General features: G+C 48.9%; 1 protein-coding gene and 1 long non-coding RNA gene across 2 annotated transcripts in view; both read right to left on the bottom strand.

Annotated features, from left to right (window-relative positions):
* Window positions 1-38,965: 38,965 nt before the first annotated feature.
* On the bottom strand, window positions 38,966-39,634 carry LOC147973770 (uncharacterized). The gene is made up of 3 exons (XR_015603685.1): window positions 39,354-39,634; window positions 39,189-39,246; window positions 38,966-39,103 (listed from the first exon to the last, which is right to left on the bottom strand). It is a non-coding gene; the product is annotated as an uncharacterized LOC147973770 (long non-coding RNA).
* A 27,325-nt stretch (window positions 39,635-66,959) lies between these two features.
* Window positions 66,960-72,089, bottom strand: part of LOC125511387 (uncharacterized) — a 5,394-nt gene continuing 264 nt past the window's right edge. The window contains exons 2-12 of the mRNA XM_048676739.2: window positions 71,676-72,002; window positions 71,377-71,520; window positions 71,157-71,240; window positions 71,017-71,054; window positions 70,873-70,914; window positions 70,633-70,680; window positions 69,917-70,012; window positions 68,975-69,028; window positions 68,356-68,439; window positions 67,435-67,568; window positions 66,960-67,218 (exon numbers count right to left, since the gene is read on the bottom strand). Coding sequence (XP_048532696.1) covers window positions 67,135-67,218; window positions 67,435-67,568; window positions 68,356-68,439; window positions 68,975-69,028; window positions 69,917-70,012; window positions 70,633-70,680; window positions 70,873-70,914; window positions 71,017-71,054; window positions 71,157-71,240; window positions 71,377-71,520; window positions 71,676-72,002 — 1,135 coding nt within the window. The 3' untranslated portion in view covers window positions 66,960-67,134. The remainder of the gene's footprint in view (window positions 67,219-67,434; window positions 67,569-68,355; window positions 68,440-68,974; window positions 69,029-69,916; window positions 70,013-70,632; window positions 70,681-70,872; window positions 70,915-71,016; window positions 71,055-71,156; window positions 71,241-71,376; window positions 71,521-71,675; window positions 72,003-72,089) is intronic.

Genomic DNA, 72,089 nt, shown 5'->3' with positions numbered 1-72,089 from the left:
AATCACCGCAAACGGAGGCCCACACCCACCACAAGACACCTGGGCACTCGCCCCCCATGGGAGTCCGAATTGGACAAGGGGGAGGGGGCGCGACCCCCTTTCTTTTTCCCTCTCCCTTCCCTCTCCTTCCCTTTCCCCCCTCCGATAGAAAGGAAGGGGGGCGACTAGGATTGGGAGTCCTAGTCGGTTTCCCCCCACTTGGGTGTGCCCCTAGGGCCAGCCTCCTCCCCTCCTTATTTATATACGGGGCAGGGGCACCCCAAAGCACAACAGTTGTTTCTTAGCCATGTGTTGTGCCCCCCTCCACAATTTACTCCTTCGGACATATTGTCGTAGTGCTTAGGTGAAGCCCTGCGCGGATCACATCAGCATCACCATCACCATGCCGTCATGCTGACGAAACTCTCCCTCGACACTTTGCTAGATCAAGAGTCCGAGGGACGTCATCGAGCTGAACGTGTGCCGAACTCGGAGGTGTCGTACGTTCGGTACTTGATCGGTTGGATCACGAAGACGTTCAACTATATCAACCGCGTTAACCTAACGCTTCTGCTTTTGGTGGGTAATTTTTATCAATTTAGAGGGTAATTTTAATGACGCACGACCAGAAGCAATAGCCGCTTTATTAGTAGGTAAAGACTGTCTGCTATTCTGGTCTACAACTAGTTAACAACGGTGAATATGTCTGCTAAGGTCTCTTGGTTGTACTTGGCATGAGATCGAGGGAAACCATCATCACAGGATTTTTTTCCTTTTTACTAAAAGAAAAACTATGGCATGCATGCATGCATGAATGGCCCTTTTAAGTCGTTTCTCTTTTCTAAATCATCTCCCACTTCAGTTTGGAATTTTGCTCCTTGGTCCTTCTTCTGCAAAACTTGAAAGTTAAGCATATCATCCGGTTTGACTCGGTATGATTTTGGCAAAGCTAAGACCTAAGAGCAGCTCCACCAAAGTCGCCCCCTCCCAATAATAACGGCCAAATATTATGGCCACTTCTGCTTCGATACATCCCTAAATATAAAGAGGAATAGCGCATACCCATTCATATAAAAGGCAGGATGTTGTTATATTTTTATAGTCTTCACCCACCCGTCCTCGATGGTACGCGCGTGTGTACATACATAGGTACACCCAAACAACCCGTACGTGCGCCACCTCGCCTCATGTCGCGTCGCAAGCGATCAGTGGGTCCCGTGGCGTCGCCCGGCGTGGCATGTGGACGGTCGGTTGGATGCTGTGAGACACATCTCACCGACTCCCAATGCGGTGGTTCCCAAGGCCGCCATTGATGGCGGCGCTACTCCGGCCCTCGCTGTCGGTGTACTAGAGTAGGGGTACCCTAGTATCCCGAACTTGTGCACGGGTAGTCGCAGCGTCCCGCGACAAGGCTTGCCGGGTGACCGCCAAGGTCCTCCGTGGTTCCTTTGGAGCCATTCAAGAACAAAGTGTCCAAGCCAAGAAGACAAGACCCCGGCATGAGGAGCTTGCCGGGAAGGCTAACAAAAGCATCCCGAGACCCCGGCAAGAGGAGCTTGCCGGGAAGGCCACCCAAGGCATTTCAAGGAACTTGCCGCGGCGCACCACGCGCCCCGGCAAGGCCCGGTGAGCGACAAGCTCCCGGACGCGACAAGACAACGACAGCGGCAAGGCGCTTGCCGCGGCAAGCCACCTCTCTGGGCCCGCGCTCCAGCACATCCACCAACGTGTCGCTCTGGGGCCCTTCCAGGCGTACGTGGCGGGAGGTTGTGCAGCCAGCGACGTGCGGTGGCAAGTGATGCTGACAAGATCGCCATCGTGGCGAACGGTGGCGTCCCTGGCGGTCCCTTTTCGCACTGTTTAGGCGACACAGACGGGCATTTAAGGCCCTTGTCCCCTGCCATCAGGGTTAGGTATGATACACTGTAGCAGGTAGCTGTGCCTACCACAGCACCTTTCCATTTTTGCCCTTTACCTCCGTTGCCACCTGTCGGTAACCCCTTGAGCATATAAAAGGAGGCCCGTGTGCAACGTAGAGGGGGGTTCGAACACTCACGCTCGGTCTCGCTAGCTGCTGGTGTGTACTGTAGCACTCCGCGCTCCCGAGCAAGAAATCAATACAAACCACAAAGCAGGAGTAGGGTTTTACGCATCTGTGCGGCCCGAACCTGGGTAAATCGCTCGCGTGCATCGCCTCGATTTGCTCTTTGCACGATCTCCGCCCCCGCCGAACCGAAAGGGACCTGGTCCACCGGTCCCATAGGTGCCCGTGGATCAGTACCCCGGCATCTTTGGCGCGCCAGGTAGGGGAGAGGGCCCAAGGAGGTGCTGGAGAATCCGGCAAGAAGCGTGCCGGCCGGGGAGGACGCCACGGCAAGGCCAAGCAGCGGCAAGGAGATAGACCTCCCCGTGGCCGCGACAACGATGAAGACGACGACGAAGACATGGATGATGTTGAGACCAGTGAGCAGGAGTTTCAGAAAGCCACAGAGGTCTTGTGCGTTGACGGCGGTGCTTCTCTGCATACTTCACACCGCCAACTCAAGCAGTGGGTGCGGGAAGTCAATGCAGCGGAACCACCTGTCGAATCACGCAAACTTCTGAAATGGTCCAGCACGCCTATCATCTTTGACATTGAGGACCACCCTGATCGCACAACTGCGGTCGGGTGTTTGCCGATGTTGGTTTCACCAACTATCCGCAACCTCAAGGTCACCAAGATGCTAGTTGACGGCGGGGCCGGCTTGAACTTGATCTCCTCCGCTGTACTCCAGAAACTCCAGATCCCCGACAGCGAGCTCGAAGAGACCGGCACGTTCCAAGGAATCAACCCGGGAAGGAGCAAGCAGAAGGGGAAAGTCACGCTGCCCGTAACATTTGGCAGCGAGCTGAACTTCAGGACTGAGAGGGTCACTTTTGACGTTGCCGATATTCCATTACCTTACAATGGAATACTTGGCCGTCCAGCACTCGCCAAGTTCATGGCAGCCTCTCACTACGCGTACAACATGCTGAAGATGCCAGGCCCGATAAGCGTCATCTCTGTCCCCGGCGACAAGAAGGATGCTCTTATCTGTGCCGACAAGATCTACCGGGAAGCAGCAGCCGCAGCAGATCACAAGCCACTTGCCGCTGTAGCTCTCGGGGGGAAGAAGACCAAGTCCGGCAAGAGTTCTGATGCCCACTCCGGCAAGCGCACCTCTTCAGAGTGCTGCGCTACCGTCGAGGACGCACCATCGAGCTCCACCGGCAAGTGTAAGAAGATGATGGCAGCTCCGCCAGAGACGAAGAAGGTGTCCGCCAAGGAGGACGGCACTGGTGGTACCTTCACCATCAGTGCCACTCTCGACCCTAAATAGGAAAGCGCGCTCGTTGCTTTCCTACGGGCGAATGTCGACGTGTTTGCATGGCAACCGTCTGACATCCCCGGTGTTCCCAGGAAAGTGATTGAGCACCACCTTGCCATTTGTCCTCATGCGCGGCCCGTCAAGCAGAAGGTCAGGAAGCAGGCAGTGGAGCGCCAAGAGTTCATTGCAGAAGAGATCAAGAAGCTCGAAGCAGCAGGCCTTGTCAGAGGAGTACTCCATCCCACGTGGTTGGCCAATCCCGTAGTCGTGCACAAGGCAAACGGGAAATGGAGACTTTGTATCGATTTTACCGATGTCAACAAAGCTTGTCCCAAAGACCCATTTCCTTTGCCGCGCATTGACCAGATTGTTGACTCCACAGCCGGATGTGATTTGCTTTCATTTCTTGACGCATACTCAGGATACCATCAGATCTTCATGGTAGAAGAGGATGAGGAGAAGACCGCATTTATTACTCCATGTGGCACGTACTGCTTCGTACGGATGCCTTTCGGATTAAAAAAATGCTGGTTTGACATTTGCAAGAGTAGTCCATGTCGCTCTTGAGCCACAAATACACAGAAATGTGGAAGCTTACATGGATGACATAGTGGTCAAGAGCAAGGACAGAGCAACTTTGATTCAAGATTTAGACGAGACCTTCACAAATCTGCGCAAGATCAGCCTCAAGCTCAACCCAGAGAAGTGTGTGTTTGGAGTTCCCTCCGGCAAGCTTCTCAGGTTCTTTGTGTCTCAGCGGGGAATTGAAGCCAATCCCGACAAGATCAAGGCCATTGAGCAGATTGAAGCACCAAAGCGCGTCAAGGATGTACAAAGACTTGCCGGTTGCGTGGCTGCTCTCAGCAGGTTTATCTCTAGGTCTGCTGAGCGCGCCCTGCCATTTTTCAAATTATTGAAAAAGGCAGGTCCAATGAGATGGACTCCGGAAGCGGAGGCTGCGCTGCAAGACTTGAAGAGATACCTGTCCTCCCCTCCGATACTTGTCGCACCTAAGCCACAAGAGAAGTTGCTGCTGTATATAGCGGCAACCAATCAAGTGGTTAGTGCTGCGTTAGTAGCAGAGAGGGAGGCAGATGACGAGCCAGCAACCACGGCAAGCGCATCCAGCGACAAGCAAGGGGCTTCCCCGGCAAGCTCTGGTCCCGACAAAGATGGATCCGCGCAGATGCGAGAAGAGATACAGAAGAAAATGGTGTAGCGCCCAGTTTACTTTGTCAGTTCCCTTCTGCAGGGGGCTAGGTCAAGGTACTCTGGCGTGCAGAAGTTGCTTTTCGGCCTCCTAATGGCCTCGAGAAAGCTGCGCCATTACTTCCAAGAACATGAGATCACAGTTGTCACTCGCTTTCCGCTGAAGAGGATACTGCAGAATCCAGAAGCGACAGGCAGGATTGTTGAGTGGGCACTGGAACTGTCAAGCTTTGGCCTCAGATTTGAAAGCACTTCAACTATACAGAGCAGAGCATTGGCAGAATTCATAGAAGAATGGACGCCAACACCAGATGAATAAATTCCAGAAACGAGCATCCCCAACAAGGAAGTAAGCAAAGAGTGGCTGATGTACTTTGATGGTGCCTTTTCGCTGCAAGGCGCCGGCGCTGGCGTGCTGCTTGTCGCACCCACCGGAGAGCACCTCAAGTACGTAGTCTAGATGCACTTTCCCAAGGAGCAAGCAACAAAAAATACTGCAGAATATGAAGGCTTGCTTGCCGGTCTCAGGATCGCGGCAGACCTTGGAATCAAGAAGCTCATTGTCATGGGTGACTCACAGCTTGTCGTCCGCCAAGTAAACAAGAATTATCAGAGTCCGTTGATGGAAGCTTACGTCGACGAAGTGAGAAAGCTAGAAGAGCACTTTGAAGGCCTACAAATGGAACATGTTCCAAGAGCTCAGAACGCCATTGCCGATGGCCTGTCAAAATGCGCCGCACTTAAGTTACCTGTGGAACCAGGGATCTTTGTGCTCAAGCTGACTCAGCCGTCCGTAACGCCATCAACTAGACAGAGCAAGAAGAGGAAGTTGGTTTCTGGTGACTATTTGCCGGCAGAGCTTCCCGAAGCCGCCGCCAAGAAAGTCCCTAAAATCAACGCCAAGAGCGCTGAGGGGCAGTCTGCTCCGGCAAGCCCTAGGGTTTGTTCTGTTGAAGCAGAAGCTCCCGACAAGTTTTGCTCCGGCAAGCTTGCCGGGGAACGTCAAGCTCCGGCAGACCCGCAGGTTCTTGCCGTAGAAGCGGACGTTCTCGCAGCCGCAGATTTGCCTTTAGTCCTTGTTGTCGAGCCACAAGCTCCAGCATGGGCACAGCAGATTGTCCGTTTCCTTCAGACAGGAGAACTTCCCGAAGAGCAAGAAGAAGCGGAAAGAGTAGCCCGGCAGTCAAGTATGTACCAGTTTGTCGACAAGACACTGTACAGAAGAAGACTCAACGGTGTGAAATTAAAGTGTATTCACCGGGAAGATGGACAAAAGCTGTTGGCAGAGATACATGGAGGCATATGTGGACACCACATTGGCGCAAGAGCACTTGTCGGCAAAGCATTCCGGCAAGGTTTCTTCTGGCCAACAGCCCTCCAGGATGCAACTGCACAAGTAACCAAGTGTGAAGTGTGCCAGTTCCATTCCAAGCAGATACACCAACCAGCTCAAGCTCTCCAGACGATCCCTTTATCCTGGCCATTTTCGGTCTGGGGGCTCGACATCCTCGGCCCCTTTCCCCGAGCTGTCGGGGGCTTTGAGTACTTGTACGTTGCAATCGACAAGTTCACAAAGTGGCCGGAAGTGGAACCAGTGAGGAAGGTGACAGCACAGTCAGCAGGCAAGTTCTTCAGGTCGATTGTTTGCCGCTTCGGGATCCCTAATAGGATAATCACCGACAACGGTACACAATTCACGAGCCGCACCTTCATGCAGTACGTCCAAGATCTTGGCGCCAAGGTCTGCTTCGCTTCTGTTGCTCTCCCGAGAAGCAACGGTCAAGCGGAGAGGGCAAATGCTGAAGTGCTGCGCGGGCTCAAGACCAGAACTTTCGACAGGCTGCACAAGTGCGGAAGAAACTGGATCGAGGAGCTGCCGGTGGTTCTTTGGTCGATCAGGACGACGCCAAATCGAGCCACTGGCCAGACACCTTTCGCTCTAGTCTATGGAGCAGAGGCAGTTATCCCCACGGAACTCGTATACGGGTCACCTCGAGTGCTCGCTTATGATGAGCTTGAGCAAGAGCAGCTGCGACAAGATGACGCGCTGCTCCTTGAGGAAGACCGTCTTCAGGCTGCTGTGCAAGCTGCTCGCTACCAGCAAGCTTTGCGCCGCTACCATAGCCGCAAAGTTAATGCCAGAAGTCTCGAGGAAGGCGACCTTGTTCTTCGGCGTGTTCAGTCCGCCAAGAATTCCAACAAGTTGACGCCGAAGTGGGAAGGCCCTTACCGGGTGAAACGAGTCACTAGGCCTGGCGCTGTCCGCCTTGAGACCAAAGATGGAATTCCGGTGAGGAACTCCTGGAACATTGAGCATCTTCGTAAGTTTTACCCGTAAGGCGCGGTTGCCGGAACCTGTTCCGGCAACCACCTTTTGTACAAGTCTTGCCGCTGTTGCATGTAATCCTTTGTACAAAGCCGGGCGCAGACCCCGTGCATAAATAAAGCTCATGTGCGCCGCACATTTTGTCGATTTTATGCTTTCTATTTTTTGGCATATATGATCTGACACTTTGTGCAGCACCTACTCCACGGTAAGCAATAACGAGTCGTAAAGCTCCATATCTGTATTTGTCTCTTCTTTCTTTTGAAAGGAAGGTTCCCCTCGCCCACAAGTTTGCCGGGGGGGAAAGGAGAAGACGATGGTATGGACCAGGCGTCGTTCAAGAAAGTTTCGCCTTGCCGGGAAGCAAACAACAGAAAAGCTAAGTTACCAAAGTTTAAGCAATCAAATTTTTTAAATTTTAAGTTATCTCCCTTGAACGACCGCACTTTGTATGGAAAACCTGTGCGCGGAGGAACCAACTCGTAGCTAGTTGCGCCCTTATTTTGTTTCGAGTCCGCTCAACAACTTAAGTGAGCTGCGACTAGTTGCGACAAGGTTTCTTGCCAGTAGCGGCACCGCCAGCAGGCTGCTGACGTTCCGCACTCAGCGCTCGCGGCTCAGGTGCCTGCACCGGCAAGTTCCCTAAAAGCGTAGGGCAAAAACATACAAAGGGAGGAATCAAGTAAAGGGAATAACGTTGCGATCATTGCCCAGAATAGAGTTATATTGCAAAAATAGCTTGTCGCGGCTCTAACAGATTGTTTTCATGACATGATAAACAGCGACAAGGAAAGAAGAAATGGGCGGCCTAATCTACGCGATCGCCTTCAACCCTCTTGATCCCGCTCACCTTGTCCACAATGGGTGCGACAAGGGCCTTGAGCTCCTCCAGATCAGCCTCTGGCGGCAAGGTCCTGAGGATGTTGGTGAGGCGGAGGCCCGGATTGTGGAAGGCCACCTTCATCAACACTTTCTGGAGGGCTCCTGCGCAGATCTTGCGCGACTCGTCAGCCAGTTGCTTGGGGATCCTCTCCCGGAGTCGCTGGAGGGCCGTCGCCACGCCCTTGAAGAACAGGACGAGCTTGGCGCTGGGTTGCAGGTTGTCATCAGAGGGATACCCGAGATCCTCCATCCCCAGTTGCGCCAGCTCCTTGTCGATGTCCGTGGCGGCGTTCACAAGACTCTCCGTCCAGTGCATCACGGTCTCCCTGAAGGCGTTCTGGGCGGCGGCAGCACTCTCCAGCAGCGCCTTGTCGGCCTTGATTTCCTCCTTCAAGGCCGCCTCCCGCTTCTTGGCGCTGTCCAGAGTCTTGGTCAAAGTGGTTAGCTTCAACTCAAGATCCACGTTGGAGACCTTGGCGGCGCTGAGCTCCTTGCCCTTCTCGGAGAGATCGTCCTCCAGCCGCGCCACCTTCGTCTTCAACTCCTCCTTGGCGGCCTCAGCGACGGCGGCGGCGTCCTCCGCTTGCTTGAGGGCTCCGCCAAGTTTCTCCTCGCGCGAGGCAAGCTCCTCCTCATGGGCGTCAAGATTGACCTTCCGCTGCGCCAGCTCGCCCTCCTCCGCGGCTAGCTTCACAGCGGCAAGTCGCTGCCGCTCTTCGGCTTCGGCCTTCTCGAGGAGGAAGGCCTTCTGCACTTCACCGAGCTGCTCCCGCTCCTCCGCTAGGGACCGGAGGGCTTCCCGGTGGAAACCCCCGAGCTCTTCCGCGCGCTTTTCGATGTCAGCTCCCGCTTTCGCGACAAGTGCCTCGCGGGATTCCAGCTTGGCTTGCCGCGCGCGGTAGAGCGACATCAACTTCCGCAGCAGCCGCTCTTCTTCGGGCTCGTTGCTGCTGCTGCTTGGCGCGTCGACCAGCGTCAGCCCTGCGGAGGCAAGCACTTCTCCGTCGAAGATCTCCCCCTCGACTGGCGCTCTAGAGCTTGATGCCCAGGGAAGATTGATGAAGACGTCGTCGCCGGCCTTCAAATAGACGCCCGGCTGGGGCTCCTCGGAGCTTGGCGCTACGGCTTCGGCGGACGGGTCGGCGGTCGGCGTAGCGCCTGGCGCTCCTGCGGCCTCTGGGCCGTCAGTACGATCGCCAGACCCCTCGCCAGTTGCCGCGGCGGTGGCCTTGGCGGCCTCTGCGCCGGCGGCATCTCCAGCACCGGCTGCTTCGTCGGCGGCGACCTCGGTCTCCATCTGCTCCACAGCGGATGGATCTGACGGCCGGAAAAGGGGGAAGAGTCAAGCAAAAACCCAGAAGATCAAAAGAAGAAGAACCCGAGGGAAGTTTTGAAGCAAGAGGAGTACCTGCACCAGGCTCTGCAGTCGTGGTCTCCGCTGTCGGGGGGCCGCTGGTGCTATCCCTCGCCGGAGAACCCTCCCTTGCCGGAGACTTCTCCCTTACCGGGAAGCCATCCCTTGCCGGAGAGTTCTCCCTTGTCGGGGGATTCTCCCTTGGCTCCTGGTGGGGCTGCTCGGCTCCTACACAAGTCAATAAGCAGATATCAGCAAAGACAAGTACCCAAGCGTGCCTCGCAGCAGAAAGTAAATCATACACTTACGCTGGGGGCTGCCTTGGAGAAAAGTCGCCGGGTCCGGCAAGGTTGTCTCGGGCGCGCCACCTGCTGTCGCAGTGGGCTCGTCCTCGATGACGATCACCGGGACCTTAGCTCTCTTTGCCGCTCTCTGGGCTAGAGTCCTGAAGAGGAACAGGTTCAGGGAAAAGCAAGTGAGAAACAAGACAAACAACAAGAATTGAAGAACTACAAGTACAACAAGAGAAGCTTACTCTTCTTCTTCTTCCTCGTCGGAGCTGAACGCGGAGAAGTCGAAGTCCGGCGCGCGCCCGGCGTGAGGAGGCGGAGGGGTAGCTTCCCTTGGCCGCTTGGCGGGAGCGGTGGCGGTGGTCTGAGACGACCCCGCTCCGGTTGTCGGCGCGGCGTGAGCAGCGGTAGGAACTGAAGCGGTGGTCCGGCTAGATTCCGCTCCAGTTGCCGTCGCAGCATGAGGCGCTCCCACGGCAACGGTGTTTGCCGCGGTGGAGCGTGTCACGCGGCGTGGCGACTGTTGACCCGCTTGCCGCTCCGCCACATCACCGGCCTTGCGGAGACGCCTTCTTGGTGGGGATGGAGGCTCTGCTTGCGGCGAGCTGCCTGAAGATGAGGAGGAGGAGGAGTTGATTTCCAACGAGCCGCTTGTGTCCTTGGCGGGCTCGCTCGGCTCGGCGTCACGCCCGGCAAGCTCCTTCTTGCCGGCAGGCTCCCCTCGCTCGGCACGGCTCGCCGCTTCCGCTGCATCTGCCTCCTCCACGGTGAATCCGAATTCGCCCGCGGCTGCGGCTGCCGCTGCCTCCTCCAGCCTAGTGGCGATAAGCGCCATCTCCGCATCCGTGGTGTCACGGGTGAGGCCGTCCTTCTCGTCGGGGCGGATTGGCACTTCCACCAAGTCGTCGAAGAACTGCTGCACGACGTCGTCTGCAGGCTCCTGCCAAGTTGGCACAATTCCATGCGAGTCGCACTCCGGCATCATTACACGGATGCGGTCGAGCGAGGAATTGTTGCACAACGGAACGACGCCCCCCGGAAACCTGAACACCTCGGGATGTTGGGGGTCATACTTGAACAGCTCCTGCAGCATCGCGTTGAGCTCCAGGACTATGAAGTTGTAGTTGAGGCCCGGCCGCAGCCTCATGATGTCTGCCGCGTTCTTGAACTCCCAAGTGGGCCTCCCCCGTTCCTGCAGGGGGGCGATGCGGCGGCGAAGGAAGTCTGCGCCTACAGCGCCAACAGTAAGCCCGGCAAGCCTGAGGCGCAGGATCCTGGTGACGGCAATCTTCAGCTTGTCGTCCTCCGGGGCCACGTCACTCCAATCACTGCCGCGTGCTACTGGGGTTTGGCGCCGGGTGGTGAATGGCTGCGGGCTCTCCTCGTCAATCCAGCACCAATCAGCTCTCCACTCCTCCCACTTGCCACGGAATTCTCCCTCCAGATAGGTTTCCTTCTTGCCGGCCCTTGAGATCCAGGCGATTCCGCCGGATAGAGCCTCTCCTCTCTCTACTCGGGGTATGAAGAAGTGGCGGAAGAGGGCTACGTTGGGAAGGACTCCGACAAAGTTTTCGCAGAGATGTGCGAAAACTGCCATTGTTAGGACGGCATTGGGGGTGAAGTCAAGGAGGTGGAATCCATAGGTATTCATGATGTCGCAGAAGAAATCAGAGAAAGGCGGGCAGAGCCCGCAGTAGAAGAACAGTGCAAAGAAAGGGTATCCGTTTGGAGCCTTCTTCCAAGCGGCGGCGGGGAGTACCTTTGTGCGCGGATGCGCGCGCGTCTCCGCCGACCAGAAAAGGTAGTAGTTCTCCCTCAGCTCCTTTGCGCCAAGCTTGGGGGGGAAGACGGACCGCTCCTTCCACAGCGCCGCGAGCCGCTGCGCCTCGGTCGACTTCACGGCCTTCCCCTTGTCGGCTTTTGGAGCCATGGCGGAAGCAGTGGAGGAGGTCGACGGCGTTGGTGGTGCTGGTGGCGATGGGGGGCGGAGCGCTGCTCTCTCTCTCTCTCTCAGCTTTGGGAAGGCAAGGGAGCGGCGGAGATTTCTGAGATTGGAAACGGCAACGGGCGAGTGGGCGAACTGCCCCTGTTTCCCCTGCTTATAAAGAGGGAGGGGGCGGACGTTCCGCATTTCCGAATAAAGAAACCCCCACGATCTCTCCCACGACGCCGCATTCGACGCGTGCTGTTCGGGGAGGGCGCGGTGGACGCGCGCTCGGCACCGTGTATGGCCCAGGCCCGGGGGCTCCTGTCGGTGTACTAGAGTAGGGGTACCCTAGTATCCCGAACTTGTGCACGGGCAGTCGCAGCGTCCCGCGGCAAGGCTTGCCGGGTGACCGCCAAGGTCCTCCGTGGTTCCTTTGGAGCCATTCAAGAACAAAGTGTCCAAGCCAAGAAGACAAGACCCCGGCAAGAGGAGCTTGCCGGGAAGGCCACCCAAGGCATTTCAAGGAACTTGCCGCGGCGCACCACGCGCCCCGGCAAGGCCCGGTGAGCGACAAGCTCCCGGACGCAACAAGACAACGACAGCGGCAAGGCGCTTGCCGCGGCAAGCCACCTCTCTGGGCCCGCGCTCCAGCACATCCACCAACGTGTCGCTCTGGGGCCCTTCCAGGCGTACGTGGCGGGAGGCTGTGCAGCCAGCGGCGTGCGGTGGCAAGCGGCGCTGACAAGATCGCCATCGTGGCGAACGGTGGCGTCCCTGGCGGTCCCTTTTCACACTGTTTAGGCGACACAGACGGGCATTTAAGGCCCTTGTCCCATGTCGTCAGGGTTAGGTATGATACACTGTAGCAGGTAGCTGTGCCTACCACAGCACCTTTCCATTTTTGCCCTTTACCTCCGTTGCCACCTGTCGGTAACCCCTTGAGCATATAAAAGGAGGCCCGTGTGCAACGTAGAGGGGGGTTCGAACACTCACGCTCGGTCTCGCTAGCTGCTGGTGTGTACTGTAGCACTCCGCGCTCCCGAGCAAGAAATCAATACAAACCACAAAGCAGGAGTAGGGTTTTACGCATCTATGCGGCCCGAACCTGGGTAAATCGCTCGCGTGCATCGCCTCGATTTGCTCTTTGCACGATCTCCGCCCCCGCCGAACCGAAAGGGACCCGGTCCGCCGGTCCCATAGGTGCCCATGGATCAGTACCCCGGCACTCGCCCTCTCGTGCTATAAATCCCCATGTCCCCGTTCACCGCCACACTGATCATCTCCCCTCCACCCGTCACATCCAGATCTGCTGCCGCTGAAGAGCTAAACCACGACGAAGATGTGGCTGAACAACACCGGTGCCGGAAGCAGCCAGTGACGCAGGACAGCTCCGGTGGGGTCGTGGCCGAGCAGCCTCACAGTGCCTCGGGTGGAGGAGCTCGTCCGCTACGTCGTCCTAGTGATGTCAGCTGCCCGCCTACCGACGGGGTGGCAGATCAATGGCGGTGGAGGTTACGCTGTCGAGTGCCTCGCCGTCCACCGTGATGAATGGTGCGAGCGTATCGGTGGCTGGTGGAACACCCACGACCGCCGCGAGTTTTGGGAGGGGCGCGTCTTCGACGATGTGCTCGCCGCCTACCGATGATAGGACATTGGGCGTGGCGACATCTGCATCGGGGCGCCTGTTCTTGATAACCCACGAGTATAAGGGATCGCAACAGTTTTCGAGGGTAGACTATTCAACCCAAATTTATTGATTCGACATAAGGGAAGCCAAAGAATACTTGCAAGTATTAGCAGTTGAGTTGTCAATTCAAACACATCCAAAGAACTAAATATCTGCAGCAGAGTGATCAGTAGCACAATAGTATGATAGTTTGATAGCAGTAGTAATGATAGCAACAGTAATAGTAAGAGTAGCAGTTTTGTAGTGATTGTAACAGCAGCAACAACGGTAGTAACTTAGTAAAGATCAATATGTGAAAAGCTCACAAGCATTGGATCGGTGATGGATAATTATGCTGGATAACATTCATCATGTAACAATTATAACCTAGGGCGACACAGAACTAGCTCCAATTCATCAATGCAAATGTAGGCATGTATTTCGTATATAGTAATACGTGCTTGCGATAAGAACTTGCATGATATCTTTTGTCCTATTCTCTCGTGGCTGCGGGGTCCATAAAGAAACTAAGGGATATTAATGCCTCCTTTTAATAGAGAACGGACAAAGCATTAACACATACTGAATACATGAACTCCTCAAACTACGGTAATCATCGGAAAGAATTTCAATTGTTGTCACCTTGGGGTATGCGGATCATAACACGTAATAGGTTATTTTATAGTGAATACATCAGCAATTTAGAGTTTGTTTTACATCATAATGAGTTATTACATCACTGGGTGAAAGAACCGTCCATCCACTTGAAACTAGTCCATGGTTCTTTCACCCAATGATATAATAAATACCATCATCATCATCATCATCATATCATTAACAACTTATCATCATAATACATCATTGTCATATAACACCTACTTGTGATCATCATTTTCATCAATAAGACATCATATAGCAAGTTGGTCACTAGTCATAATCACAACTCCTCCTCCTCATCTACTCTAACACATTGTACCACATAATAACACATTGTATTTAGGACCTACTTCTTTCTCACAGGACCTACTACCTTCTCTTAGGTAAAATATCATAAAACAAGATAGGCCCTGAGTCTCCATTATGGAGAATGGAGATTATCCTGTCTTCAATTCTTTCCTTTCACACAATGTTGCTTCCAAGTACCTCCTTACGACTGTCCATACATTTTTTTCATTCTTTGATTTTCATGTCTTCACTGGTTTTAGAAATCTGATATGGACATGTGAGATTCGTAGGATGACCTGGCCGTATGTTCAAAACATCAAGGTGACCATTCTGATACATCAGATGAGGCACACAATACTTCAGGATTTTCTGTTGAAAAACATAATAATAACTTCGTAGTTAGCAATGTAGTTCAGTATTAGAAGAACTTATGCAAAAATATGCATGGATGTCGTAATAGTAAAAAATCTCACCATGACATCTCCATGGATGTTACCGTGGTTCAACACGTGCACTAGTGGCACATATTTACCATAATGTGGAGGAGTTTTATAATAGATATTGCAATTCTCAAGATCAGTACAAAATGCGATCAGATGATTTTTCTCCCGATAGGTTAATTCTGAGCCATCAGTGTAGTAGGTTATGTCTACCATATTTCGCACATTGTTTGAAGAATGAAAATAAGTTGTCAATGGAAATAAGCTATCAACTATTTTGAAATAAACAATATAAATTAGTTAATAACTATGTTTGAGAAACTCACATAGCGGTAGAATTGGAAGCGTGTCAACAAGGACCCAAATGTCCATATTGTCTTGGTCGATGTCAGGATCACCAAGATCCATGATCACAAGCATACCCTCATAAAAAGCACACATCTTGCAAAGTGCTTGCCAATTTGTGCAACCAAAATGGGTTACGCTTTGAGAATTGTACAGATTTACTTCAAAATCCATACCATAATGGGTCCTTAGGTGAATTTTCTTTGTTTCGAAACTTTCATGGTCTTCAAAACCCATCCTCTCCAAGACATAGCCTCTTGGATGGCATGGGATAAGCTAGTCGAATTGTAAAAGATGAAAATTACACGTTGAAATAGTTGAAGTCATGCTTAATTACGAAAAAACACTTGTCATTGTTGCGCAACATCGAACGTCTCTTGGAGCTTAATGCTGAAGCGTCGATCTTCGTCCAGGTGAGGCCTCTCGCACTGACCTCGGTCACCGTTGCACCAGTCGAACTCCTCCAGGAGACTTTCGTCGTCTGAGTACGACATTTCCTATGTTCATAATTCAAAGATTAAACTTGTACAATTAAATATATGTACAACAGTCAGGATTCTTCATCCTCTCATACATGGTGGAGACTCTCCCTCACTAATTCCTCTCTGACATTTGCGACCATCGGTGATGGTAGTTACTCCTCCTTCCCCTAGTGCATAACAATGGTCTAGCACAAGGAGAAGAAGGAGAAATGACCCCTTCGACAACAGTCAGGATTCTTCGTCCTCTCATATATGGTGGAGCCTCAACAGACTTAAAGTCAACCTGAAATATCGTTTAATTATCTTTCTAGAAAATCCATGGCACTCGATATTTCCTACATATTCTAGTACAAGTCATGCCAAAATTTACGGAGAAATCCGGCATGACCTTTGCTAAAAAAGGACATATCGAGCGCCTGAGAAATTTGCCGGAACAGAAAGTAATCAACACTCTGGCAAAACATAGGCCACTCGGAGGTGCAACCTGCAAACATGACCGGCCATTTGGGGCAAGCACATATCCTATTTGAGCAACACAAGATATACATGTTTTTATCTACATCATATGAGCATTCAAACTTGATGGTCATTGCATTTCAATGGTTGAAAATATGAGCAAAAACATTTCGAAATATCTTATAAGACTCATATTGACATGGAGAGTTGGCTGGTCTCGCCTCGAGGTCGGGGGGGGGGGGGTCGGTGATAGGGACGACAACAGGGATGATGGAGGGGCTCCTAGATTTCTACAAAAACAAAAACCCTATAAGCTATCAACTAATCAAATTCATACGCCTTGCATAATGGGGTCCAATTTGAGCATTCAAAATAGGAGTACTTCTCCAATTTGGGCATTCAATAAGCAAAACCAAATCATAAAATAAATAAGTATTTAAATTAGCATGCATTCAATAAGTAAAAGTAAATCATCTCTTGCGTCTGCACATCATCGAATATTATCACTAATACATCCCGAATAGTATCATACATATAACATCACTAATACAACTAAAACCCTAGCGCACGACGGGTATTGGCGCGGGCGGTGGACATCCAAAGAGAAGGAACCATCACAGGATCATAACTCCAGTGAGATCCCTGGAGAACCTGCGCTCCAACGCAACCATGTAGCGACGGACGTGTGCGTCCTCCTCGCTGACACGGTTATGTACCACCTCCGCAGGGTCCTCAAGCTTCTGCACCGTCACTGGCCCACGCGACCGCCACCAAAGAAGGTTCGGGTCAACGACGGGCTGGCTCCTCACCAAGCTACGCCCCCTGATAGATAGCGCCTCCCAGTACCAGCCTGGCGGAGCCTAGTCCCGGACATGGCCCATCTGATCAAGCAGGTGTCCTCCGTTGAGTCGACGACGAGCATACGGGATAGGCATCGTCGATGCGGGAATAATTGCTTTAACTAAAAAAAATAACAACACATGTGACATGTTCAACTAGTTCTATTAATTCAACTAGTTCTTACTAAAAATAAACTTACTATAAATAAAAATAAACTAGTTCTTACTAAAAATAAACTAGTTCAACTAGTTATATTAATTTTCGTACTAAAAATACACTAGTTCTATTAATTCAACTAGTTCTTACTAAAAATAAACTAGTTCAACTAGTTCTATTAATTTTCTTAATAATTCTATTAAACACTACTGCCCTAGTTCTTACTAACTAATTAGATGAACCTACCTAGGAACTACTGCCCTAATTAGCATCAAATTTGATGAACCCTAACTAATTTGATGCAATCTAAAATTTGATGAACCCTCGGAACTTTAGCTGGGAAGGGTAGGGGAGGGGGAGGAGGAGGCATGCTCACCTCGGGTGTCGGCAGTGAGGGAGGGGCAGGCGGCGTCGAGGTCAGGGTCGGGGCTCGGGCGCGCGGCGGAGGGCGGCGTCGAGGGTGTGCTGAGGGCAACGGGAGAGCGCGCGGCGGCCGACGGCGACGCAGGGCGACGACGGCGGCGTGAGCGGATGGATGAGTTTGATTTGGGGGAAGTGGCCGTGGGGAAGAAGGAGCGCGCGGTTAAGTCAAACGTAGCAGTAGCGCTTTCCAGGAATTACTAGGGAACGACCTATAATTAAAGTTTCCTCTGTACGCGATGTTATCAAAATTGTTCGTACCAACAAAATTTACATCCATAGATTCATTATTATTTTCAATCAAAGTGGACAAAGGCATATCATTAGGACCAGAAGAAACACTCTTATTAGCAAACAATTTCATAAGTTCATCCATCTTTCCACTCAAAACATTAACCTCTTCAATCGCATGAACTTTCTTACTAGTGGATCTTTTGGTGTGCCATTGAGAATAATTAACCATAATATTATCTAGGAGTTTATTAGCTTCTCCTAGAGTGATTTCCATAAAAGTGCCTCCCGTGGCCAAATCTTAAAGATTTCTAGAAGCAAAATTCAATCCGGCATAATTTTTTTGTATAATCATCCATAAATTCAAACCATGTGTAGGGCAATTAGGTATCATTAATTTCATCCTCTCCCAAGCTTGTGCAACATGCTCATGATCAAGTTGCTTAAAATTCATAATATCATTTCTAAGAGAGATGATCTTAGCAGGGGGGGATACTTAGAAATAAAAGCATGTTTGCACTTATTCCATGAATCAATACTTTTTTTAGGCAAAGAAGAGAACCAAGTTTTAGCACGATCTCTAAGGGAAAACGGAAATAGCTTCAATTTAACAATATCATTATACACATCTTTCTTCTTTTGCATATCACGCAAATCAACAAAGTTGTTTAGATGGGTAGCGGCATCTTCACGATGGCCAGAAAATTGATCTTTCATGACAAGATTCAACAAAGCAGCATTAATTTCACAAGATTCAACATCGGTAATAGGAGCTATCGGAGTGCTAATAAAATCATTGTTGTTGGTATTGGAAAAGTCACGTAATTTAGTATTATCTTGAGCCATTGTGACAAACAATCAATCCAACACACAATCACACGAGAAGCAAGCGAAAGAAGGCGAACGGAAAAGGGAGAATAAAACGGCAAAGGTGAAGTGGGGGAGAGGAAAATGAGAGGCGAATGGCGAATAATGTAATGCGAGGGACAAGAGTTTGTGATGGGTACTTGGGATGTCTTGACTTGAGCGTAAATCTCCCCGGCAACGGCGCCAGAAATCCTTCTTGCTACCTCTTGAGCGTGTGTTGGTTTTCCCTTGAAGAGGAAATGGTGATGCAGCAAAGTAGGGTAAGTATTTCCCTTAGTTTTTGAGAACCAAGGTATCAATCCAGTAGGAGATAACACGCAAGTCACCTAGTACCTGCACAAACAATCAAGAACGTTGCAACCAATGTGATAAAGGGGTTGTCAATCCCTTCACGGTCACTCGCAAAAGTGAGATCTGATCAAGATGATAATATAATTTTTTTGGTATTTTTGTTGTATAGATTGGAAAGTAAAGATTGCAAAATAAATAGAAAACTAGAATTGTAAATCGGAAACTAATATGATGGAAAATAGACCCGGGGGCCATAGGTTTCACTAGTGGCTTCTCTCATGATAGCATATATTACGGTGGGTGAACAAATTACTGCCGAGAAATTGATAGAAGGGCGCATAGTTATGAGAATATCTAGGCAATGATTATGAATATAGGCATCACGTCCGTGTTAAGTAGACCGAAATGATTCTGCATCTACTACTATTACTCCACACATCGACCTCTATCTAGCATGCATCTAGAGTATTAAGTTCATAAGAGCAGAGTAATGCTTTAAGCAAGATGACATGATGTAGAGGGATAAACTCAAGCGATATGATATAAACCCCATCTTTTTATCCTCGATGGCAACAATACAATACGTGCCTTGCTGCCCCTGCTGTTACTAGGAAAGGACATCGCAAGATTGAACCCAAAGCTAAGCACTTCTCCCATTGCAAGAAAGATCAATCTAGTAGGCCAAACTAAACCGATAATTCGGAGAGACCTACAAAGATATCAAATCATGCATATAAGAATTCAGAGAAGAACCAAATTTTGTTCATAGATAAACTTGATCATAAATCCACAATTCATCGGATCTCGGCAAACACACCGCAAAAAGTATTACATCGAATAGATCTCCAAGAACATCGAGGAGAACTTTGTATTGAGAACCAAAGAGAGAGAAGAAGCCATCTAGCTAATAACTATGGACCCGAAGGTCTGTGCTAAACTACTCACACATCATCGGAGAGGCTATGGTGTTGATGTAGAAGCCCTCCGTGATCGAATCCCCCTCCGGCAGATTGCCGAAAAAGGCCCCAAGATGGGATCTCACGGGTACAGAAGGTTGTGGCGGTGGAAAAGTGGTTTCGTGGCTTCTCCTGATGTTTCTAGGGTATAAGAGTATATATAGGCAAACGAAGTACGTCGGTGGAGCTCTGTGGGGCCCACGAGGGTGGGGGCGCGCCTACCCCCTAGGCTCGGCCTCCTACCTCGTGTACACCTCACGGAGTTCTAGACTTCCACTCCAAGTCTCGTGGATTGCGTTTGTTCCAAGAAAGATCCTCACGAAGGTTTTGTTCCATTTGGATTCCGTTTGATTTTCCTTTTCTACTAAACACTGAAATAGGCAAAAAAAACAAAAACTGGCACTGGGCCTTAGGTTAATAGGTTAGTCCCAAAAATAATATAAAAGAGCATATTAAAGCCCATTAAACACCCAAAACAGATAATATAATAGCATGGAACAATAAAAAATTATAGATATGTTGGAGACGTATCAAGCATCCCCAAGCTTAATTCCTGCTCGTCCTTGAGTAGGTAAATGATAAAAACAGATTTTTTGATGTGGAATGCTACCTAATATAATTGTCAATGTAATTTTCTTTATTGTGGCATGAATGTTCAGATCCGAAAGATTCAAAAAAAGTTTAATATTGACATAAAAACAATAATACTTCAAGCATACCAATAAAACAATCATGTCTTCTCAAAATAACATGGCCAAAGAAAGTTATCCCTACAAAATCATATAGTCTGGCTTTGCTCTATCTTCATCACACAAAATATTAAATCATGCACAACCCCGATGACAAGCCAAGCAATTGTTTCATACTTTTGATGTTCTCAAACTTTTTCAATTTTCACGCAATACATGAGCGTGAGCCATGGACATAGCACTATAGGTGGAATAGAATGGTGGTTGTGGAGAAGACAAAAAGGATAAGATAGTCTCACATCAACTAGGCGTATCAACTGGCTATGGAGATGCCCATCAATAGATATCAATATGAGTGAGTAGGGATTGCCATGCAACAGATGCACTAGAGCTATAAGTGTATGAAAGCTCAACAAAAGAGACTAAGTGGGTGTACATCCAACTTGCTTGCTCATGAAGACCTAGGGCAATTTTGAGGAAGCCCATCATTGGAATATACAAGCCAAGTTCTATAATGAAAAATTCCCACTAGTATATGAAAGTGACAACATAGGAGACTATCTATCATGAAGATCATGGTGCTACTTTGAAGCAGAAGTGTGGTAAAAGGATAGTAGCATTGTCCCTTCTCTCTTTTTCTCTCATTTTTTATTTGGGCCTTTCTCCCTTTTTATGGACTTTTTTCATCCAGAGTCTCATCCCGATTTGTGGGGGAATCATAGTCTCCATCATCCTTTCCTCACTGGGACAATGCTCTAATAATGATGATCATCACACTTTTATTTACTTGCAACTCAAGAATTACAACTCCATACTCAGAACAAAATATGACTCTATGTGAATGCCTCCGGCGGTGTACCGGGATGTGCAATGAATCAAGAGTGACATGCATGAAAGAATTATGAATGGTGGCTTTGCCACAAATATGATGTCCACTACATGATCATGCAAAGCAATATGACAGTGATGGAGCGTGTCATAATAAACGGAACAGTGGAAAGTTGCATGGCAATATATCTCGGAATGGCTATGGAAATGCCATAATAGGTAGGTATGGTGGCTGTTTTGAGGAAGGTATATGGTGGGTGTATGATACCGGCGAAAGGTGCGCGGAATTAGAGAAGCTAGCAATGGTGGAAGGGTGAGAGTGCGTATAATCCATGGACTCAACATTAGTCATAAAGAACTCACATACTTATTGAAAAAATCTATTAGTTATCGAAACTAAGTACTACGCGCATGCTCCTTGGGGGATAGATTAGTAGCAAAAGATCATCGCTCGTCCCCGACCGCCACTCATAAGGAAGACAATCAATAAATAAATCATGCTCCGACTTCATCACATAACAGTTCACCATACGTGCATGCTACGGGAATCACAAACTTTAACACAAGTATCTCTCAAATTCACAACTAGTCAACTAGCATGAATCTAATATCACCATCTTCATATCTCAAAACAATCATAAGGAATCAAACTTCTCATAGTATTCAATGCACTTTATATGAAAGTTTTTATTATACCCATCTTGGATGCCCATCATATTAGGACTAATTATATAACCAAAGCAAATTATCATGCTGTTCTAGAGGACTCTCAAAATAATATAAGTGAAGCATGAGAGATCAATAATTTCTATAAAATAAAACCACCACCGTGCTCTAAAAAGATATAAGTGAAGCACTAGAGCAAAATTATCTAGCTCAAAAGATATAAGTGGAGCACATAGAGTATTCTAACAAATTCCGATTCATGTGTGTCTCTACCAAAAGGTGTGTACAGCAAGGATGATTGTGGTAAAGTAAAAAGCAAAGACTCAAATCATAGAAGACGCTCCAAGCAAAGCACATATCATGTGGTGAATAAAAATATAGCCTCAAGTAAAGTTACCGATAGACGAAGACAAAAGAGGGGATGCCTTCCGGGGCATCCCCAAGCTTAGGCTTTTGGTTGTCCTTGAATTTTACCTTGGGGTGTCTTGGGCATCCCCAAGCTTAGGCTCTTGCCACACCTTATTCCAAAATCCATCAAATCTTTACCCAAAAACTTGAAAACTTCACAACAGAAAACTCAACAGAAAATCTCATGAGCTCCGTCAGTATAAGAAAATAAACCACTACTTTAAGGTACTGTAATGAACTCATTCTTTATTTATATTGGTGTTAAACCTACTGTATTCCAACTTCTCTGTGGTTCATACGCCCCGATACTAGCCATAGATTCATCAAAATAAGCAAACAACACACGAAAAACAGAATCTGTCAAAATTAGAACAGTCTGTAGCAATCTGGATAATTCGAATACTTCGGTCACTCCGAAACTTCTGAAAAATTGGGGCGACCAGGACAATTTTTATATTGATCTACTGCAGTTGGAATTAATATTTGATCGCACTCTGGTAAAATATGATAATTATTTTCGTGACCGGATACTTTTTGTTTTTATTAGCAAGATCAAACAACAATCACCCAAGAAGATCCTAAAGGCTTTACTTCGCACAAACACTAATTAAAACATAAAAAACACAATCATAACAGATGCTAGATAAATTATTTATTACTAAACAGGAACAAAAAGTAAAAAGCAAAAATAAAATTGGGTTGCCTCCCAACGAGCGCTATCGTTTAACGCCCCTAGCTAGGCACAATAGCAAGAATAGATCCTGGTATTGTCATCTTTGGTATGCAATCCATAAGTGGCTCCCATAATTGATTCATAAGGCAATTTAATTTTCTTTCTAGGAAAGTGTTCCATGCCTTTCCTTAATGGAAAGTGGAATCTAATATTTCCTTCATTCATGTCAATAATTGCACCAATCGTTCTAAGGAAAGGTCTACCAAGAATAATTGGACATGTAGGATTGCAATCTATATCAAGAACAATGAAATATACGGGCACATAATTCCTATTTGCAACAAGAAGAACATCATTAATCCTTCCCATAGGTTTCTCAATGGTGGAATCCGCAAGATGCAAATTTAAAGAACAATCATCAAATTCACAGAAACCTAACACATCGCACAAAGTTTTTGGAATCGTGGAAACACTAGCACCCAAATCACGCAAAGCATAGCATTCATAATCTTTAAAATTAATTTTAATATTAGGTTCCCACTCATCATAAAGTTTTCTAGGGATAGAAACTTCTAAATCAGGCTTTTCTTCATAAGATTGCATTAAAGCATCAACGATATGTTTAGTAAAAGCTTTATTTTGATCATAAGCATGAGGAGAATTTAACACAGATTGCAACAAGGAAATACAATCTATCAAAGAGCAATTATCATAATTAAATTCCTTGAAATCCAAAGTAGTGGGTTCATTGCTATGTAAAGTTTTGACCTCTTCAATCCCACTTTTATTAATTTTAGCATCAAGATCTAAGAACCCTGGGACGCCTTTTAACTAAAGTTGACTCATCTCCAGTCCCATCTTTATCAAGATTCAAATTGGAAAACAAAGATTTAATAGGGGGCACATAAATCACTTTTAGATCTTCATCATTATTATCATGAAAACTAGAAGAGCACACTTTCACAAAGCAACCTTTTTTAGCACGCATCCTAGCGGTTCTTTCTTTGCACCCATCAATGGAAATTATCATGGCTTTGAGAGACTCATTGATATCATGCTTAGGTGGAATAGATCTAAGTTTCAAAGAATCAACATCAAGAGAAATTCTATCCACGTTTCTAGCCAACTCATCAATCTTAAGCAATTTTTCTTCAAGCAAAGTATTGAAATTCTTTTGCGAATTCATAAATTCTTTAACACTAGTGTCAAAATCAGAGGGCATCTTATTAAATTTTCCATAAGAGTTGTTGTAGGAATTACCATAATTATTAGAGGAATTACTAGGGAACAACCTAGAATTAAAGTTTCCTCTATACGTGTTGTTACCAAAATTGTTCCTACCAACAAAATTCACATCCATAGATTCATTATTATTTTCAATCAAAGTGGACAAAGGCATATCATTAGTATCAGAAGAAACACTCTTATTAGCAAACAATTTCATAAGTTCATCCATCTTTCCACTCAAAACATTAATCTCTACAATCGCATGAACTTTTTTACTAGTGGATCTTTCGGTGCGCCATTGAGAATAATTACCAATAATATTATCTAGGAGTTTAGTAGCTTCTCCTAAAGTGATTTCCATATAATTACCTCCCGCGGCTGAATCTAAAATATTTCTAGAAGCAAAATTCAATCCGGCATATTTTTTTGTATAATCATCCATAAATTCAAACCATGTGTAGGGCAATTACGTATCATTAATTTCATCCTCTCCCAAGCTTGTGCAACATGCTCATGATCAAGTTGCGTAAAGTTCGTAATATCATTTCTAAGAGAGATGATCTTAGCGGGAGGAAAAATACTTAGAGATAAAAGCATCTTTGCACTTATTCCATGAATCAATACTATTTTTAGGCAAAGAAGAGAACCAAGTTTTAGTACGATCTCTAAGGGAAAAGGAAATAGCTTCAATTTAACAATATCAATATCCACATCTTTCTTCTTTTGCATATCACACAATTCAACAAAGTTGTTTACATGGGTAGCGGCATCTTCACAAGGAAGGCCAGAAACTTGATCTTTCATGACAAGATTCAACAAAGCAGCATTAATTTCACAAGATTCAGCATCGGTAATAGGAGCAATCGGAGTGCTAATTGTTGGAAATATGCCCTAGAGGCAATAATAAAATGATTATTATTATATTTCCTTGTTCATGATAACTGTCTATTATTCATGCTATAATTGTGTTATCCGGAAATCATAATACATATGTGAATACATAGACCATAACATGTCCCTAGTGAGCCTCTAGTTAACTAGCTCATTGATCAACAGATAGTCATGGTTTCCTGACTATGGACATTGGATGTCATTGATAACGGGATCACATCATTAGGAGAATGATTTGATGGACAATACCCAATCCTAAGCATAGCACAAGATCATGTAGTTCGTTTGCTAGAGCTTTTCCAATGTCAAGTATTGTTTCCTTAGACCATGAGATCGTGTAACTCCCGAATGCCGTAGGAGTGCTTTGGGTGTACCAAACGTCACAACGTAACTGGGTGACTATAAAGGTATACTACAGGTATCCCCGAAAGTATTTGTTGGGTTGACACGGATCGAGACTGGGATTTGTCACTCCGTATGACGGAGAGGTATCACTAGGCCCACTCGGTAATGCATCATCATAATGAGCTCCATGTTACCAAGTGTTTGGTCACGGGATCATGCATTACGGTATGAGTAAAGTGACTTGCCGGTAATGAGATTGAACGAGGTATTGGGATACCGACGATCGCATCTCGGGCAAGTAACGTACCGATTGACAAAGGGAATTGTATACAGGATTACTTGAATCCTTGACATCGTGGTTCATCTGATGAGATCATCAAGGAGCATGTGGGAGCCAACATGGGTATCCATATCCCACTATTGGTTATTGACCGGAGAGTCGTCTCGGTCATGTCTACATGTCTCCCGAACCCGTAGGGTCTACACACTTAAGGTTCGGTGACGCTAGGGTTGTAGGGATATGTATATGCAGTAACCCGAATGTTGTTCGGAGTCCCAGATGAGATCCCGGACGTCACAAGGAGTTCCGGAATGGTCCGGAGGTGAAGAATTGTATATAGGAAGCCCAGTTTCGGCCACCGGGAAAGTTTCGGGGGTCACCGGTATTGTACTGGGACCATCGGAAGGGTCCCGGGGGTCCACCGGGTGTTGCCACCTATCTCGGAGGGCCCCATGGGCTGAAGTGGGAGGGGAACCAGCCCCTGGTGGGCTGGTGTGCCCCCCATGGGCCTCCCCCTGCACCTAGGGTTGGAAACCCTAGGGGTGGGGGGCGCCCCACCTGACTTGGGGGGCAAGTCCCCCCTTGGCCGCCACCCCCTTGGAGATGGGATCTCCTAGGGCCGGCGCCCCCCCTAGGGGCCCTATATATAGTGGGGGGGGGGGAGAGGGAGGGCAGCCGCACCCAAGTCCCTGGCGCCTCCCTCTCCCCTCGTAACACCTCTCCCTCTTGTTGGAGCTTGGCGAAGCCCTGCCGAGATCACTGCTGCTTCCACCACCACGCCGTCGTGCTGCTGGATCTCCATCAACCTCTCCTTCCCCTTGCTGGATCAACAAGGAGGAGACATCTTCCCTAACCGTACATGTGTTGAACGCGGAGGTGCCGTCCGTTCGGCGCTCGGTCATCGGTGATTTGGATCACGACGAGTACGACTCCATCAACCCAGTTCTCTTGAACGCTTCCGCTCGCGATCTACTAGGGTATGTAGATGCTCTCCCCTCTCCCTCGTTGCTAGATGACTCCATAGATTGATCTTGGTGATGCGTAGAAAATTTTAAAATTCTGCTACGTTCCCTAATAGTGGCATCATGAGCTAGGACTATGCGTAGTTTCTATGCACGAGTAGAACACAAGATGTTGTGGGCGTCGATTTTGTGAATTTACTTGCCGTTACTAGTCTTATCTTGATTCGGCGGCATCGTGGGATGAAGCGGCCCGGACCGACCTTACACGTACGCTTACGTGAGACAGGTTCCACCGACTGACATGCACTAGTTGCATAAGGTGGCTAGCGGGTGTTTGTCTCTCCCACTTTAGTCGGATTGGATTCGATGAAAAGGGTCCTTATGAAGGGTAAATAGAAATGGGCATATCACGTTGTGGTTTTGGCGTAGGTAAGAAACGTTCTTGCTAAGAAACCTATAGTAGCCACGCAAAAATTTGCAACAATAATTAGAGGACGTCTAACTTGTTTTTGCAGCATGTGTCGTGTGATGTGATATGGCCAAAAGGATGTGATGAATGATATATGTGATGTATGAGATTGATCATGTTCTTGTAATAGGAATCACGACTTGCATGTCGATGAGTATGACAACCGGAGGAGCCATAGGAGTTGTCTTACTTTATTTATGACCTGCGTGTCAACATAAATGTCATGTAATTACTTTACTTTATTGCTAAACCGTTAGCCATAGTAGTAGAAGTAATAGATGACGAGACAACTTCATGAAGACACGATGATGGAGATCATGATGATGGAGATCATGGTGTCATGCCGGTGACGATGATGATCATGGCGCCCCGAAGATGGAGATCAAAAGGAGAAAAATGATATTGGCCATATCATGTCACTATTTGATTGCATGTGATGTTTATCATGTTTTACATCTTATTTTCTTAGAACGACGGTAGCTTAAATAAGGTGATCCCTCACAATAATTTCAAGAAAGTGTTCCCCCTAACTGTGCACCATTGCGAAGGTTCGTTGTTTCGAAGCACCACGTGATGATCGGGTGTGATAGATTCTAACGTTCGAATACAACGGGTGTAAGCCAGATTTACACACCAATACACTTAGGCTGACTTGACGAGCCTAGCATGTACAGACATGGCCTCGGAACACGGAAGACCGAAAGGTTGAACATGAGTCGTATAGAAGATACGATATGTTCAACGATGATGACTAGTCCGTCTCACGTGATGATCGGACATGACCTAGTTGACTCGGATCATGTATCACTTAGATGACTAGAGGGATGTTTGTCTGAGTGAGAGTTCATTAAATAATTTGATTAGATGAACTTAATTATCATGAACTTAGTCTAAAAACCTTTGCAAAATGTCTTGTAGATCAAATGGCCAACGCTCATGTCAACCTCAACTTCAACGTGTTCCTAGAGAAAACCAAGCTGAAAGATGATGGCAACAACTATACGGACTGGGTCCGAAACCTGAGGATCATCCTCATAGCTTCCAAGAAAGCATATGTCCTAGAAGCACCGCTAGGTGAAGCACCCATCCCAGAGAACCAAGATGTTTTGAAAGCTTGGCAATCACGTGCTGATGATTACTCCCTCGTTCAGTGCGGCATGCTTTACAACATGGAATCGGGGCTCCAAAAGCGTTTTGAGCAACACGGAGCATATGAGATGTTCGAAGAGCTGAAAATGGTTTTCCAAGCTCATGCCCGGGTCGAGAGATATGAAATCTCCGACAAGTTCTACAGATGTAAGATGGAGGAAAATAGTTCTGTCAGTGAGCACATACTCAAAATGTCTGGGTTGCACAACCGCTTTGTCCCAGCTGGACATTAACCTCCCGGACGAGGCGGTCATTGACATAATCCTTCAGTCGCTCCCACCTAGCTACAAGAGCTTTGTGATGAACTACAATATGCAGGGGATGGTGATAACTATTCCTGAAGTATTTTCAATGCTGAAATCAGCGGAGGTGGAAATCAAAAAGGAACATCAAGTGTTGATGGTCAATAAAACCACTAGTTTCAAGAAAGGAAAGGGTAAGAAGAACTTCAAGAAGGACGACAAGGGAGTTGCCGCGGCCGGTAAATCAGTTGCCGGGAAGACACTAGTGCAGAACAGGGCAATAGCACCGGTTTGTAAGGCCCTTTAGTGCTAGTTTCGGAACCGGCACTAACATTTCGGCACTAAAGCCCCCCCCCCCTTTAGTACTGGTTCAGCACAAACCGGTGCTAAAGGGCAACCACGTGGCACGAGCCAGCTCCGGGGTCCGGGAGCCCTTTAGTACCGGTTGGTAACACCAACCGGTACTAAAATGTTTGGGGGATTTTTGGTTTTATGATTTCTTTTTCATTTAATTTTGTGTTTTCCATTTTAATTCTTTTTCGTTTGCTGGTATTTTACGGTACTACACATTGTACACGTTATGCATATATATATATATAAATAGAATTTCTAGTAGAACCAATCATATATATATATATCATCAATGTCTCACAAACCACCATATTAATTTACACATACACACATGTATAACTATATACAATTTCTCCTACATATGCATGTTGCCTTCGGAGCCAGTGGCATTAGCCTAATTTGTGCCTTCGGAGCACGATGACAATTGGAAGTGGTTCATGACATGTTCGATGGGGGCGGTAGCGGGAAATAGTATTCTCCCTTCGGATTTATGACCTGGTCGAGCAAAAATCCCGCTATTTCCTCTTGAAGTGCTTCTACGCGCTCCATTTCTAGGAGCTTGTCCCGCACCTCTTTGAACTGTTAAGATTAAGAAGGAGATCAATATGCATGTGTATTAGTTGTGTGACTAGATATCGATAATGGTGTAAAAATTGTGAATAGTGTTCTGACAAGCGTACCCATTCCTTTCTTTGAGATCTGCTCCTTTCGGACGCCATCATGCGAATGTTCTCGCAAACGCAGTATGCACACAGATTAGTCCCCTACACTTGCTTCAGGGCCTTTATTACGAGAATGGAATTTAATTTGATCAGATAATAATTAATCAAGCATGATAATTAAAGAGATGGCAGCTAGCTAGCTAGCTAGTACTACTTAATTACTTACCTTGGATCGTAACCATTTCAGCTGTGGTTTCCATTCGCCTTCCGTGACGCTGATGAACCTTGCCCAAGCCCTGCCCGCCGACAAAGAAAATGAATAAAGGGGTTATTAAATAGTTCATATCATGAAATGACGAACTAAATAGGCCGAGATATATAGTTAATAATGATTGAAATTACCTGTTGACTATCCCATACAAGATGTTGTAGTCACTATTTGCTTTGAGTAGCGAGTCCAGTATTTCAACTGTTCCGGCGTCAACTTTAATGATACACAAGATCCAGTGAAATCTGCATGCACACACGTTTGCATGTCTTAATTAAGCGGGCATATGTAAGCAAAAACATGTAGCTAGCTAGTAGGCAAAAACAGAGAATTTGTAGTACAAGAAAGTGTGACTCACTCGAAGTTGTAAGGAAGTAGTATATCTTCATTGTATTTGAGGTGCTTCAAGAACTCTAGCATGCTGTCCTCTACCTGCTTTTCATAATACTTGCTCATTTTCCATGTGTATTGATTAACGGTGTTTGGGTCAATGAACCCAATGCCATAGCGTCCACCTTTTCTCATTTCATACATCTTCATCCTGCATAATACCATAGAAAAGAATATAGTGAGGATAATTACAGGTAATGATTGATCAAAAGGATCACTACAGCTAGCTTGAGACTTAAATTACAGAAAGAAATCACTTACAGACAATAGCAACTGACGATAGATTTGTCGAGTGCGTCTTGATTGTATAACTGAAACAGTTCAGAATACTCAACGGCCACAGCTTTCTCATGGTAGTATTGATCCTTCTTGACATCCACCATGAGGGACTCTCGATCGGGTCTCTTGGTAATGTCCATGTACCATTGATGCAATTCATACATTCTCGTTGGGAGCTTCTTGACATCTTCTGGCTTGACCAAAAGTTGGCCCCGGACATATTTCTGTTTTATTTCCTCCTCTGTAATCACAGGCATGTCCTCGATCTCAAGGAGTTGTCCAACAGTGATCTTGAGTTCTTCAGCCTGCATTATATGCTCCTGGGTTATTACCACATCGCCCACCTCGGGAACGTAAACTATTTGGCCACAATAATATTGGGCGCGCGTACTGTCACGTGTTGTCGGCACAACAAGCGGGGGGGTCGATTGCGCCGCCTGTTCTCCCAGCTGGGCAACGGTTTTCTCGCATTTTTCGACAGCTGCTTGTTGTTTGCTCGAGCTCGAGCTCGCCTCCTTCTGTAGACGTTGTCGATGTAACTTCCTGATGTGGCGCTCATAGTCTGTGTCAACAGGCTTAGGAGCTGGTGGTTGAGCCATACGAATGAAGTGGTCAACTACTTCCACAGGCACTTTCTCCCTTGGCGGCGGTGGCGGTTTCGGTCCAAAATGGGCGTCGACTTCTGCCCGCACTATGGCATTGGTTTGCTCCTCGGTCCTGTCGTAAGCCCTCACAGGAAGAGGAGTAGTGAGGTTTGGACCATATTTATACCGCTTGCCTCCGCCTGTACTTCCTGTACTATGACCTCGACTGGTACCGCTACGCACCATAGCTGCGGGGTGTCTCTTCTGCGATTGCTGAGGCGGCAGAGACGGCTGACGGGGCTGAGTTGGACGAGGAGGAGTGGCCTGAAGCTGTGCTGGACTTGGAGGAGGAGTGGCCTGAGGTTGTGCCGGACTTGGAGGAGGAGTGGACGTCTGACGCTGTGTCGGACTTGGAGGAGGAGTGGCTTGACACTTTGCCAGACTTGGAGGAGGAGGAGTGGCCTCACACGTTGGTGGACTTGGAGGAGTGGGAGTCTGCTGACTCGGTGGCGGACTTCGACGAGGAGTCGGGTGACGCGGTGTCGGTGGCCTTCGAAAAATGATGCAATCCTTTCTCCATAGGATGATACGATGTTTGGCATCTCCGAGTGTGTGCTCATCATCACCTCCAGGAATGTCAAGCTCTAGCCATGAATATTGGTCCACCACCTCATCAACCAAGACACGAGCATAGCCCGCTGGAATCGGGTTGCAATGGAAGGTTGCCTCGGGGGAATTTGAAAAAGCAACGGCGCCCGCCACCTTCATGGATATGTTCTTCATTTTGAAGTGTAGCTCGCAGTTAGTGTTCTCCGTGATGTCATCCACGGGGTATCTATCCAGCACTACTGCGTCGCCCGGGGCGGAACCCACGCTGCTTCTCGGCATGGATGGGGCGGTGGTATCCAATGCTGGATCATCCGCTAGCTGCTGCAGCTGCTGAGACCCCCTTTGCTAGCTAAGTGAGTCGATCTGCTCCTGCTGCCGCTGGAATTTAGCTGCCAATTCCGCTTGACTTGCTTCTAGGACTTGAAGGCGTTCATAGTCGAGCTTCCTTTGCTCCTCCTCCATCTTCCTCTTCTTCTCCTCCGCAATCTTCTTTCTCGCACGGGTTCTGTAGTCGGCGTTCCAGTCCGAAAACCCCTCATACCACGGAATAGCGCCCTTGCCTCGTGTTCTTCCTGGGTGTTCAGGATTTCCCAGGGCACGCGTAAGCTCGTCGTTCTCTCTGTTGGGCTGGAACACCCCCGATCGAGCCTCTTCTATTGCAACAAGTAGCGCATCGTCGGCTCCGTTCAGACATGCCTTCGTCGAAACATTGTCTGTCTTTGGGTCCAACTCCCCCCCCATGCACATAGAACCAAGTCCTGCACCTGGGGGGCCAGCTCTTACTAACCGGAGTGACACCTGCATCCTCCATCTCTTTCTCAAACTTATCCCACTTAGGCATTGCCACCACGTAGCCACCTGGCCCCATCTTATTTAACTTATCCTTTTTTTCGGCATTCTTCTTGTTTATTCTCGATCGTTCCTTAGCTAATTCTGAATCCTTGAATTTCACGAAATCGTCCCAATGAGCACTTTGATTCTCTAGTATCCCCTCGAATACTGGAGTCTTCCTTCCTCCTTTGACGTACTTCTCCCACGTCATTCTCTTGTGGTTCTTGAATGCAACCGCCATCTTCCTAAAAGCAGCGTCCTTGACTTTCCGCACGTCTGCTTCTGTGAAATTATCTAGTAGGGTGAAATGTTCCATGAGAGTATCCCAAAGCAGATTTTTTTGATTCTCGTCGACAAAAGTAACATCTGGACGTGGATTTGCTGGCTTTCTCCATTCTTGAAGGGAGATCGGGAGTTGGTCCTTCACAAGAACTCCGCACTGACGAACGAACTTGTCCGCAATCTTCTTAGGCGCTAATGGTTCGCCATTAGGTCTGATTGCCTCGATATTGTACTTTACGCCCTCCTTCAACTTTTTCTTCGGGCCTCGTTTCGTCCTTTTGCCTGAAGATTTGCTCGATCCGGATGGCTGAAAGAAGAAAGATCGATTCGTTAATATATCTTCAACTCATTTAAAACATGCGATGATCACCAGATTCTTGCTTATATAAATATATATACCTCGCCGGTGTTTGTTGTTTCAGGATCAACATGTTCTTCGTCGTAGTTCATGACTTCATCTTCTCGGTCGTCGCGATCGAATATCATATCACCCTCTCCGGTGTTGTTTAGAAATTCGGAGCCGTCAAAATCTTCTTCATTCTGATAATCATCTGGCCCGCGTATGATATCGAGCATGGTCTGTTCTCTCTCTCTGTCGGTATTGTCCGCCATAGCTTTTATTTAACTATGCCAAAAGAAATATAAAACAATTTAGTATAATCTCGAATAATAGATATAATCTCGAATACATCGTCTCGAATAATAGATATAATCTCGAATACATCATCTCGAATAATAGATATAATATTGAATACATCACTAGCTAGCTAGCTAGCAAGCTAATAAAGATCGAATAGTACAGAGTAATCTAGGCCACTCGCGGTTCCTGAGGTGCGGGCGGTGGACACCCAAGAGAAGGAACCATCACTGGATCATAGCTCGGGTGATCTCCCCAAAGAACCTGCCAGGTATTGGAGAACCTGACGTCCATAGCAGCCATGTAGCGATGGACGTGCTCGTCCTCCTCCCTGACACGGCGACGTACCACCTCCGGCGGGGACGGCTCCCTCCGCACCGAAAGTGGCCCATGTGAATGCCACCAAAGGAGATGAGGGTCGACGACAGGACCCGGGGCCGGGTTCCTCACCAAGCGTCACGCCCCTAAAGGTAGCACCTCCCAGTGCCAGCCCGGCGGAGCCCAGTCCCAGACATGGGTCCTCTGAAGCAGGACGTCGTCGCGGACGTGTCGACGACGAGGATGCGGGCCGGGCATCGTCGACAACAAAATACTATATGCCGCAAAAGTAAAGTAACATTTTTTAAATGATGGATTGTGATGATTTCATATATGCAAATTCTAAATTTTATAACTAAAAATATAAGAAACTAAAAAAACATCGATCATCGTCTAACAATTTGAAATTAATCTAATTCATCTAGCTAGCTAAAACTAACATTTCCAAAATTTCTAACATTTCTATATAACTAACATTTCTATAACATTTGACATTATATATATTATAACTAACATTTCTATATACTATTTGACATTAATCTAATCTAATTAATTAATTCATCTAAAACTTTGTATGAAAAACAGAAAAACAGAAAAAACTAAAAGCTAAAAACAGAAAAATTGTGTGTGTGTGCGCGTCTAGTGTGTGTGTGTAGTGTGTGTGTGTGTGTGCATGTAGTGTGTGTGTGCGCACGCGCGTGTGTGTGCGCTACGGTCGGCGCCGGCGCCGGCGCCGGTGTGCGCTACGATCGATTGGAGGGAGGAGAGGGGCCGGGGGAGGGGCTCACAGCGCGCGCGGGCAAGGTCGAGGCGACGGCGACGACGAGGGCGAGCTCGATCCAAAGGCGACGGCGACGGCGAAGCGAGGGGATCGGCGACCGGGACGGCGACGGGGGTGCCGCGGAGTCGACGGGGACGACGCGACGAGGACGGGGGCGTCGCGGAGTCGACGGGGACGGCGCGACGGGGGCGGCGACGGCGCGGGACGGGGCGGCGGCAGAGAGAAGTGGGAGATGAGAAACTGAAAATTTTTGAAGTGTTTCTTATATAGGGGACACCTTTAGTACCGGTTGGAGCCACCAACCGGTACTAAAGGCCTGTTTTGGCCAGGCCAAGCGGGGGGGAGCACCCCCCTTTAGTACCGGTTCCTGGCTCCAACCGGTACTAAAGGCCCCCCCTTTAGTACCGGTTGGTGCCACGACCCGGTACTAAAGGGGGTGCGCTGCCAGGCGAGTGGCGCAGAAGTTTAGTCCCACCTCGCTAGCCGAAGGGCGCTCACACCTGCTTATAAGCCCCGCCGCCGCTGCTGTCTCGAGCTCCTCTCTAAAGCAGGCCTTCTGGGCCTACCTCTGCTACTCTGCCCTGTGGGGCCTATTGGGCTTGCGGGCCTGCATCCTGGCCCAACAACAGGTTGGGTTTCTAGTCGTATGCAGGCCGCTGTGGCCCGGTAGGTGGGCTTTTTTCATTTAGTTTTTTCTTTTCTGCTTTATTTATTTTATTTTATTTATTTTTAGTTGTTTTTTTGCTGTATTTAGAGTTTCTTTGTGAATATTTTTTATAGTTTTTAGAAACTTTCAATTAGTGCCGGTAGTTTTTAAATTTGAATAGTTTAAATTTTGAACTATTTGAAATTTGTGTGAATCACTAGTTTGTGAATAACTTAAGTTTAAAAATACATTTTCCAGTGATTCTTTTTTCTTATGTTTAATATTAGTGTGTTTTATCATTATATTCAATTTGGTAATGCTTAAGTTATTTAAAAATGAAATGCCTTTGTAACGGATGAGTTTTCGTCCGAAACCCTGATACTTCGAAACAGATTGTCCATTTTGTACACGAAGTGCATCCAGTTTTTGCGGTAACCCTCTCTACTTTTTTGCACATGCTATGTGGGTGAAATTATGATACCATGCCAACTTTCATCCTTTTCTGAGTTCATTTGAAATGCTTTTCAATTTCAGGGTCATTTAGCTGAAAAAATCAATAAATGCATGAAAGAATTTGCTTGCACATAAAATTTCTTCGCGTTTCAAATGCCAAAACACATAAAATTCTTTTCATCCACTCCCACGATGTTTCTCTTCCTAGAAAGAACTATGTGCCGCTTTGACTCATCGTACGATGCATTCGCTTCCTTATCTTTTCTTTTTCTTGGCTTGGTAGACATGTCCTTCACATAGAAAACCTGTGCCACATCATTGGCTAGGACGAATGGTTCGTCTGCATACGCAAGATTGTTGAGATCCACTGTTGTCATTCCGTACTGCGGGTCTTCCGTTACCCCGCCTCATGTCATATTGACCCATTTGCACCGAAACAAAGGGACCTTCAAACCACGTCGATAGTCAAGTTCCCATATGTCCTGTATATAACCATAATATGTTTCCTTTCCCGTCTTGGTTTCTGCATCAAAGCGGACACCACTGTTTTGGTTGGTGCTCTTCTTATCTTGGGCGATCGTGTAAAATGTATTACCATTTATCTCGTACCCTTTGAAAGTCATTATATTCGAAGATGGTAACTGGGACAGCAAGTACAGGTCATCTTCAATAGAGGTGTCATGCATGGTACGTGCTTGCAACCAGCTGGCGAAACTCCTGGTTTGTTCACGTGTAATCCAGTCATCAGACCGCTCCGGGTGTTTGGAGCGTAGCAAATTCTTGTGTTCATCCATATACGGAGCCACCAAGGTGGAATTCTGTAGAACTATGTAGTGTGCTTCAGTGAGAGAATGTCCGTCCATACATATTATTTGTTCCCCTCCTAGCGTGCCTTCTCCATCCAGTCTGCCCTTATGCCGCGATTCAGGAAAACCAATCGGCTTAAGGTCAGGAATAAAGTCAATACAAAACTCAATGACCTCCTCATTTTGACGGCCCTTGGAGATGCTTCCTTCTGGCCTAGCACGGTTATGAACATATTTCTTTAAGACTCCCATGAACCTCTCAAAGGGGAACATATTGTGTAGAAATACAGGACCCAAAACGTTAATCTCTTCGCATAGGTGAACTAGGACGTGCGTCATGATGTTGAAGAAGGATGGTGGGAACACCAACTCGAAACTGACAAGACATTGCACCAAATCATTATGTAACCTTGGTATGATTTCTGGATCGATTACCTTCTGAGAGATTGCATTGAGAAATGCACATAGCTTCACAATGGCTAATCGAACGTTTTTCGGTAGAAGCCCCCTCAATGCAACCGGAAGCAGTTGCGTCATAATCACATGGCAGTCATGAGACTTTAAGTTCTGGAACTCTTTCTCTGCCATGTTTATTATTCCCTTTATATTCGACGAGAAGCCAGACGGTACCGTAATACTGAGCAGGCATTCAAAGAAGATTTCCTTCTCTTCTTTGGTAAGAGCATAGCTTGCATGACCCTGATGTATGCCGTCTTTTCCCTGCATACGTTGCTGGTCCTCCCGTGCCTCAGGTGTATCTTTTGTCTTCCCATACACGCCCAAGAAGCCAAGCAGGGTCACACAAAGATTCTTCGTCACGTGCATCACGTCAATTGCGGAGCGGACCTCGACGTCTTTCCAATAGGGCAGGTCCCAAAATATAGATTTCTTCTTCCACATGGGTGCGCGTCCGTCAGCGTCATTCGGAACAGGTTGTCCACCAGGACCCTTTCCAAAGACCACCTTCAAATCCTTGACCATATCATGTACATCAGCACCAGTACGGTGGCGAGGCTTCGTCCGGTGATCTGCATCACCTTTGAAATGCTTGCCTTTCTTTCTTACGGGATGCCTGCTCGGAAGAAATCGACGATGTCCTAGGTACACATTCTTCTTACAATTAGCCAAATATATACTGTCGGTATCGTCCAAACAGTGCGTGCATGCGCGGTATCCCTTGTTTGTCTGTCCTGAAAGGTTACAGAGAGCAGGCCAATCATTGATGGTCATGAACAACAACGCCTTTAGGTCAAATTCTTCCCCCATGTGCTCATCCCACGCACGTACACCTGTTCCATTCCATAGTTGTAAGAGTTCTTCAACTAATGGCCTTAGGTACACATCAATGTCGTTGCCGGGTTGCTTAGGGCCTTGGATGAGCACTGGCATCATAATGAACTTCCGCTTCATGCACAACCAAGGAGGAAGGTTATACAAACATAGAGTCACAGGCCAGGTGCTATGGTTGCTGCTCTGCTCCCCAAAAGGATTAATGCCATCTGCGCTTAGACCAAACCATACGCTCCTTGCGTCATCTGCAAACTCCTTCCCGTACTTTCTTTCGATTTTTCTCCACTGCGACCCATCAGCGGGTACTCTCAACTTTCCTCTTTCTTACGGTCTTCTCTGTGCCATCGCATCGCCTTGGCATGCTCTTTGTTTTGGAACAAACGTTTCAACCGTGGTATTATAGGAGCATACCACATCACCTTGGCAGGAATCTTCTTCCTGGGGCGCCGGCCCTCGACATCACCAGGGTCATCGCGGCAGATCTTATAGCGCAATGCACCACATACCGGGCAAGCGTTCAAATCCTCGTACTCACCGCGGTAGAGGATGCAATCATTAGGGCATGCATGTATCTTCTGCACCTCTAACCCTAGAGGGTAGACAACCTTCTTTGCTTCGTACGTACTCTCGGGCAATTCGTTGTCCTTTGGAAGCATATCCTTTATCATTACCAGCAACTTTACAAATCCCTTGTCAGATACACCATTCTCTGCCTTCCATTGTAGCAATTCCAGTGTGGTGCCCAGCTTTTTCTTGTCACCTACGCAATTCGGGTACAACAATTTTTTGTGATCCTCTAACATGCGCTGCAACTTCTTCTTCTCCAAATCACTTGCGCAGTTTCTCTTTGCATCGGCAATGGCCCGACCTAGATCATCAACGGGCTCATCTGATGCCTCTTCTTCAGCTTCTTCCCGCATTGCCGGCTCAGCTTCTTCCCGCATTACCGGCTCAGCTTCTTCCCCCATTGTTGTATCATCGTATTTAGGGAACCCATGGCCAGGATAGCTGTCGTCGTCCTCTTCTTCTTCATTGTCTTCCATCATAACCCCTCTTTCTCCGTGCTTGGTCCAAACATTATAATGGGGCATGAAACCGGTCTTAAACAGGTGGACGTGAATGGTTCTTGACGTAGATTAATTGTGACCATTCTTACAGCGAGCACATGGACAAGGCATAAAACCATCCGCCCGCTTGTTTGCCTCAGCCGCAAGCAGAAAAGTACGCACGCCCTCAACGAACTGGGGAGAGCATCGGTCATCGTACATCCATTGCCGGCTCATCTTCATTACACAACACCGAATAGACCAAATTAATACAAGTTCATACATAAAGTTCATACAACACTTAAATGCAACAAACAAATAACTCTCTACCTAAAGCATTTAAATGCAACAACAAATACGATCAAGATCGCAACTAAGGTAACAATGGATCCAACAGCATAATGATACCAAGCCTCACTATCGATGGCATATTTTCTAATCTTTCTAATCTTCAAGCGCATTTTCTCCATCTTGATCTTGTGATCATCGGCGACATCGGCAACATGCAACTCCAATTCCATCTTCTCCCCCTCAATTCTTTTCAATTTTTCTTTCAAGTACTCGTTTTCTCTTTCAACTAAATTTAACCTCTCGGCAATAGGGTCGGTTGGAATTTCAGGTTCAGATACCTCCTAGAAAAAATTTCTATGTCAACTTGATGGGCATAGTTTGTCATAAACACGAAATGCAACTAGTTTTAAAAGAGAATATACATACCACATCCGAATCATAACAAGGACTAGGGCCGACGGGGACGGATATCAAAACCATGGCACTATATGTATAACAAACAACGTACGGGTAAGATAATTATATGAGTAACTATATATCCAAATCACACACATCAATTTTTATATAAAATTTCATGAACAAGAGGCTCACCACAAGGTGGTGCCGGCGACGGGACGGTGCGGGCGATCGACGGTGGCTACGATGGAGATTTAGAAGGCACTAAGTAAACCACACCTACATATGCAAACTAAGTGTTATTTTTGACCTCAAATTGCATATAAATCAAATACTAGCACATATATATATATATATCCTCCCAAATTACTAAACTCACAAATTAATCACTATATAAACCAATGCAAGAGCTAATCTAGCAATGAGAGATGAAAGGACAAAGTTGCTAACCTTTGTGATCATTTGAATGGATGAGGGCCTTCAAATCTCGACAAATTTTGGGCAAATTTTGTGATGAACTCGAGAGGAAGAAGGGAAGAACAGAGGAGAGGGCCGGAGAGGGGAAAGGGGGAAGAACAGAGTGCTGGTGGACGAAGGGTTTATATAGGACGACCTTTAGTACCGGTTCGTGCCAAGAACCGGTACTAAAGGGGCTGGAGGGGCGCCTGTCTGACAACATCCTGCCACCACTCTCATTAGTACCGGTTCGTGGCACGAACTGGTGCTAAAGGTTCGCCACGAACCGGTACTAATGAAAGCGGCCCGGCTAGCCGTTGGAACCGGCACTAATGTATACATTAGTGCCGGCTCAAGTACAAACCGGCACTGATGTGCTTCACGATTGACCCTTTTTCTACTAGTGAGAAGCCAAAGAATGGACCCAAACCTGAGACTGAGTGCTTTTATTGCAAGGGAAAGGGACACTGGAAGCGGAACTGCCCAAATACTTAGCGGACAAGAAAGCCGACAACACTAAAGGTATAGCTGATATACATGTAATTGATGTGTACCTTACCAATACTCGTAGTAGCTCCTGGGTATTTGATACCGGTGTGGTTGCTCATATTTGTAACTCAAAACAGGAGCTACGGAATAAGCGGAGACTGGCGAAGGACGAGGTGACGATGCACGTCGGGAATGGTTCCAAGGTCGATGTGATCGCCGTCAGCACGCTACCTCTACATTTACCTACGGAATTAGTTTTAAACCTCAATAATTGTTATTTAGTGCCAGCTTTGAGCATGAACATTGTATCTGGATCTCGTTTAATACGAGATGGCTACTCATTTAAATCTGAGAATAATGGTTGTTCTATTTATATGAGAGATATGTTTTATGGTCATGCCCCGCTGGTCAATGGTTTATTCTTAATGAATCTCGAACGTAATGTTACACATATTCATAGTGTGAATACCAAAAGATATAAGATTGATAATGATAGTCCCACATATCTATGGCACTGCCGCCTTGGTCACATCGGTGTCAAACGCATGAAGAAGCTCCATACAGATGGACTTTTGGAGTCTCTTGATTTCGAATCATTTGACACGTGCGAACCATGCCTCATGGGTAAAATGACCAAGACTCCATTCTCCGGAACAATGGAGCGATCAACCAAGTTATTGGAAATTATACATACTGATGTGTGCGGTCCAATGAGCGTTGAGGCTCGCGGTGGCTATCGTTATGTTCTCACTCTTACTGATGACTTAAGTAGATATGGGTATGTCTATTTGATGAAACACAAGTCTGAGACCTTTGAAAAGTTCAAGGAATTTCAGAATGAGGTAGAGAATCAACATGACCGAAAGATAAAATTCTTACGATCAGATCGTGGGGGAGAATATTTAAGTCACGAATTTGGTACGCACTTAAGGAAATGTGGAATCGTTTCACAACTCACTCCGCCTGGAACACCTTAGCGTAACGGTGTGTCCGAACGTCGTAATCGCACTCTATTGGATATGGTGCGATCTATGATGTCACTCACTGATTTACCGCTATCATCTTGGGGATACACTCTAGAGACAGCTACATTCACTTTAAATAGGGCATCGTCTAAATCCATTGAGACGACACCGTATGAATTATGGTTTGGGAAGAAACCTAAGCTGTCATTTCTAAAAGTTTGGGGATGCGATGCTTATGTCAAGAAACTTCAACCTGAAAAGCTCGAACCCAAGTCGTAAAAATGCGTTTTCATAGGATACCCTAAGGAAACCATTGGGTATACCTTCTACCTCAGATCCGAAGGCAAGATCTTTGTTGCCAAGAACGGGTCCTTTCTAGAGAAAGAGTTTCTCTCGAGAGAAGTAAGTGGGAGGAAAGTAGAACTCGATGAAGTACTGCCTCTTGAACCGAAAAGTAGCGCAGCTCAGGAAGATGTTCCTGTGGTGCCTGCACCGACTAGAGGGGAAGTTAATGATGATGATCAAGGTACTTCGGATCAAGTTGCTATTGAACTTCGAAGGTCCACAAGGACACGTTCCACACCAGAATGGTATGGCAATCCTGTCCTGGAAATCATGTTGTTAGACAACGGTGAACCTTCGAGCTATGAAGAAGGGTGGGCCTAGATTCCAACAAATGGCTTGAAGCCATGCAATCCGAGATAGGATCCATGTATGAAAACAAAGTATGGACTTTGACAGACTTGCCCGATGATCGGCGAGCGATAGAGAATAAAAGGATCTTTAATAAGAAGACGGACGCGGATGGTAATGTTACCATCTATAAGGTACGACTTGTCGCTAAGGGTTATTGACAAGTTTAAGGGGTTGACTACGATGAGACCTTCTCACCCGTAGCGAAGCTGAAGTCCGTCCGAATCATGTTAGCAATTGCCGCATACTATGATTATGAGATATGGCAAATGGACGTCAAAATGGCATTCCTTAATAGCTTTCTTAAGGAAGAATTTTATATGATGCAGCCGGAAGGTTTTGTCGATCCTAAGAATGCTAACAAGGTATGCAAGCTCCAGCGCTCCATCTATGGGCTGGTGCAAGCATCTCGGAGTTGGAACATTCGCTTTAATGAAATGATCAAAGCGTTTGGGTTTATGCAGACCTATGGAGAAGCCTGCGTTTACAAGAAAGTGAGTGGGAGCTCTGTAGCATTTCTCATATTATATGTGGATGACATACTTTTGATGGGAAATGATATAGAACTTTTGGACAGTATTAAGGCCTACTTGAATAAGTGTTTTTCAAGGAAGGACCTTGGAGAAGCTTCTTACATATTAGGCATCAAGATCTATAGAGATAGATCGAGACGCCTCATAGGTCTTTCACAAAGCACATACCTTGATAAGATATTGAAGAAGTTCAATATGGATCAGTCCAAGAAGGGGTTCTTGCCTGTGTTGCAAGGTGTGAAATTGAGCTCAGCTCAATGTCCGACCACGACAGAAGATAGAGAAAAGATGAGTGTCGTCCCCTATGCCTCAGCCATAGGGTCTATCATGTATGCCATGCTGTGTACCAGACCTGATGTAAACCTTGCCGTGAGTTTGGTAGGAAGGTACCAAAGTAATCCCGGCATGGAACACTGGACAGTGGTCAAGAACATCCTAAAGTACCTGAAAAGGACTAAGGATATGTTTCTCGTATATGGAGGTGACGAGGAGCTCATTGTAAAGGGTTACGTCGACGCTAGCTTCGACATAGATCTGGATGACTCTAAGTCACAAACCGGATACGTGTATATTTTGAATGGTGGGGCAGTAAGCTGGTGCAGTTGCAAGAAAAGCATCATGGCGGGATCTACATGTGAAGCGGAGTACATGGCAACCTCGGAGGCAGCGCATGAAGCAATCTGGATGAAGGAGTTCATCACCGACCTAGGAGTCATACCCAATTCGTCGGGGCCGATCACTCTCTTCTGTGACAACACTGGAGCTATTACCCTTGCCAAGGAGCCCAGGTTTCACAAGAAGACCAGGCACATCAAGCGTCGCTTCAACTCCATTCGTGAAAATGTTCAAGATGGAGACATAGATATTTGCAAAGTACATACGGATCTGAATGTCGCAGATCCTTGACTAAACCTCTTCCGTGAGCAAAAGATGATCAACACCAGGACTCTATGGGTGTTCGATTCATCACAACGTAACTAGATTATTGACTCTAGTGCAAGTGGGAGACTGTTGGAAATATGCCCTAGAGGCAATAATAAAATGATTATTATTATATTTCCTTGTTCATGATAATTGTCTATTATTCATGCTATAATTGTGTTATCCGGAAATCATAATACATGTGTGAATACACAGACCATAACATGTCCCTAGTGAGCCTCTAGTTAACTAGCTCGTTCATCAACAGATAGTCATGGTCTCCTGACTATGGACATTGGATGTCATTGATAACAGGATCACATCATTAGGAGAATGATGTGATGGACAAGACCCAATCCTAAGCATAGCACAAGATCGTGTAGTTCGTTTGCTAGAGCTTTTCCAATGTCAAGTATCATTTCCTTAGACCATGAGATCGTGTAACTCCCGGATTCCATAGGAGTGCTTTGGGTGTACCAAACGTCACAACGTAATTGGGTGACTATAAAGGTATACTACAGGTATCCCCGAAAGTATCTGTTGGGTCGGATCGAGACTGGGATTTGTCACTCCGTATGACGGAGAGGTATCACTAGGCCCACTCGGTAATGCATCATCATAATGAGCTCCATGTTACCAAGTGTTTGGTCACGGGATCATGCATTACAGTACGAGTAAAGTGACTTACTGGTAACGAGATTGAACGAGGTATTGGGATACCGACGATCGAATCTCGGGCAAGTAACGTACCGATTGACAAAGGGAATTGTATACGGGATTACTTGAATCCTCGACATCGTGGTTCATCCGATGAGATCATCGAGGAGCATGTGGGAGCCAACATGGGTATCTAGATCCCGCTGTTGGTTATGACCGGAGAGTCGTCTCGGTCATGTCTGCGTGTCTCCCGAACCCGTAGGGTCTACACACTTAAGGTTCGGTGACGCTAGGGTTGTAGAGATATTAGTATGCGGTAACCTGAAAGTTGTTCGGAGTCCCGGATGAGATCGCGGACGTCACGAGGAGTTCCGGAATGGTCCGGAGGTGAAGAATTGTATATAGGAAGCCCAGTTTCGGCCACCGGGAAAGTTTCGGGGGTCACCGGTATTGTACTGGGACCATCGGAAGGATCCCGGGGGTCCACCGGGTGTTGCCACCTATCCCAGAGGGCCCCATGGGCTGAAGTTGGAGGGGAACCAGCCCCTGGTGGGCTGGTGTGCCCCCCATGGGCCTCCCCGTGCACCTAGGGTTGGAAACCCTAGGGGTGGGGGGCGCCCCACCTGACTTGGGGGGCAAGTCCCCCCTTGGCCCCCACCCCCCTTGGAGATGGGATCTCCTAGGGCCGGCGCCCCCCTAGGGGCCCTATATATAGTGGGGGGGGGAGAGGGAGGGCAGCCGCACCCAAGTCCCTAGCGCCTCCCTCTCCCCTCGTAACACCTCTCCCTCTTGTTGGAGCTTGGCGAAGCCCTGCCGAGATCACTGCTGCTTCCACCACCACGCCGTCGTGCTGCTGGATCTCCATCAACCTCTCCTTCCCCTTGCTGGATCAACAAGGAGACATCTTCCCTAACCGTACATGTGTTGAACGCGGAGGTGCTGTCCGTTCGGCGCTCGGTCATCGGTGATTTGGATCACGACGAGTACGACTCCATCAACCCAGTTCTCTTGAACGCTTCCGCTCGCGATCTACTAGGGTATGTAGATGCTCTCCCCTCTCCCTCGTTGCTAGATGACTCCATAGATTGATCTTGGTGATGCGTAGAAAATTTTAAAATTCTACTACGTTCCCTAATAGTGGCATCATGAGCTAGGACTATGCATAGTTTCTATGCACGAGTAGAACACAAGATGTTGTGGGCGTCGATTTTGTGAATTTACTTGCCGTTACTAGTCTTATCTTGATTCGGCGGCATCGTGGGATGAAGCGGCCCGGACCGACCTTACACGTACGCTTACGTGAGACAGGTTCCACCGACTGACATGCACTAGTTGCATAAGGTGACTAGCGGGTGCCTGTCTCTCCCACTTTAGTCGGATCAGATTCGATGAAAAGGGTCCTTATGAAGGGTAAATAGAAATGGGCATATCACGTTGTGGTTTTGGCGTAGGTAAGAAACGTTCTTGCTAAGAAACCTATAGTAGCCACGTAAAAATTTGCAACAATAATTAGAGGACGTCTAACTTGTTTTTGCAGCATGTGCCATGTGATGTGATATGGCCAAAAGGATGTGATGAATGATATATGTGATGTATGATATTGATCATGTTCTTGTAATAGGAATCACGACTTGCATGTCGATGAGTATGACAACCGGCAGGAGCCATAGGAGTTGTCTTAATTTATTTATGACCTGCGTGTCAACATAAACGTCATGTAATTACTTTACTTTATTGCTAAACCGTTAGCCATAGTAGTAGAAGTAATAGATGACGAGACAACTTCATGAAGACATGATGATGGAGATCATGGTGTCATGCCGGTGACGATGATGATCATGGCGCCCCGAAGATGGAGATCAAAAGGAGCAAAATGATATTGGCCATATCATGTCACTATTTGATTGCATGTGATGTTTATCATGTTTTACATCTTATTTGCTTAGAACGGCGGGAGCTTAAATAAGATGATCCCTCAGAATAATTTCAAGAAAGTGTTCCCCCTAACTGTGCACCGCTGCGAAGGTTCGTTGTTTCGAAGCACCACGTGATGATCGGGTGTGATAGATTCTAACGTTCGAATACAACGGGTGTAAGCCAGATTTACACACGCAATACACTTAGGTTGACTTGACGAGCCTAGCATGTACAGGCATGGCCTCGGAACACGGAAGACCGAAAGGTCGAACATGAGTCGTATAGAAGATACGATATGTTCACCGATGATGACTAGTCCGTCTCACGTGATGATCGGACATGACCTAGTTGACTCGGATCATGTATCACATAGATGACTAGAGGGATGTCTGTCTGAGTGGGAGTTCATTAAATAATTTGATTAGATGAACTTAATTATCATGAACTTAGTATAAAAACCTTTGCAAAATGTCTTGTAGGTCAAATGGCCAACGCTCATGTAAACCTCAACTTCAACGCGTTCCTAGTGAAAACCAAGCTGAAAGATGATGGCAGCAACTATACGGACTGGATCCGGAACCCGAGGATCATCCTCATAGCTGCCAAGAAAGCATATGTCCTAGAAGAACCGCTAGGTGAAGCACCCATCCCAGAGAACCAAGACGTTTTGAACACTTGGCAGTCGCGTGCTGATGATTACTCCCTCGTTCAGTGTGGCATGCTTTACAACTTAGAACCGGGGCTCCAAAAGCGTTTTGAGCAACACGGAGCATATGAGATGTTCGAAGAGCTGAAAATGGTTTTCCAAGCTCATGCCTGGGTCGAGAGATGTGAAGTCTCCGACAAGTTCTATAGTTGTAAGATGGAGGAAAATAGTTCTGTCAGTGAGCACATACTCAAAATGTCTGGGTTGCACAACCGCTTGTCCCAGCTGGACATTACACTACTAGGAAAAGGCCTACTAATGGCGCACCTAATTTGGCCATTAATGGCGCATTAGTGGTGCGCCATTAGTGCCACGCCATTAGTATATTTTACTAATGGCGCACCACTGGTGCGCCATTAGTATCTGGTATACTAATGGCGGACCTCAGATGCGCCATTAGTATATACAACAGTGCGCCATTAGTATGCCTCCCAGGGGGCCATGTATACCCAGGTGCTTTGGCATACTAATGGCGCACAACAACAAGATGCGCCATTAGTAACTTCGGCATACTAATGGCGCACTGTTCAATGATGCGCCATTAGTATCCTTTGGCATACTAATGGTGCACTGTGATGTGATGCGCCATTAGTATGAATATTAGGTTTTTTTTTAATTTTCTGTTTTTGCACAGGTTACAAAATGTATAATTGGACAAAATATAGACAGCACACATCAACAACAGATTCATCGAATACAATAGAAGATTAGTCTCTGAATACAATTCATCATATTAATCTCCGAATACAATTCATCATATTAGTCTCTGAATTGAAAAGACCGAACAAAGATAGAACATTATATTACAAGTCTCGAGACCGCGAGTAGCGAGTTTGTCTTCACATTACAAGTCGATATCGATCATCTAAACTACCATCACATAGAAGAGAGCTGCGGTCATCACGATGAGCATCATCACGATGAAACTCGTCTTCATCCGGTTCCTCCAATGCTCCCTCCCCTCCCCCGCTAGATAGCGGGCGTATCTAGATTCGGCCTCGGCCCTAGTGGTGTACCCTTTGTAACTGTTACCGCTGAATCGGTGAACCTGTCTCCGACACTCCTCCCAGTCGTCATAGACTCCGGGAACCTTACCCTTGTACACGACATACGACGGCATCGCTATGCACTAGCCAAACGAAACGTTAGTACCAATTCACAGACAATACATAAGCAATATATAAGTATGCAATAGAATGGTTGGAAGAGAAAAGCAAGACATTAATAGCATCGATTACATCTAAGTTGAACGACTCTCGAAACCAAAGAGACATACTACAAGTTCATTAAAGTTTAATTACAACATGAGCCAATCGATGTTTCAGAACTAGACACAGCATCACTGCTTTCGACTCGACTCAAGGGACCGGAGCATGGATGAAGCCGCCGTCTATCGTGGGAGTCATGAAATAACGGTCGTTGTCAGCCTGCATTTGTAGAATTGTGTCGATGTCACTATTGGACGGTTGATTTCTGAGGTAGAACTGCCCCGAGGTACGAAGGACAACTTGATGGATGATTTCCACAAACTCCAACTGGATGCGAAAGAATTCTTGTCTGATGTCCGCGTCCTGGATTGCCGACACGCTCGCGGCCCAATCTTTGAGTTTACTCGGTAGCAGAAGTTGATGATGGTCCCGTACGATCGCCCGCATGTGATGGATGGCGTAGTAGGCACCCTTCTGACCGCCAGGCGGCTGCTTGACGCAGTAGAACGTCGTATTGTGGGAGAACACGTGCTTGCCGTACTTACGAATAGGCCTGGTGAAGGTGCCTCCAGATTTGGCGTAGCCGGGGAGAACATCATCAAGAACCTTCTTGACATTCGTGTAGTCTACGTTCGAATGACGTTCCGGGTCAAAATACGTGGCCATGGAATATTTGGGGCTTAGGAGGATGAGCGTGCAATGTGTGTCATTGCAGAAAACACGGAATGTTAAAAGAAAAACGATCGAAGTTATCCTTATCTTGGTTTGCCAGAATGACGGTTGGGGGGAGGACTTACTCGGGAAAGTAAGGCACGAGGAAGTTATCCTTATCTTGGTTTGCCAGAATGACGCCTTCGAGGTAAGAACTCGCGACTTGCCGGTCCCCAGCGCTGCCCAAGATCTTGGCACGCATGTAGAAGGGGTCGACTATCATGATGTCCGGGGTCTTGTCGCGAATGATCCGCATCTCCATACTCTGCGAAAATAGTCGAACGAAGGTGTAGTGCAGTGGATGAAGGTTCAACATAGCGTGGATGTCATCAAACTGCAGGACGATCGTACCCCCGATGGAGTTATCCACAAAGCCCTTGCCCTCTGGCACCTTGGCCGTGAAAACCGGGTATGCCACATCCTTCTCTGTGAGACGCCGCTTCTCCAAAGAAAGAACACTGTCATGCAGACTCCGCATAGCACCGGTTGCAGCATCGAGCATATTTCTCGGTAGCATCGGCCTACCCGCCACATGCAGCCTCCTCATTAAATCCTCAGGTGAAGGTGGCCCGTCCTGAGCACGGATCGTACTCTGTGCCGGCTGGCCCGCACCCTTGTTAGTCTTTCTTTTGCGTGCCTTCTTCTTCTTCTGTAATGGGACCGAGTTCTGCTCACAGACCGCCTTCTTGAGTGTGTTGGGGCTGATAATATTTCGCACCTCGCCTATCTGAGGCTCGGTGAAGTCGGCAGCTGGAGGCGTCTCCTGAGAGCTGAACTGTAGACGACGCCTGTTGCAACTTGGCTTCTCCGCGATACCAGCTAGATCGCGCACGTCTTTTGTTGGGTTGGGTTCTTCAGAAGGAGGCCCCATGAAGTCGCCACCGTACCCATGATCGGCAAAGTACTGATCGACGTTGCCAAATGTATCGTCGTCGTCGTCGTTCTGATCCTGTGCCATATGCATGTTTGGATCCAGTGGCATAGGGATGTCCGGCACCGTTGCGGCGGTCTTGCCATGGGGCCGACTTGGCGCCTGCACGACTGGCGGTGTTGTCTTTGGGGTGGTGTCCCCCGCCCCCAAACGAATCTGGCTCTTCGTCCAAAGCAGGGGCCAGCTCAGGCAGGCACTGAGGGTCATCACATCATCATCCTCGGCCCCGACGGGTCGAATCGGAGGTAACAACTCATCGCAGCCTGGCAGCACCCGAACCAGTTGAACCCTAAACAAGTTGGGTGGCATCTGGGTACCGTGGAACAAGGGGTTGCCCGGTTGAACGATTTTGCCCTTGGCGACATCAACCAACTCGTTGTTCACGAAGTGCAGGAGAGTGCACGGAACGTCGGTGGCGCCCTGCGAAAACATGTAGGGCGTCAGGGATGCCCAGTCAAAGGCAAGGAGATGAAGTCGGCCGAGAGAGGCTTAATTAGTTACCGTGATGATGGCGTCGAGCTCGGCTAATGTCGAGGCACCGCCAACGGCGGGCGTGCAGTTGACGGAAGGGCCGCTTGCTGCAGAGGTGCCGGCCGGCGTACACCCGGGTGCATTAAGCTCCCGTGCCGGCGTCGGAGACACCAATGCCGCCTCCGCCGGAGACACCAATGTTCCCGCCATCGCGTTCTGCGAGTTGCTGGCCGTGAAGCTAGGAATCGGGGGCGGCCCCTGTTGGCCGCCCGCAATCCACGCACTCAACCCCTGGATCAAGGTAGGCGCAATGGCGGTGATCGTCGCTCCGAGTTGTTGTTGCCGCCACCAGCTGGGTAGTCAGCACGGTCATTGTAGTGGAACGCAAGGAGGAAGGCAAGGCACTACCTGTCCAGAGACCGGTATATTACCTGAGCGAAGTACTGTCGCCCTCCAAGCAGAACTACCCCCACTACCAGAAGATGTGCTATGGCGTACACTTTACCGCCAAGAAATTGAAGCCCTACTTTCAAGAGCATCCAATCACTGTGGTCTGCACGGCCCCACTTGCCGAGATCATCGGAAGCCGAGATGCTTCTGGCCGAGTGGCCAAGTGGGCCATAGAGCTGGCTCCCTACACCATAAACTACCAGCCCCGCACCGCCATCAAGTCACAACCACTGGCCAACTTTCTCGTCGACTGGGCCGAGACCCAGTACCTACCTCCAGCGCCCGACTCCACCCATTGGCGGATGCATTTCGACGGCTCCAAGATGCGCACCGGCTTGGGAGACGGCGTTGTCCTCACTTCCCCTAAAGACGACAAGCTCAAATACGCACTGCAAATCCATTTTGCCGCCTCCAACAACGTCGCCGAGTACGAGGCGCTCATTCATGGGCTCCGGCTTGCCAAAGAACTTGGCATTCGTCGGATCCTGTGTTATGGCGACTCGGACTTAGTGGTCCAACAGTCGTCTGGCGATTGGGACGCCAAAGATGCAAACATGGCGAGTTACCGTTTCCTCGTGCAGCAACTCAGTGGATATTTCGAGGGGTGCGAGTTCCTCCATGTGCCAAGAAACGACAATGACCAAGCAGACGCCTTGGCACGAATCGGCTCTACCCGCCAAGCAATACCATCAGGCGTCGCCCTTCAGCGCCTCCTCGAGCCGTCTGTCAAGCCTTCACCAGAATCAGACTCCATCTTCGTGACGGCTCCTCCCGACTAAGTCGGATCCGACTCCAGAGCCCTGGCAGTCGGTACGGGGATTTTGGCAGATGGCTCCAAAGTCACCACAGTCGAAGCCGGCCCAGGGACTGCAGTACCCGGCCCGGGGACTGCGGCGGCGGGCTCGAAGACTCCATAACTCGGCCCAAGAGCCGCGCCAGTCGGCCCGGGGACTTCATTAACCCAGCAAGAGGTTGTTGACTCCAACCCACCGCCTTCCAGCCCAGCCGGCCTCGTCCAAGTCGCAGTTCCGGCAGTCGAAGAAATAGCAGCACCCTCATGGGCCCAGCCCATCCTCAAATTCCTGGTGAGCAAAGAGCTCCCGACTGATGATACCTCAGCTCGGCAAGTACAATGCCGAGCGGCAGCCTACACCATAGTCAACAGAGAGCTGGTCAGGCACAGCGTCACTGGTGTCTACTAGTGCTGCGTAGAGCTAGAGCAAGGCCAAGCAATTCTCAAAGACATCCATCAAGGCGAGTGCGGCCACCATGCGGCTTCAAGAGCACTCGTCGCAAAAGCCTTTCGACATGGTTTCTTCTGGCCGACTGCCTTAGAAGAGGCCAAGGAATTAGTCCAAAAATGCAAAGGGTGCCAGAAGTTCAGCTCCAAGCCGCACCAGCCGGCTTCTGCACTCAAGACCATCCCCATTGCCTGGCCCTTTGCAGTTTGGGGTCTAGACATGGTGGGACTGTTCAAGACGGCACGAGGTGGCTTAACTCACTTACTTGTCGCGGTGGACAAGTTCACCAAGTGGATAGAAGCGAAGCCAATCAAGAAACTGAACGGTCCGACTGCTGTGACTTTCATCTCCGATATCACAATTCGGTACGGGATACCACACAGCATCATCACCGACAACGGCAAAAATTGTGCCAAAGGCGCCTTGGCCCATTTTTGCGCAACACAGGGCATCCGACTGGACCTAGCGTCCGTCGCCCATACACAGTCAAACGGCTAGGTGGAGCAAGCAAACAGCCTCATCCTGTCCGGCATCAAGCCCTGGCTGGTCGAGCCTCCGGAGCGCTCGGCTGGCTGCTGGCTCGATGAGTTGCCAGTCGTCCTTTGGAGTCTGCGCACGACTCCAAACAAGTCAACCGGCTTCACGCCTTTCTTCCTCGTCTACGGTGCCGAAGCCGTCATCCCAACGGAGATAGAGTTCGACTCCCCGTGAGTCACCATGTACACCGAGGAGGAAGCAGAAGAAGCACGTCAAGACGGCGTCGATCTGCTGGAAGAGGGCCGGCTGTTGGCACTCAGACGGTCCAGCATCTACCAGCAGAGCCTGCGCCGATACTACAATAGGAAGGTCAAGCCAAGATCTTTCCAAGAAGGCGACCTTGTGCTCTGACTGATCCAGCGAACAGCCGGCCAACACAAGTTGTCGGCACCTTGGGAAGGCCCTTTCATCATCAGCAAAGTGCTGGGCAACGACTCCTACTACCTGATTGACGCTCAGAAGCCCCGAGCATGCAAGAGGGATGACTCCTGCAAAGAGACAGAGCGGCCATGGAATGCAAATCTCCTCCGAAGATTTTACAGTTAATGCAGTATGTACCACGCTACCTTTTGTATTAAAGTACCAAGACTTCGGGCCCCCCGAGACGAGCTCGGGGACTGCCCTCTTTTGTCTATGTGATAAAAGTTATGCCTACGAGTATGTTACTCTTTGTTATGCCGCTTGGCACCGGGCTCGACAGGTCGGCCCGGGGACTTGCCGCCTTGCACTATGAACTGCTTCCTGCAGCCGGACAAGTAGTGTGTGGCACCTAAGCCATCTCCTGTCAGAAGCTGCAGCTCGCAGAGCGACTGTATGGTGGGCAGGAGTAAGGTATAATGGGCATCCGCATGAAAAATGGCTAAGGACTCAAAGCATAAAACATAGCTTAAGCCGGCTTCCAGCCTTCCTTTCACTAACCGACTATTAACCAGTCGGCTCACCACCTTCTATCCAACTTGCTAAAAAACTCTAAAATGGCTAAGTACTTGCCTTCCCAAAGTAGCCAGGCATTTGATCCAACGGTAGTCCGCACAGCGGCTGTCCGACTGGCAAGGCAGGCAACTAAGGGAAAGCGGCAAAGGAAAAAAATAGCCAAAAGAGCAATGAGCAAGAAAAGATAGAATTCAGATAAATATTTACATAGCATAGGCCCTTGGCCGAATCTTCGAGCAGAAGTTCGAAATACACCCCGCGGGTGGAATTGTGCAAATTAACAAGTTCTTCAAAGATTATTAAAGCAGATAAAATAAAGATAAGGCGGCATCCTAAGATGCGGCAGACGGATTCGGAGGGTCAGAGGAGACGGCAGCGTCAGGCGTTGGGGCGGCCGGCTGGGCAGTCTCGGCTCGATCGCCCCCGGCAGCAGTCGGCTCAGTCGTACGCGGCTCGTTGCTGGAGGCACGGTCCAGCTGAGGCTGGCCGTCCGCTCCGTCTTCTGGTTCTTTCGTCTCGCCTCCGTCCTCCGCCTCGCCTTCCTCCTCGACGCTGGAACCGATCACCTCCGCCGAGTCCCCGCCGTAGTCTGGGTTCATCCCAAACCACTCTGGCGGTACCTCCTCGCCGTCTTCAGACCGCTCGGGGATGAAGATGCTGGTGTCGGTGTACTCGGCGATCGCTGCAGCACGCGTGACGAGGGCGTCTTCCGCAGCTGCCAGCTCCGGCTGGGCCTCTAACCGAAGTGTGGCCAGCCAGTCTAGGTCCAGCCCCAGATACCACGCCTTGACGAACTCCAAGGCCCGGAGCGCTCCAGCTCGGGCCAAGGAACCTTTCCAGGCTTCAAGACGACCAGCCGTGACCTCCAGCCAGTCGGCAGTCCGACCGGGGGTGCGCGGAGCCTGCATGTCCGGCCACAGGGCAGCAATCGCCTGGGCGCCGACACGTTGAAGCCGGCGCAGCATCCGGTGAGTCGGCCGAAGGCGAGCCTCGATGCTCAGGATATCCTCATCAAGGGTTCGGGGGGCGTCGGCGGCGATCTCTGCACCTTCCGCCCTCCGACCTTCACGGTCAGCCTCGATGGCTTGGATGGCGGCCTGCGAGTGCCCAGGGAAGAAGTCTGCCAAGACGGAAGAAATGAAGAAACAAGTCAAAAACCGGGAGTCGGCATGATTTATAATCGGCAGCTCGAAGAAAGAAAGTAAAGAAACTCACCATCAACAATGTCTTCAATCTCATGGAAGCCGGAGGCCAGCATTGCCTCTCTGTCAGTCCAGGAGGAGCGCTCGCTCGCGAACTCGGCCAGGAGGGCAGTTTCCGCCTCTTCTGCCTCCTTCTGCATCTTCGCAAGCAGCTCCCTCTACTCTGCCAATTGAGTGGCCAGCAGATCGCGCTGTGGCGAGCTTGCTGCACTCCTCCCCCTTGGTGCGCAACACGGAGTTGGCTTCGCTCAGCTGCTGTTGACGAACAACATTGGCTTCTGAAGAGAAGGAAGAAAGAAGGCGTTAAGTCATCAGAAAAGAAGGTCGCCGGGGAGATCCGGCCCGACTGCTCAGCAGTCGGCCCGAATCTCGGGGACTACAGCCCGCGGGTGCACCAGCGCGCCCCCGCGAAGAAGAAAAAGAACTCACTCCAGCTCTCCGATAGGTCGGCGGTCTGCTTGCCCAGCTCTTCAATGTTGCGGTTGAAGGCAGTAACATGGAGGTTGTGGTAGTCCTGCGACAAAATATTTCAGACAGAAGTAAGTACCCAGAACTCACCAATAGGAGTTCCGGGCCGCCTACTCAGCAGCCGACCCAAAACTCGGGGACTACACCCAGTGGGTGCGCTGGCGCGCCCCCACAGAGAGGAACAAGAAAACAAGGACCAAAGAGAAAACATACCCGGACGGCTGCCCGCGATGCCAGGTACGCCTTGGTGTAGTTTTGTATGGTGTCTCCCTCAGCTCGAAGCTTCGTTTGGACGTCCAGAAGCGCCTGGTTCAGCGGCCCCGTGCCGCCTCCTCGCACCCACCCAATGGGCACGACGCTCGTTGCTTCGGCATCCGGGATCGCCGAGCTGGTGGTGCCGGTCTCCAGGGGGCGCGGCGCCGAGGTCGCCTTCTCAAGACGGCGGCGCGTTGGCGAGCCGACTTGAAGGAGTAGCCTCGCCACGGCCTCATCTTCAGTCGGCGGCACCGGCGGGTCCGCCGGCTGTTCCGTCGGCTGTTCGCCTTGTGCGCCCCCATTCGGCGGAGGAGGTGGCGGCGGAATGATCACGTCCGGCGTGGAGGAGTCGCCGCCTTCCCTCTCCAGGATGGGGTTCTCGCCGCCGGCTTCCCCAGTCTGCCCCGTGAACTCCGGAGGCGGCGGCGCAGAGTTCAGCGGGGTGACGAACACCGCCGATTGGCGGTGCGCGGCCTCCTCAGCCTGCCGCTTCGTCGCGGCGGCGGCTTCAGCCCCGGCCAGCTTCTTCTTGGCGGAGGCCTCCGCCTTATCGGCCTCCACCTTCTCCAGGCAGGCGGCCTCTTCCTCGTTGCGCTTCTCCTACGCATTCCGCTCCATCGCCTCCCGGAGGTTGGCGGCGGGGTCAATCCGCCGAGTGGTGGCGGATGTCTCCACTGACCCCATGACGGAGGCAGCGACGACCCTCTCAAGAGTGAGGGGAGCCCTGAAGCAAGGGAAGCAAGCAAAGACTCAGACAAAGCTACAAAGAAAGAATAAAGCGTTGAGACAGAATACTCACGCGGAGACCAGTGGCGGCTTCTTCACCTCCTTACGGAAGCGGATGGCCTTCGCAGCCGCCTCGTCCCGCCGGGTCGCCACCGCCGAACTCTTGGGCTTCTTCGGCCGACTGCCGAACAAGGTCGGCACGGCCCTACGCTTCTTCCCGCCACCTGGAGCACCCGGCGCGGCAGAAGAGCCCGCGCCGGGGTGGCTGGCTCCTGGCCGAGGGCGGGGGGCGACCTCCTCATCATCATCGGGCCAGTCCTCTAGGCTGGCCCTGAGCCGCGGGCCGCCTCCTCCCTCCGCGTCGTCTTCCAAAGCCACCGCCCCCAGATCAGGGTCGTCGACGTCGCTCTCTGCCCGGTCGGCAAGGAACTCGCGGGCCGGCCCCGTGGTGCCGGCTGGTGGATGGAGGAGGGGATTGTGACCAAAGCCGACTGGTCAGGCCGCGCAAAACAAACTCGGCAAGAGAGAAGACAATCCAAAGAAAGAAAGAAAGGGCAACTCACTGTGGGTGGGGGTTGGCGCGGGAGTACGGCTCCTTGCCAAACTGCCAGTCCTCCAGGAGCTTGCTGTCCGAGAGGTAGTTCACCATGTAGGCCACCTCCTCGTGAGGCATGTCCTTGGTGCACATCCGACTCGGGTCACGGTGCCCGATCATTTGGCATATCATGTGGGGGCGACCTTGGAGTGGGAGAACTCGACGCGCCACGAAGGCGGCCAACAGGTCTGGACCAGTCAAGCCCTCCGACTGCGTCAGCACTCGGAGTCGCGCGATGGCGCCGGCTCCCGCAGGCGTCAGCAACCTGGCCCGGTACGACCAGTTGGGCAGTCTCCCAGTCGGCGGGCCGGCTTCGAAAGCCGGCAGGTTGACCCAATCGCCCCTCGCAAAGACGCTCTTGACGTAGAAGTACGAGTGCTGCCACATCTTCACCGACTTTATTAGCTTGATGGCGGGGAAGGGGTTGTCGGCCCCCAATCTCTGCACGGCGATGAAGGCGCCGCATTGAGCCGGCACGCCTACAGCCTGGGTGCCGAGATTGGAGAAGAAGAACTCCCCCCAGAGCTCGAGGGTGGGGAGGACTCCGAGGAAGCCTTCGCACAAAGCCACGAAGGAGGACAGCAGCACCACCGTCTTGGGCGTGAGGTGGTGCGGCTGGAGGCCGTAGAACTCTAGAAAAGAGCGGAAGAAGCTGCTCGCCGGCAGCCCCAATCCACGCAGGCAGTGCGAGCGGAAGATGACCCGCTCGCCCTCCTCCGGCGCTGGGGAAATCTCCCCCCTCGGCGCAAGACGCACCCGCACGTAGTCCTTGCCGGGGAGCCGACGAGTCTTGCGGAGGAACTCGATGTGGTCGTCGTGAACTTCTGAGCCATCCCAGGTGCCGGAATGCACTGAGGGAGGCGTGGCGGCAGAAGAAGAACTCATCGCGAGCTGATCGCCGCGGCGTTTGGCAAAGCTTGGGTGCGCGGCGGAGCGGGGAAGAAGAAGAAGGAGAAGATCAAGGAGTAGCGTGAAGAAGGGGCGTGCGTGCTCTGCCGCGCCCCCCTCCTCCCCCTACTTATAGCCTCATGGGCTGCGAAGCCGAGGGGGCGGTCGCAGGATTTACTGCGCCCACGACCCCACGACCCCCACGATTCCACGACAAAGTTACCGCGCGCAGTAACTCCACGGGAATCCCAACCATCCGCCTGGGCCACAGCGGATCCGCTCGGGCACCGAGGCGCGGTAGTGGCGGGCCCCGCCTACGGGCCTGTCCCGTCACGCGCGTAGGCTGGCAGACTGGCCCGGCCGCGTGTTATCACGTGATAGGCCCGGAACGGGCGGCGGCCTGGAAGCTTAGCCAGCACGCTACTTGGATCCCGCCATGACGTTCGAAATACTGTGCAAGTCAGAGTTGGGCGGGTCCGACTCCTTCTAGTCGGCCGGCGGAAATCAAGCAAGAACCATGTGTCGAGCACCCGGAAAGAGAAACTGCTGAGACTTCTCGGCCGATCGTCCGCGGCGCCTCACCAGCTTCGGGGACTACTGTCAGAGTAATGGGCCACGGGTAGACTAACCCGAGCCCCAGGACCTTTCAAGACATCGGGGCAGGCTGCGCCCCTCAAGACCCCAGGACGAAGAGCCGCCTTCTGAGAAGTCGGCGGCAAGGCGACCGACTGCCCACTCGCGGCCGAGTCCCGGGGATGACTTCAGGATAAGCCGACTCCTGACCGGCGACTTCCAGAGAAGCCGGCTTTGGGGAGTCATCCCGCGACTCCAACAAACCCCATGCCCTCATCAAGAGGGACGGGACGGGGAGTGGCTGCAGTCAAGCCCACTCCCGCCCCTTACCAGGGGTAGGCATGGCCACAGCACGCCGTACCCGGGAAGATCTCCATGCGGCGTGGCACTGTTGCCGTGCCGGCCCTGACATCAGCACCAAAAGACCAAATCTTGTGCCCACGACGGCTTGTCTGTACGACCTTGGGGCAGCGGGTCCCACCAGCCAGTGGGACCCCAGGAGACGGCAAGTGCGCCCCCAGTCGGACCCGTTGGGAGTCGGCCCCCGAGAGTCGGCCGGCTCCTCCCCCGGGGCCCACGCGCCATTAACCAGATGTGACGGAGAGTGGCAATAGTGATCGCCCGCCAGGCGGCGGGGCTGTTGCCACGACTCCATGACCAAGCCCGCGTCATCTGAAGCACGGCTACAGTAATCAGCAGCCGGCAAGACCCGCCCGCGGCGGATGCGGCCTGTCGGCTCCGTACCCAACCATTCGACGGGCCCCAGTAGTCGGCGGAGAAGATGGAGGCCAGAGGCACTGACAGCTGGGCCCGCGTCCAGCCGGATTACCATTGTACCCCTGGGGTGTAGGCCTATATAAACCCCCTAGGGCACCCATGGAAAGGGTTGGAATCCATTAGCTCTAGACCAGATCATATAGGAGGGAGAGAGCTAGCCTTGCCCTCTCCTACCTCCAGAAAACAGCTCAAGGAGCGATCATGTGAACACTTTGCCATAGTGATCATGCGGAGACCCCACGGAGCAGCAGTAGGGGTATTATCTCCCCGGAGAGCCCTGAAGCTGGGTAAGATTCACCGGCGTGCATGTCTACGCCTCATCCCGTTTCCAGGCACCAGCGACGTTCAACTCGCCCCCACCATGATAAGCCATCCTTTGGCATATGTCGCACCCAACCCCCGACAGGGAGACTTGGTTCTTCGACTGGATCAACAGAAGCCACACAAGCTCGCCCCTGCTTGGGAAGGCCCCTTCATTATCACCATAGTTCTCCACAATGGAGCATACCATCTTTACAAGGTCGAGCACCAGAAAGATGAGCCACGAGCTTGTAATGCGGAGCTGCTCCGCCCCTTTTATACTTAAGTACTCACTCGGATGAGATGTAATAAGAAATACCTTTGTAGTTTATTTATCAAATACAAGAGCTTTATAATCTTTCTAAAATGATTGTTTTTGCTTTTGTTTCCGTTTGAAATCCCCCAGTGGGTGACTTCGCTGCGAATGCGCTTCGCCCAAGTCTGAAAAATCTTATCGAGTGATGAGCGAGCCTCGCACTCAGGGGCTTAGCTGCGAATCCGTTTTGCCTAAGTTTGAAACAATCCTACCGAGTGGAGAGCAACCATCCCACTCGGGGGCTTAGCTGCAGTCCAGTACTCGCCTAAGTTTGAAAAAATCCTACCGAGTGGTGAGCAAGCCTCTCACTCGGGGGCTTAGCTGCAGTCCAGTACTCGCCTAAGTTTGTAAAAATACTACCGAGTGGAGAGAAACCCTCCCACTCGGAGGCTTAGCTGCAGTCCAGTACTCGCCTAAGTTTGAAAAATCCTACCGAGTGGAGAGCAACCCTCCCACTTGGGGGCATAGCTGCAGTCCAGTACTCGCCTAAGTTTGTAAAAATCCTACCGAGTGGAGAGCAACCCTCCCACTCAGGGGCTTAGCTGCAGTCCAGTACTCGCCTAAGTTTGAAAACTCCTACCGAGTGGAGAGCAACCCTCCCACTCGGGGGCTTAGCTGCAGTCCAGTACTCGCCTAAGTTCGAAAAAATCCTACCGAGTGGTGAGCAAGCCTCTCACTCGGGGGTTTAGCTGCAGTCTAGTACTCGTCTAAGTTTGTAAAAATCCTACCGAGTGGAGAGCAACCCTCCCACTCGGGGGCTTAGCTGCAGTCCAGTACTCACCTAAGTTTGAAAAATCCTACCGAGTGGAGAGCAACCCTCCCACTCGGGGGCTTAGCTGTAGTCCAGTACTCGCCTAAGTTTTTAAAAATCCTACCGAGTGGAGAGCAACCCTCCCACTCGGGGGCTTAGCTGCAGTCCAGTACTCGCCTAAGTTTGAAAAATCCTACCGAGTGGAGAGCAACCCTCCCACTCGGGGGCTTAGCTGCAGTCCAGTACTTGCCTAAGTTTGAAGAAATCCTACCCAGTGGAGAGCAACCCTCCCACTCGGGTGCTTAGCTGCAGTCCAGTACTCACCTAAGTTTGAAAAATCCTATCGAATGGAGAGCAACCCTCCCACTCGGGGGCTTAGCTGCAGTCCGGTACTCGCCTAAGTTTGTAAAAATCCTACCGAGTGGAGAGCAACCCTCCCACTCGGGGGCTTAGCTGCAGTCCAGTACTCGCCTAAGTTTGAAAATCCTACCGAGTGGAGAGCAACCCTCCCACTCGGAGGCTTAGCTGCAGTCCAGTACTCGCCTAAGCTTGTAAAATCCTACCGAGTGGGGAGTAACCCTCCCACTCGGGGCTTAGCTGCAGTCCAGTACTCACCTAAGTTTGAAACATACCCCTATCCGCAAGGACGACGAGGTACAGGTCGACTGCAACCTTCTCCTTCGGAGCTACACCACAAGTACAATGGGCACTCCATCCCTATCCGCAAGGATGACGAGGTGCAGGTCGACTGCAATGCATGCTCCGTCCCTATTCACAAAGACGATGAAGTACAGGTCGACTAGAGTCACGACCTCAGAGCTGCATCTCAAGCACAGAGATTACTCCGAGTGAACAACAAAATCCACTCGAAGGCAAACGCAAGCATATTCGGAAATAAACCAAATTCGGATAAATCCTAAAGTACCGGACGACGGATCAAAAGTATTCGAGCATCAAGCCCGAAGAAGTTTAACAGTTACATAATCACTCGGCATTCCGAGGCAAATAAAGGTGAGGCATAATGTTTTTTTGGTCACGCATCGGGAGAAGGACTGGCTGGGTCGCAGAAACTGTCAATGTCAATGTTGTCCGCAATGCGAGTGGCGGCATCAAGGAAGGTGTCCATGAAAGACTGAAAAGTGTGCCTCTTCGTGTTAGCAACCTTGAGTTCTGCTAGCTTGTCTTCCTTGACGTCCTTGCAGTGCACTCGGACCAAAGACAACGCGACATCAGCACCACAGCGAGCGGACGACTTCTTCCATTCTTGCACGCGCTCGGGGATTTGATTTAGTCCAGCCATCAGAGACTCAAGATCTTGAGACAGCTCCGCCTGAGGCCAGAGTTCAGCATCAACCTAAGTCATCGCAGCTTTCAGGCGGGCAAGATAAGCAATCGCGCTGTCCATACGAGATTCCAACCGCAACACGTTCATCGCAACATCATCCTTGACTGGACAGTTTATGGGATCAAGACCCGTCTCGACCCGCCCAGTTTCTGCTTCAAAGTATTGGCAAAATTCTGCACAGTCGAGTGGATGGTGAGTTGACGGAATAATTAGACTTGGCAGCCGACAGAAATAGGACAGATTAACCAGTACCTTCAAGTTTCAAAACCAGCTTTGCAGCAAGCTGGCCCAGATAGGACTCCAGCTCGCCGTTCTTGGTATTGAGACTCCCAAGCTCGTCGGTCAGTTTCTCCTTGTCCTTCTTCAGTTGCTCGACCTCCCGATTAACGTCAGAAACAGCAGTCTTCAGCTTGGAGTTTTCTTCTTCTAACTTGCCGACTGAAGCAAGCTTCTTGTCAGCAAGTGTTGTTTTGTCGCGCGCCTCCTTCTGTGCTGCAGCAAGATCTAGATCCTTCTTCTCCAAAGCCTGCTTCATTTTCTCTAAAGAAATAACATTCTTCAGACGGCCTTGGAGTTGGCGGTTTTCACTACATACATCTGCTCGATTGGAGTCACTCGGTTCAAAAATGGAAAGGAAAAGTGCCAGCAGTGGGATATACAGTTAGCGATTGGTTACCTCCCATGGCAGCTACTTCGTCACGAGCGGTCTTGAGATTCTTCTTGGCCAATTCCAGATCAAGGTTGAGGCTGATTTGCTATTTGTTCATTGCAGAAAGCTGAGCCCCAAGATCACAAGATTTCTGCAGTTAAATCCATATCAGTCGACAGAGATAAAAAGACATCACAATGATAGCTACTCTAAGACTACCACCGAATCAAACATTCAATGGCAGTCTCGGGGACTACACCCAATGGGTGCACTTAGCGTGCCCCCACTGATTCAGATTCTCAGACCACAGTCGACTGCCCGCAGCCAACTATGGTCTCGGAGACTACACCCAGTGGGTGCACTCAGCGTGCCCCCACTGGTTTTGGTTCCACTCGGCGTGGCCTGCCCAGTTCGAGTTGCAAAAAAAAGAGAGAAAAGTTCCTATTCTCAGACCACAGTCAACTGCCCGCAGCCAACTATGGTCTCGGGGACTACACCCAGTGGATGCACTCAGCATGCCCCCACTGATTCAGATTCTCAGACCACAGTCGACTGCCCGCAGCCAACTATGGTCTCAGGGACTACACCCACTGGGTGCACTCAGCGTGCCCCCACTGGTTTTGGTTCCACTCGGCGTGGCCTTCCCAGTTCGAGTTGAATCGACGCAAAGAAACATACAATTTCAAAACAGCCACATCCCAGTGGGTGATCAGACAAGAAATACGGTCGATCGGAAATCAACTAATCTGGACATTGGCTTGCAGAGTAGCTCCGGCGCTGAAGGCTACCTGACTAGCCTCATGCACCATTTTCATTTGCCCCATCACAAGATTCAACTGAAGAAGAGCTTCATTGGTAGCAGTCGGTGGATCGTTCGGAGTTTGATATGCAGTAAAAAGTGATGAAGGCAGAGCAATCGAAGCAGCCGCCGGATCTGAAGCAGAGAGTTGTATCGGCGCAGCAGAAGTCTGAGCAGCTGATCCTCAGAGGCAACCAGTCGACAGAGGAACAGCGAAGGTGACGGTGGTTCGAGCCGGATCTGCCGATCGCTCGACCGTCGTCCCAGGCGTCACAGTCGACCGAAGAACCTGGGCTTCAGGCGCCTTCCCGCCCAGTTCCTTATCCTTCTTCCTCCTCCCTCTCAGCGGTACTTCTTCTTCATCGTCCACGAGCACAACAACGTCTCGTGGAACTGCAATAAACAGAGAAAGCCATAAGGATAACTAACAAACCATCCAGTCGACCTAATGAATTCGAATCGGGCAGACTTAATGGCTTTGGAGATAATGGCGTCGTCAGCTTCCTCGTCGGCCGGAGCCTTGTCAATATCCATATCAGTCGCAGCAGAGGTCGGGCTATACAGGTTCATCATCCACTCGGTCAGAACAAGGAAATCGGTCGGAACAAGAAAATACGAGAAGAACGTTTACCCAGAGGCAACAGGGACGTCCATCTTGATTCTAGGCAAGGTCTTCCGAGTCTTCAAAGGATTAATTTTGGGCTGCTTGGTGACCTTCTCAGTCAGTTCTGGAGTCGAGGACCGAGCGCGCTTGTGAGGTGGAGAATTCGATGCCACAGCTTTTTCGCGCTTGCTCGCAGGATCATGGCGCAGCTTGGATCGATGCTCAAAACGAGGCGGTGAGTCGGCCACTTCCTCATCGTCCGACTCATCGCTCTCGTCTTCATCATCGTCAGCTGGGGACTCCCACTCGCTGCTCTCCTCGGCACTGTCCTCGCCCTCTTGATCTTGCTCCAAAGCTTGTTCACCATTGGGCATTGAATACATCTCCGTGTAGATCTGCAAAACAATGGATCGATCATAAGTCAGTCGGATCAACAATCAGTCAGAAAGTACGTTCACAAACTCAGTTATGGTGACCAGACCTTGTCTGGCAGGTTGCTGTTGCTGAAAGGGACGACTCTCCTAGCACCCCTGGGGTTGTCCTTGTTTCCGGTGATACCCATCAACCACTCGGCCACTGTTTTGGCCTCCACCTCCTCCGGATGAACCCGAGCAGTGTCACCGGCCCCAGAGTACATCCACATGGAGTGGTCACGAGCTTGGAGAGGTTGGATCCGCCGAGTGAGGAACACCTCGAGCAGGTCAATACCAGTGACACCTTGGTTGACCAGTTGGACTACTCTCTCGACTAGCATGCCTGTCTCTGCCTTCTCCGCAGCAGTCACTTTCAATGAAGATGGAGTTTGAACACGGTCAAAAGAGAAAGGGGGGAGCCCGGTCGACTGGCCTGGGGTCTCGATATCCTGGCAATAGAACCATGTCGACTACCAGCCCCTGACCGACTCCGGAAGAGTCATCGGGGGAAAAGAACTCCTCTTCCTCTTCTGAATGCCCAGGCCCCCACACATCTAGATAACGTGAGTCTTCTCGTCGTTCGAGTTTGCTTTTTTCACAGTTTGGGATCGGATGGTAAAGATGTACTTAAAAAGACCCCAATGCGGTCGGCACCCCAAGAAATTCTCACACATGGAGACGAATGCAGCGAGATATGTGATGGTATTGGGAGTAAAATGGTGGAGTTGGGCACCAAAGAAATTCAGGAAACCTCGAAAGAAGGGATGTGGTGGAAGCGAGAAGCCGCGGTCGACATGAGTGGCAAGCAGAACACACTCACCCGGTCGCGGCTACGGCTCCGTTTCTCCCCTCGGCAGACGCGCAGATTTATGGACGATCAGCCCTAACTCGGCCATATCATCCAAGCGAAGATCGGATCCAGTCTCCTTGGATCCAACCCGACGGCAGCCCCAAGCGCGATGAAGACCCCCGATTCATCTTCTTGTTCTTCGCCGCCCCCGTCGCCTTCTTCGCACGCTCTAGCGCCGCCGTTTTGTCCTTCCCCATAGCGGCGGAGCAGCGGCGTCGAGAGTGGTTGGGCTGGACGGAGTGGAGATGCGAGGGGAAGAAGAAGGGGAATGGACGCACACAGTGCAAATACCTCGGCCTCGTCGCTTTTAAAGGCCTGCTTTCGAGTGGCTGACGCATGGGCCCGAGCGATCCTGTCAAATCTCCCCAACAGTCGCGCACGGGATACATGGCGAAAAAGGTGGCGCGGAAATCGAAACATCCTATTTATCCACTCCACTAACCGTGGAGCGCTCCGCCTGGCGCGATTCGACCAAAATTTCGAATCCCGTGAAATCCGAGATCCTGTACAAACGATCACGCCAAAGATTTCATGTCGGAGATGTCACTCGACGGATGTCATTTTATAAACCAGTCGGCAATTCCTGAATCGATCAAGGCGATTGAAACGAAGCTGAAGTTCTAACAACTGGCATCCACCGGGAGATAAAAGCAAGAGCAAAAGCAAGATCAACTCCATCCTTCTTTTTCACTCAAACCTCGATCCATTCGGGGGCTAATGATGGGGACACAAACCTGGGGTAGGGTAATAGGCCTGACCTATACGTCCTACCTAAGGTCCTTGTCCTAAGAACAAAGAAGTTCAAGAATCAGAAGAAGGGATCTAGCAAAGGTGTCGAGTGAAGTCCACTCGACCTACCATCCACTCGGAGACCTCTCTTTATTCAGGTCACTCGACCATGAAACCACTCGGCATATAAGAAGACCTAAAGCCACTCTACACAGCAACAGTCGGATATTTACTCATATATTTAATGATCATTTGTAGCACTTCAATACAGGCGTTACCTATAACGCCACCTCTTTATGTACATTGAATCCTATGTAACGGAGGGGAGCTGGGGTCCTGGCGCACTCTATATAAGCCACCCCCCTCCTCTGGGACAAGGGTTCGCACCCCCTGTAACACGCACGCTCATAATCCAGTCGACCGCCTCCGGGCTCCGAGACGTAGGGCTATTACTTCCTCTGAGAAGGGACTGAACTCGTAAATCTTGCGTGTACAACTCTTTCATAGCTAGGATCTTGCCTCTACATTCCTAGCCCCCATTCTACTGTCAGACTTAGAACCACGACAGTGCATACAAGGCATGTGCGAGAATCGAGGAGGCTGAAACCATCATGTGGCTATATGGACGCCTCGGTTTTCAGGATATTTATTAAGATAAGGATCAATTAAGATGTTTGGGGTTTCGTGCGGGATTAATGCGAAATGACATCATGGCGGTTTATGAATTTTGTGAGCTGATGTCATGGCGGGTCACATCAAGGTTTATCCACAAGTGATGCAAGATTTTGACAAGACAGAAGATTGATATGAACAAGTTCCAATCAACCTGGGGCATAATGTTGGAGATATAACTACTGGGTATGAACCGCTCAGGAGGGGCCGGGTCATACCACTGGCGACTTATCAAAGAAGATGGCGGATCATACAAAGCCCGATGATGGCCCAAGACCCAGAGGCAACTTGAGGCCCAAGAGGGTGAACCGCCATATGTGTATAACTTATTTTGTAAGGCAAGTGTAGTTAGTCACCGAGACGGACACGTTGTGTATGAGCCGGCCGGGACTCTATGAGCCGTTGGGCGTCTACCTGTGTATATAAAGGGACGACCTGGCGGCGGTTCAAGGCAAGAAACAAGAGGTCGAGAACTAGGTCAAGCGTATTCGCTCCCAGGTAATCGAAACCCAAGCAATACAATCCCAAACTGGAGTAGGCCTTTACCTTCACCGTAAGGGGCCAAACCAATATAATTCGATGTGTCATTTGTCCCGTTTAACCCCTTTAAGCTAACCTAGTTGTGATGGCTTCACGACTAAATCCTTCCGCTAGGACATCTGCCGTGTCAAGTCCACGAGGGTTTGAAATCCAATTCTTTGTGCGACTAGCGATCCAAAATGAAGTGTCAAGTCCACGAGGGTTTGAAATCCAATTATTTGTGCGACTAGCGATCCAAAATGAAGGTTTGTGTGACTAGCCATTCAAAATAGAGTTTGGACGGTCGACTGTTTAGAAAGGTGAGGCTGGCCTAATTGTACTACAAAAGAGTCGGTAGGGGTGGTAGCACACCTTTTCTCCAAATGGCGTTTCACTATAAGGAAGGATTTGGAGGTGAGATTTGTCTTAAGTCCAAGTGCCATTTGTTGGTTGTGACGACTTTCAATTCCCCATGCGTTTGTTAATGGATGAGACTGATCTTTTGCCTCTGTTTTTTAAAAGAAAAGAACATGCCAAAGCCAAGCAGCTCATACACAAGCGGATATTAGAAACTCATAAAAACAGTTGCACCATCATAACGTAACATAGATTCTAGGTCACAGAAACAGAGTGCAGTACAAGCAGCACCAGATTTATTTTTTTCCTTTTGTTCCAGCAGCATCTTGTTTCATCAGAAAACCGTCTCTTGAATCACAAGTCCAGAAGCTAGGCGTGCTCAACTTCTTGCTTAGGACCTTCCAGTTCCAGGACAGTACCGCGCGAGCCAGCTCCAGCCTTAGTCACTGACGCCTGCACTCCCACACAAGTGTATGTCACCGGTTAATAGTGCGCAAGACAGTAGTACACCTTGCCAGATGATGCATACTAACTATATAGTGCTGTGCCAAGACTGTCCAGCTTACTTCATATATATACAAGAAAGGGACACTAAGAACTGCAATGATCCATTGCGGAATGTTATATCAGCGTGGATAAGAAGTAAGGAAATGAAACCTGGTTTCTTACCAGACATGCTTCACCAAAAGCCCCCCCACATGTCCGTTGCATTTTTGGATGAGGACCTTGCTCGAAAGTTGCTTCTTCTGTCCTTTGATGCTTTCTGAGGTTGGAGATTTTCAAACTCACAACCTTACTTGTGCCTGCCCAAGAATTAATAATACTCTTAAGGATCACTGAATTATGTATTCCCTCTGTAAACTAATATAAGAGCGTTTATAGAACACTAAAGTAGTGATCTAAATGCTCTTACATTAGTTTACGGAGGGAGTAGTAACTAACACCATGGCATAACATGCCTTGGCTCAACTTTTACAAGGATCCAAGGTGAAGAAAGAAGCTTGTGCACCCAAGAATCTCAACTTATTCACTTTCATTACTCTCTTCTGATGAGGAACGTTTATTTTATTTTTTTGAGCAGGACCTATATATAGTGTTAAAAAATGACTGCTTCAAGTATTGTGATGCAGTATAAACATGAAAGAAAAATTAGCCCCTCCCATCCAAATTTAGCCCTGGAAGTACCATGAACGCAATATAATATAAGCAAAACAACCAAAACAGCTAACAGATACTCCCTCCGTCCATAATATAAGAGTGCTTTTTACACTAGTATGGTGTCAAAAACGCTCTTATATTACGGGACAGAGAGAGTACTTGATAGACAAAACAATGTCTTCCACATCGTTCAAAAGGTAATAATTTACAAAGGAACAAAGTGGTAAAACGACAGCAGAAAGCAGCACAGCCAGTTCTATGACAGAACAAATGAAACTGAAACATGGCTTATTACATAATAAATATTATCAGTGATGCATGCATCTACTTGACTATACATTTGGTATGCTCGCAACTAACAATATTAGGTATGAATTGAGCAGATGATTTTCACCCTGATACAGAAACAGCTGACACTGTTCAACAATTTACCTGCATTTTTCACTGCCGAGATCCCAGAGTTTTCAGCATGGCTTGAAAAATTAACAGTCTGTGAGACTGCAGCAACAGGAGCACCTGCAGCAACGAGTTCAGCAATTAGAAATGCAGCAGGTACAGGTGCTTAAGGTAGTGTAATGAACACCATCAAAGCATGATGGTGTTGTTGCATAAGACAGGTACAATATGTGAATGGAAAATTAAAATATTGGCAATGAAAAGCTTAAGGGGGGGAATTGTTCCCTGATGTAGGATACTAAAGAGTAACTTCTGTAACTATGGGCAGACAATGTGCATATGAACAAAACAATAAATCAACTATTAGTGTTGGGACCATGAATCAAACAATAAATTAGTAAGTAATGCGATATAATGAAGACATGCCAATGGTTACAGGCACATAGGTTATAAACTGGAATTGGTTAACAGATTTTTGGAACATAAGAACAACTGCATGCCATCAACAAAGAAAATATCATTATGATGATGCATATAGCTCATGAGTACATTTGATACACTATGATAATGAAAAAAAATCAGCGGTTAACTAACAAGGTGGAAGTTTGTCAAAGTTTGAAAAAAATATTGCATGCAATTCTCACAGTTGAGATACCAGATATTTTAGCAGGAACTGTCAATGTGGACATAGTCTGCGAACCTGGAGCACCTGCAACAGATCCAGCAGTAGTAAAGGCAGCAGGTAAACATGCATTCATAAAGGGCAAAAAAATAACACGAGCCTTATGGTAAGTGTTATTAAGAATTATAATGTAGCTAAAACAGAAAGAGAAGCAATCCATTAATAAATGATAGATTGAACAACTCAAGGGAAAAAACTTTCCACTGCAGATCTTTTAAAGTAGATGCTATAGTCAGGGGAAAACAATGTGCATAGGAATGAGAAGGTAAGTAGTGAAACAAACTGTTGCACGACATGGTTTTACATGGCAATAGGCACACAGCACAGACACGGCCTGGTATTATACATTGTGAGGCCCATGTGAACTATATCAAGTAAAACTAAGTGCCTTAAATTATAATGTGCTTCCTCTAACACTGGACAATATAAAAAACAAGAACGTTGGCTATTATCTGTCACATATAAGATATATTTACGAATTCCAAAAACACACCTCCTCATTATTGTGGCTAGTCTCAACTAGGTTATGGCCATTATTACCTCAGCAATATATATATTGATGGATAATTGTTGAGATATCTCAACCACTGCATATCGTCACTAAATTAAATACTCCCTTCGCTCACTATTATAAGATGTTATAGATATTTCAATATGGACTACATACGGATTGAAATGAGTGAACAAACCCACTATAACATGTCTACATACATCCCAGTTAGAAAAAAGTTAAAAACATATTCTAATAGTGAATGGAGAGGGTATTATCATCAATAATGAATATAACCCCTTCATGCATACATTTGGTGATTTCTAACAGCAAACATACCCTGCTGCTATAGTGTAAGGTCTGCACCCAAGATGATGGAAGTTCGTCCTGGTTGGGGAATGAACAAGGGTGATAAACCAACATACCTGAATTTGTCAATGAAGAGGTCCCAGACCCAGAGTTTTTAGTAAGATCTGTCGAGGTATTCGACATGGTGTACGAGGCTGTAAGACCAGGAACACCTGCAACCAGTTAAACGGTTAAAAATGGCAGCAAGCAGCCAAGCACTGATATAATGCAAACAACATCATCAAGACCGACAGAGAATGCAGTTCTGAATTATGTGCACATCAAACAAACAAAGAATGCGGAGCAACCAACGAAAGAATGACAGATTTGAAAAATCAAAGGACAATGTGTTTTTACTACAGATACTTCAAAGATAACTTCTACAAGTAAAGAGTTGGTAATTTGCATGAGAACAAAACAATTGGCTGAGGTACTAATGGCCATAAACTAGTAGAGGCACAATACAGGACTATCCAAAGTATAACCTAGTGGAGCACTTTAAAAGCAACAAACAATCAAAAAAATGACTGAAAGATGATACTAATAAAATTGGTGAAGCAAGAACAAAGACCTGGTTCAAACATGCAAATGAGGCATGTGCACATAACTAATAGGGCTACGGTCTCCAAATCATTAGCTAAAATTGTGAAATTGAAAGAGAAGGGACTGCTCAAATTGGTTTGGGAAATGCTGTGCAAACATAGCCCAAAAGGATTAACAAATTAGATGGGTAGTGGAGACCCCATATAATAAGTAGGGACAACGACAAATGAGATGGGTGAGCTAAGGTTACCTTCCTTCCCACTTGATTGAAGTTCCAGACCAGCTTGCAAACTTTCATCTGAAGATGACACAAGTTGAACAGTTTATATGCATATACATGATCCAATCAAAAGAGTGAACCAGTAAAAATAAAAGGGCCTCACAGCTTGCTGCCAAATATATCTGGATTGACAGTAAGTCGAGCACAGTAATAGATGTGCAAAGTGCAAAGTAAACAAGACAAGGACACAAGGGCAGAGGCTAGTTTTACCAATAAGATCTACAAACCACTTCCTTGTCTTCTCTGTCAATCCTGCCACCAAAAACAGTAACGATGGCTTTTAGCATTCAGATTTAGAATCTACACGGAAGTACATTGCTTAATCATAAGATGCTTGTAAATAGGGCATTGTACCACTATTTAACTTGCGACTACAGGTCGACGAACGCAGCCTGCAAAACATGGAACATGTGCTGAGTTGGTCAAGAAAGAGCCAGCAAGAACAGAATCGAGGGACGCCTTGAATTTGCCATGTTTCAAGATCATATTTTTACCCCTTTTTGGTCCTAAGGTAGATCTTGGCCAGTGTTTTAGGTCCTGGCAGGTCTTGTTCCTTCACATGACGCCTCCGACGGTACCTAGGCCAAGCAAGATTGCAGGGCAATCAAAGTGAGTTACAGTGAAATCGACAGCCAAGTTTTACACATTTCCAAGAATGGAATGTATCAAGTGAACATGGGCGACCAAACTGATAGAGTATGGAGCCGGAATCACCTGAATCCGATGGGAAGCACATCATGCGGCATCATCGGGCCGCCCGGCAATAGGACCACGTTTCTCAACTCTGGAGCCTTATAAGCCAAGTGTTGGACGATTTGAGACGCCTTGCAACGAACGCGCTCCCAGTCCAGCGAGGATCTGCTTGCACATATATGTGTGTAACAGTACAGTATTAAAGTTGAGAAGATGTAAAGATGAAAATTTTGGATAGGAACTGAAGATGGCTTGAAAATTGCAGTAATCGACAGACAGGCAGACATGAACTGAAGATGTGATCGTCTAGCTAGTGCTACCTGACTTGCTCCGAATGGAGAATGGAGAGGACGATGGAGCGGATCCTAAGGCAGTCGAAGGAGACGGAGTTGTCGTGCTTGAGGTACCGTGTGTTGTACTTGTGGTTGAAGTACTTGAGGTTGCGGTCGGGCACGCCGGCGACCATGCTGGCGAAGGCGGCGTGGTGCATGAGGAAGTGGAGGAGCACCTGTGCCTCGTCGCTCTGCGGATGCGTGACCGGGCGCAGGAAGCGGGAGACGTAGGCGACGGCGTCGTCCCACAGCCCCTGCTGCACCAGTCGCGACAGGTGGATGACGCTCATGTACGCGTCCGTCTCGTTGAGCAGCCTGCGGGTGATTGATTGATTGGGCAATGGCGGCCGCCGGTGAGCGAGCGAAGCAGTTTAGGAGGACGGAGGGGGTGGGGATGCACGT

Source organism: Triticum urartu, chromosome 5A, assembly GCF_056163025.1.
Source record: "Triticum urartu cultivar PI428250 chromosome 5A, HENAU_Tu73, whole genome shotgun sequence".
Classification (NCBI taxonomy): domain Eukaryota; kingdom Viridiplantae; phylum Streptophyta; class Magnoliopsida; order Poales; family Poaceae; genus Triticum; species Triticum urartu.
The sequence above is the reverse complement of the archived record's forward strand: the minus strand, read 5'-3'. Positions and strand labels throughout refer to the sequence as shown.